Raw genomic sequence first — 71,394 nt, forward strand, 5'->3', positions numbered from 1 at the left:
AGCAAATTTATGTAAATTTTGCTAACGTTGGCTAACATTAGCCATTGTAAGCTACAATCATACAAGAGCAAATAAGGACAAAAACCATTGTGTAATGAAATGAATGATGGTGTGTTTTATACTAAAGGTACAATTCAAGTGCCTCCTAAAGCACACAAATTAACACATTATCTTGTTTGTTTGGAAAAACGACCACTTGTTTTACAGAGTTAACTGGGCTAACTGTAAACTCTGTGATCTATAAAGCAAAATTGATCCTTTTCTAGCCGTGGCTTCATCTTTCTACCGAGTTCCATCAATTTTCTCATCTCACTTGTGACAAAACGAGTAAGTTGTTCTAGTTTTGGCACTTTGTTTGTCAAATCCATCATCTTTAGATTTAATTCAAGAGGTTTTGCACTCAATAGTAGGTTACATAGAGCTGACATTAACTTGCATGTCAGGCGGGTATCATCTCTCATGTGTCACAGATACCTGAGATGCTTTTGCGAATACTACATTTATCAGAAGAAGCCCTCAGATCTGAAAAAAAAAAATCTAAATTCCTCATCTCTTTCTCTCCGCTATCACTGCATCACTTCATTGCTTTCTGCTGCTGCCAGCACATTCATTCTCCACTGCATGTAGTTTGACCCAGAGGGGACAACAACACTGCAGGGCTTAGCAGTGTGTGTGTGTGTCTGTGTGGAAGAGAGAGTATGTATCTGTAAGGTATGTTTGATAAGGTGTCTGTGAATTAAAACTATTTTTCATGAAGTCTACTTGAAGTAATTACATGAGTAGATTACACTGCAGTAAAACACCAGTTAGTTTATTGGAGATGCTTCCTTCAAAGGCCATGACAAATACTGACACTCTTGACGAAAAGAACATGAATAACCAAGAATAACATAAAGGAAGATACTGAAGCTATATTTTCTGGTTCATTTTGACCATATCAACAATAGAGAACTAAATAAATTAGGTCATATCATACTTATTTATCAAAAAATCTGTTAAACCCAACATGTAGGGCTAGATCTGGGTATCGAGGCTATCAGTATACTATATGCCTGTATATACTATGGTATCACATAACACAAATGTGTGTATATGGTCAGTTAATGAGCAACTATTTTGATTATCCAACCATCATTTTAACCATTTTCTTAATCTTGTATAATTTGACACTTTGAAGCTTATTTTTGACAAACATCATTATAAACTGAATATCTTTGGGATTTTTGGGCAAACCAAAACATTGAGACCTCACATCACGATGGACTGTTGAAAATTATAATATCCATTTTCTTGCCAAAAGACAAAACAATTACTTGATTAATCTAGAAAATTATCTACAAATTAATCATTAATGAACATAATAATTAGTTGCAGCTCTACTCCATCTGAGCACCTTGCCAACTAATGCAAATGACTCACACACGTTGTTCTGCTAGACTCGCACAACAAATGCGTTATAGCATGTTGAGTGAAATCAAAGTTTTCATAATAACACAGCTGATTTTGAGCACTGAGATCGGATCTCCCACAGAGTAATTGTGTCGTCGCCATCTGTTCTGAAAGCATCATGCATGGCGCAACAAATTGCGTCACGTTGCTCCCGTTTCTGCCTGGAATGAAACCGTAGCCGGAATTTACGCGGTGTACCTGAATGCAACGAGAAGAGAGCGAACGAGCGAGAGAGAGAGAGCGATTTGTTCATCAGCGCTTTCCGCTTTCTGGGTGCTCGCTCTGCCTCCTCTGTCGTGTCACCGGAGAGAAAAAAAAGAGGAAGGAATATGGTTTCACCCGACGCTCCTCCCGTTTCAGCGCTGCTGTAGCGGATCTCTGGTACGAGCAGGAGGCTGTGGCTCGGTCAAACTCGCGGCTCAAACCCCGCTCTACCTGAAACAACCACCTTTCCTCGTTACCAACCAGCCTGCCAGAGCACCACCAGCACACCGGGAGACATAAATGGGTGAGATGCAGCTTTTGTTTGTGCTTCTAATTTGGAGAATGCCCAAAAATAGCCCCCAGCTCCTCTGCGCATCTGGATGGGCTGGAATAAACGCCCGGTCCAGATGCGCGCTGGGTTCAGCCTCTCTCCTTCCTCCCCCTCTCCTCTCCTCTCCTCTCCTCTGCTCCCTACCTCACCTCAACTGACGTCGCTTCAGACATTTCCGAGCTGTTTGTAAGTGACCGCACGGGCTTGGCGTTTGGCAGTGTTTCCTATGCTTGATTAGAAAGCTGCGCGTGGGTGTGCAGCGCGGTCATGCGCGTGCGATTTAAGGAAAGCGGCCGGTTACATTGATGAGTTGCAGATGTTGACACGTTTACATTCACTCTGTCTGTCTGCCCATTGTGTTACACAGTGAACGACTCTCTCCAGCCCCCTGTCTCTGTATAGGAAGCAGGCCTGCCTGTCACATTCCTCTCATCACCGCCATCGTTTCCCACAGCACTGCTGTGTGATGCACACAATGCATGAAAATTAACCGATTGCAGATTTGGTGGGGCAGTAATCAGTCCGTAAGGTGTATATAATTTATATATGGTGGTATTAACTTTTTCTATTCATGCCACTTTTCCACTGCCACTATCCAGAAAACAACTTGAGTTTTGCTCTTCACATGTGAAGAGCAAACTCCTGCAGGAGCGTTTGACTCTTTGTCTTTACAAAGTGTGAAGGAATGCCTGACTGATCAGGTGATTGTTCTGTAATATTAACAAATAATTAGGATAATCGTTAGTTGTAGCCACTGTCTATACTACCTTTTCTATGTTTTCTATTTTCTGTTGCCTTTGTGCAGATACTTTCTGTCTCTGCTGCATGTAGCCAAACAATGCACAGCCAGTCTCAAGGGAAACACTCACACACAGGCACACAGTTTGGCTGTCAAGGCTGGATTAACTGGGAAAAGCAGGCAACTTCCCCATGGCCACTATGGGCCCTCTAATCCCCAGAATGCATTGCGTGTTTGTATTGTGGTAGATTAATGAAATGCTAAATTGGTTGTAATTAGCTCAAAGTCAAATTCCAAGGGCCTTTAAACAGGTTTTGCACAATCACTAAACCCCCCAAAAAAAGCACTATGTCAAAAAGTAGTTTCCAAATCTTCCCTTGTTGCATCCCCGGGGTGTACGTCTCTGTATTAATCTGTTACTGGAAGATGACAAGATGCATAGACAGAAAGATGGTGGAAGTGGGAGTGGTTGGCGAGTCAGTTAATCCGAGTGGGTTAATGCAACGATGATGCTCCTATAATCAGAATAAACCTACTATTGTCTAGTTGCTATTGTTAGCCTATTATTCAAGAGCTGCAGTACCGTTACAAATTATTATGTTTATTTTTTGACCACACTGTCAGAAATGTAGAAGTTAAATTATATGTTTACTACAGAGTTCATAGTTAAAGAAGATGCTGTACTGGGCTACATTATATTGAGAGGTGCCCCTGAGCGTGTTTAGATATCATTCAAGATATCAAATACTTTATTTTGAAAACTGGCCTGAAAAATAAGCACAGTGGTAATGCACCTTGGGCCCATTTTTATTGTTTTGTGTTTTTTCTCTTGGCTGCTGTTCTTACAGATACTGTACAAAGTGAAGACTTGAAAACCAAACATCACACTTGCAGTGGATGTCTCTCTGTAACTTTGGCACTGCAGCAGTTTTTTCAAGGAGAAAAAAAAAACGTGTCTGCTTTATCATCTAAAACTGTGACCTTCAAAGTTTCAGCAGTTTCTCTATCCTCACTGACCTTAAGAGAAAGTGTTACAAAGTTGCTGAAAGACTGGTACTTTTCTCACCTGGAAGTGAAAAACTTTCACTCTCTTTCCTACTTTTGCTGTGCTGTCACTGTCCTCATTGCTCTCTCCTCCTACGTTCAAAACACAGAGCTGAATGCACAATGTTCTTATCTGGGGGTTGCTGAAAGGCACTCTTGGAATTGAGATTTCTGGGAATTAGAAAAAGACAATGCAGGGGTTGAGGGAGTATAGTAGACCACAAAGTAACGTACTACGATGCAATAATGAGCAGAGAATGGTTGGAATTTTCCTTTAATGTAGGAGAATTTGCTGAAGTCTGTGATCTGATCCACAGTTGGAGTGGGTGGCTTAGACTCCCAGTGGGCTGCAGTCCAGCGTGAATGTTTTACGGACAGAAACAGGCAGCTGTTCTTGACATCATCAGCTGCAGCAGTGAAACATACCCACAGCTAAACACAGGTCCTGCTGTAAACCGGTGAAATGTCAGCATGGCTTTGTGGAGTTCAGCGTGTGTGTGTGTGTGCGTGTGTGTAGTTTCCTCTTATCTAAACCGAGTGCAGCTGTTCAGAGGATGCTCAGTTCCTGTATATGTGAGTTTCTTGACCACTTGAGTGGGAGTTTTGTTTTGTCTGCAGACTTTCAGATATTCTTTTTCATGCCATCTCATGGCCTTTCCTCTGTCATGGTTTAGCCTTGCAGACAGGAGTATTACAGACAGTCAACATGAGTGTTTAGGTTTATGCAAATATGGCTGCAGCTAATGATTGTTATTATTAATCAACCTGCAGATAATTATGTCATTTCATGAATTGCTCGTTTTCGACTGTGAAACCTGGAAGAAAGCCAGTGACAGCTTCCCAAAGCCCAGGGTCTTCTTAAGCCATTCATTTGTCCAAGCTACAGTTCAAAACCAAAAGTATATAAATTTCCATCAGTTATGACACAAAAAGCGGCAAACCTTATTAGCCTACATTTGAGAAGCTGGAGCCAGCAAATATTTGGCATTTTCTATTGAAAATGATGATCGAAACATTTGAGGTTGGGTTATTATTAATTGGGAATTAAATTTTACTTGAATATAGTCGATGTGTTTTTCGAGCTATGAGGCTTCAAAATGGATGCGTCAGTGGCTTAGTAAGCAAAGGTAAAGTCTGAGAAAGGACTTTCTTCCACATATTTGATACAGCTCATTTGCACTCTTTTGTAAGCACTCGTTAATGAGCACTTGTCAGCATGTTAGCAAAAAGTTACTTGTATTTCTGACTCTACCAGCTCGTGAGATATCTGGCTTTTTGCTCCATATTCAACGTTCTTCACCACCTAGTCGCTAACTTTGTCAATTGCTGCTGCACAGGTGGCATATAGTCGGTTGATCTGAGCTATTAGAGCTACTGAGATTGAAACCATTATGGTACACTAAATTAGCAGGCCAAGCTAAAAGAGGCTGCTGACTTGGGTCTTTTTTGGTCTGTCATTGTTACCATATCTTAAACAGGTATATTAACATGCGATCTGTGTCTGGTTATATTATCTGATTGAGGGCGTTCTTGTAATCTTGATTCTGCCCACACTGTGGCTGGTTCTTTATTATACGCGCATCCCAGGGCACAGGAATGAACTCTACAGGATCTACTATGGGCTATTTTTTGAAGTGTATTCATACCAGGAGTAAAGGGGGCCGTGAGTGACCCTGTTTGTTGGCAAACAGTACTGCAACATGAGTAAATTATGTATTTGTTAGGGTCTAATTTCAGCTGCAGATTTGGTGCTCAAGTGAGTATTTACAGCAGCAGGAGAGTGTGTTGTGTGTGTGTGTTCATGATTATGAAGGAACATGGCACCCAGTGCAGCAGTGTGGCTCACTCATGTGCTTTTAATAGCATTTTTGTGGAGGTATAAGTGATCAAGCTTTTGCTCCTTTTTTATAGGATCAGTTTGTTGAAGGTTTTGGTCTTTTCACAGGATTTGTTATCATTCAACATAAAAATATTTAGTACGTAATGATCATATTTATGCAGCCTTGTTCTAGGAATATATTTTTCATTATACTGACAATGAATGGAGATTATTTGCTTTGTAAATTCCAGTGTAGACCAATTGCAAGGCTCAGTTTGCACTCTCTCTGCATAGCTCCACAGCAGACAGAGCTCCTCTCCAGAGCAGATTTGGCGTTAACTTCATGTCACTTTTAACTTAGCTCCCTTCTTTGCACTCAGTGACGTGCGTTCTGTGCAGAGCCACAAGCTGTCGTCTCCCTCTAAGTTGTGTATGTGTTGTTGACTGACGTGTGTGGGTGAGTGGAGTGGAGTGTGTTGTCCTGCTCCGTCACTCAGATGTAATGTAGCGGTGGTGGCTTGCAAGACAACTGCCACAAGCTATAAATTCACTGTACGTAGCTCTCCTGACTGAGGAGCCTTTCACTTACATGCTCTTGGTATCTGCAGCTTCCCCATAAATTTCAGAGCTGAGAACAAAAAAAAAAAAAAAGAAAAAAAGAATGGTATTTGTGCCACGTCACTGTCTCGTCTGCTGCTAATCTCTCTAGTTATCTCAAGCCAGATCCATATCCTCCCCATCTGAGCACCAGGCCTACTTGGACTACATTTATCTGCTTTGTCTGCCTCATACTGACATCTTGCAGAAGTCCTCCTCCTTTGAGGCAGGCTCTCATCAACAATGTGACCTTTCACTTTAAAACAGCTGCTTTCTTGTGTCATCACTTTAGGTGTTGGTGCAATGCAACCAATGAGAAAAAAGAACTTTTTATGCATGTTATGTGGCTGCATGTATGCGGGTGAGGGAGAGACCGTTTAGATGAGGAAGCCAGTGTGTCTGAGTCATAGGTACCCCCTTTATGCTGTTGTTCCCATGGTTACCCCCCCCCCCCGAAACTCCAAACTCCACCCCCATTTTAGCTGCAGACACAGTTTAGATCAGAATCGGGCCTTTCTGGCTGCCAATACGTGTTCATGTGTGCTAAGGATTAAGAAAGCTATACGTGATATGGACACATTCAGTACATTTTTATGAGTATTATCAGCTGCACGAGTCAGTCACAGGATGCCTGTGTGTGAATGTATGAGTTGATGCGTGTGATGTTTGCAGATAGGATCTGAGAGAGCCGTTTTGTTTTGTTTTTTTCAAATAATAGTTATTTAGGTTGAAGCATTTTATTTGGCTTTTACTCAGTATATTTTACTAGGCTTACGTGAGACATTTTCCCGTTGTCTGCTTACCTGCCGTCTTTATAAATTCAGCTGTACTGTACATTTCCACAGTGCTAATTCTGTTAGTACCACATCATAGTCATGCTGCTCTTAGCTTCTCTTTTCAACACAAACACTGTTTTCTTTCAGCCACTTAATTGCAATCACGTTATTGCCGTTTGCTTAATCGATGTAGAGATACCAACAGTGAAACTCAACACTCCCTGCACAGATATTTTACGTTATGACACGTGATTCCTCTCTTTCCTGGCAGACTCGACATGACATATCTTGTTGTTTTGGTTTTTATTTTTCTAACTCGTAACATTGTCAGTTTTGCCTGTGATTATAAACAGATCTCAAAATGTTTCTTTTTCTCATGTCTTTTTTAATGTTATTATCAGCATTGTCGACTTTATACGACTGTCATGGGAGCCTGACTGGCGTCTCATTGCTCCCCACACTGCGCCGGAACATATGAAAATAAAACAACCTTTAAATTGACCTTTAAATCAAGTCATCTGCAAATAGAGTTTAGTTTCCCTGACAGAAGGTTGAATACGGACTGGAAGAACAGCATGATACACCTGTAACTGTGGAAACTGAGTAAATGTATTCTGCAGAGTTTTTCACCTGTAGCACAATGCAGCATTGCACATGCATGTCCTCTGTGCATGATAAGCACAACACGATACCTAATCATGCCACCGGTGTTTACTGTTTCCTCGACTGGCAGTTCGTGCACAGATATGCACAGGAAAGTGCGGCAACATACCAACAGAGACAAAGAAAAAAAAAAGACCACAAAGAACGATGTAAACAATGTGGGATTTTATGTTTAAAAAGTCAACATCAATTGTCAAATTATTGTTGAAAAATAAGTGTGTTTTATTTAACACTGTTTAACACTGTAACATTGTTTAGGTTTAGGCACAAAAACGACTTGGTAAAGTTTACAAAACACTGTACTCACACGGAAAGGAAATATATGAACATATATCCAAATATATACAGAATATATGTTGCATGTATGCCACATTTAGGGTCATATTTGTGCATGTATGCGGATATATAGGAAATATATGTGTCATATATGACTTATATATATCCATACATATCCACATATATGCCACAGTCAGGTGCATATATGTCATACATAATGGTAATAATCCTGGTGTCTCCATGCAACTGGACACTGTTTACATTCATAAAAGTTTTTCCTTTTTTTGCTGGAATTTTGCTACATTACGGCCTAACAAATTGAGTTCATTACAGTAAGTGGACTTTAGAATATTTTATGCAACCTAAGATCGTAGTCTTGTCATATATTCCCACCATGATAAAGAACATTTTAAAAAATATCCCCATATGGTTGACAAAACAGAAGTTGTTCAGTAAGGACGTTCATTCAAGACCTTGAAAACACTATGCATAACATAACAGATTTAAAGGTACAATTACTGCATTTTTGGAGCTTTCAACTACCTCTCATATCAGTAACAGGAAGTGAAATAAGATTAAATAATCAAACAACCTAATGTCTGTGTCTTATTCAGCCCCCTGAAAATGGAAACTTAGTCTTCCACTGGATGGATTGATATGGTCTTCTAGACTTGGTCTCTAACGGTTTCACGTGAATTCGTCGGTTTATAATTACTACATGGACAAAAGTATTGGGAAACCTGACCATTACACCAACAGGAACTTTAATGACATTGCATTAAAGATACATAGACATTAATATGGATTTGGTTCCCCCTTTGCAGCTTCCCCTCTTCTGGGAAGGCTTTCCACAAGGTGTTTCTGTGGGAAGTTTTGCCCATTCATGCAGTACAGCATTTGTGAGATCAGACACTGATGTTGGACGAAAAGGCCTGGCTCACAGTCTCTGTTCCAGTTCATCTCAAAGGTGTCTGATGGGGTTGAGGTCAGGGCTCTGTGTGGGCCAGTCAAGATCTTCTACACCAAACTCATCCAACCATGTCTTTATGGACTTTGATTTATGCACTGGGACACAGTTATGCTGGAATAGAATAAAGGTCTTCCCCAAACTGCTGTCACAAAGTTGGAAGCATAGCGTTGTCCTAATTGTCTTGGTAAGCTGAAGCATTAAGATTTCCCTTCACTGGAAATGGGGGGCCCAGCCCACCCCCTGAAAAACAACCCCATAGCACTCCTGAATTCAATAATAAAGGGGTGTCCCAATACTTGTCTTCATAGTGTGTGTCAGCTAGAGGCTTCTGACAGTCTGGTTGTGTGTTTTTTTGTGTGAATAAGGAAGTGCACTCAGCACATCTCTCAGACCGCACTCAACTTATTTAAACTTATTCGTTTACAAGTAAACTCCCCAGAGCAGTTTGATTAGTTTATGAGTGAAAATAGTTTGAAAGTGAAACTCAGCAGAGCAGCAGAGTGGTGATTGTAATGCGACTACATTGTTGTACTGATGAAATTAATACAGCGAAAATGTATTTTGAGGTTTGACAGCAAAGGTAATTCTACCTCCCCCTAGAGTATTTATCTAGCCTTTATTTGTTTGCTCTTTTTTGAGTACCGGTAGTGATTTTATTTGGGGAAATCAATCCATTGTTGTTGTTTCTAGGATTGTGCTCAGCTGTGAGCGTGTGATTGTATATCTCTTTCACTTCTAGTTTTGAATCAATAAATATAACCGGCACAACTGTTAAAATCTAAACCACTGTACCCGAGAGTAAAAACAGAAGGATGTGATGCCTCTACTATATTTGACCTGCGGTCTATTGTTAACACGCATTGTGTGTGGTTTTTTTGTTTTTCTTTAATTCTTAATGTCTTTGTCCCATTTCTTTTCAGTGGAGGCCGTGGTGGAGTTTGATTATGAGGCTCAACAGGACGATGAGTTGAGCCTGACGGTGGGCGACATCATCGTGAACATACGGCGGGACGATGGAGGATGGTGGGAAGGCGAGCTGGGCGGACGCCGGGGCCTCTTTCCAGACAACTTTGTCAGGGTGAGTAATCTCTCTCCCCATACTCATTCTCTTACTCGCTTCATCAACCCACAAGAACCCTGCCATAAATAGTAACAATGCAGTTTGTAGTGTGTCGCTGCAGTGTGGTTTTCTTTGGTTTGTTTGTTTTTTCCAGATGCTATTTTAGCGATTTCATTTAGAACGGTCGAAATACATGGAGCACACGCATGATGCATCTTTGTAGCATGTGGCTGCGTGCCATTTTTGTCTGACATTTAAAAGATACATTGCCAGTATTTTTATTTTATATATTTTGCCAGGATTGACTCATACTAAATGACAATGTAGTTGGTTATGCAGAATTGGAAAGCTTATATTAAGTCGTACTGATTTTGTTCACTTGATACAGGATCATGTAACACACTGATTTAACAGAGAGGTAAACCTATGTTGAAGGTGAGATTGTGATCAGATTTTAGGTCATAGTCAAAATTAGGTTAGTATGAAAGCAGAGACAAGCCACAGATTTAGTGAGTCTGCAGGATTTCCCAAACTGCTCTGCTCTGACAGAGGCATGATGTTTCTGGGTTGTCCATTTGTTCCATTCTCATGAATGTAATATCTCAGGAACATTTTTGTGGAAATTTCTTCAAATTTAGCACAAATATGTATCCTGGAATTAAAGATGAACTGATGAGATGCTGATGGTCAAAGATTACTGTGGTCTCACAAAACACAATTTTAGCCATAAAGTGAAAAATTCATACACTAATTATAACAAAATTGCTCACAAATGTCCAAATGATCCAGTGTTGACATTTTATATCCAAAAGGTCAAAGGTCAACTGTGACTTCATGTTTTGTGTTCATTATTCCACACTGTAACTCAGGAACAGAAAGGGAGATTGTTGCCATATTTGACATTTGGTCAGATACTGAAGTGATGACACTAACAATGAGTGCTCACCTTGAAACTGCGCTGATTGTTTCCGTCTTCTGTGCTGCTGGGTTGAAGATGTGTGTGAAGCATCCACATTTTACAATTTGTAGCTTCTTTGCACCAGAGTCCATATTTGAAGCATTTTAGTCCACTACAAGCTCGCTGGTTTTGCTGATGTTGAGTTTCAGGCAATTGCTGTTGCGCCATATAACAAAGCTCTCTCTCACTCACTTGATATATTATATGAGACTTGACAGACCTGGTCATAAACCACAACTTGACTGGTGCACAGAAACCATTAACAGCCATTAACAGTGCTGTGAAATATTTGTCACATGTTAGGTCAGGTTATTGAATTATGTCGTTAATATCCAATGGGTGACAAATCAGTGGAAAACCAACAGAAAATGTCTTAGCAGGCTTGTCTAAATATGGCATTTGAGAACACGGACCAAAATTTCTCATACGTGTTCAGCTGGGTTGTGTTGATGCTGACTGTAATGCCGTAGCATGTGATTCTCATATTTTCTCATCCAGTTGTTCAGTTAACCCTCATCGTCACTGTGGAAGGATGCATGTGTTGTGTTTCTCCACTCTTTAATTTAGTCCACAGATTGTACATTAACGGAAGAATACATGATCAAAAATACACTACACCTGTACATGTATGGCTGCATGCATGTGCTGTGTAACCTGTGTAAACGACCCACACCCAAAGACTTGCATGGCAACGAAAGTCCGAAGTTACAAAGCAAAATTGTTAATAGCTGACCCGAACTGCTGCCCTGGAATGTGAAAACGGGGATTACGACACACACTTTTCAACAGTTTATTCTTCCAAGCATTCCAATGATGCACTCATATCTCACCTCAGCACAGCTAGTCAATCACAGTCTGACTGGCTAATCCCAGTGTTGGAAAGGTCTCGGAAGAGGGGTTTCAGCAGCTGTTTGGCCATGCAACAAGCACTTCTGATCAAGTATACTGGCCCATGAGGCTCCATTTAAAGAAAATAGTAATGAAAGGAGTGGTAGATTTGTTAATTCAATTCATCTTATGATTTCTTTTTTTTCCCTCCCCTCCAACTTTATTTTTCTCTCTTTCTTATAACAACCTGAATATGTCAAGTTGATTATGTTGTGCTAAAACTGTAAAACTGCACCGTCATTACGCCCACAGTTGTGGGTGCAAAAATAAAGAAGAAGAAAAGAAAATTTGACGTATAGATGTGAGAATAAAGATTTAGGAATGAGTGAGGTCAAAATTTCTAACAGGAAGTGTTAAACTGTGATGAGAAGAAGGAAGTGTTTTATTAACTGTACACTGAGTGGGAAGTAGAAAAATGCCACAAGTCAACAGCGACAGAGAGCAACGCTCACATTTGGACGGCACTGAAGAAGTCCCTCTATTGTCAGGTGGTTGGCTCTGCAGCCAGGCTTTATTTGTGCTGACCAAATGTCACAGCTCTCATTCACTGTCAGGGAAATGGACAATGGGCCTATGAAGGCTCGCTGACGGTGTTTGTGTGAATGTGTGTGTGTCTGTGTGTGTGTGTATGAGCAACGGAGGGTGATTGTGAGTAATGCAGTAATACCAGACTGGTCTGTCACAAGACTGCAGTTATGGGAATCAGTGACATTAAGCTTGGCAATGCTGACGAATATGTGTGTGTGTGTGTAGGAAGTGGGGGATGTGGACAGTCAGGTTCAAAGGGAGGCAGGAAGTGGTATGCAAGCAGCCCCCTCTGGTGCTATCACACTTGCACATGTAACTGACCATTAGAGTAAAGGTCACTGAATTACCTTTTTAAAGACATTTGAAAGGTGTGTTTGCTTCAAAAAGTGAAAGCGGTCACAAGCTACAAAGGTTCAGTATAGGTTAACAACTAGCTAACTGTGGACTTTGTCAGTGTTAGAAGTGGATTAATTTAGTAAAGCAACCAGTGTTACAGATGAGACTGTATGTTAGCTCACCGAGCCTGGAGCAGTTATTAGCTGTCCTTATTTTTCTTTTCTTTCTTTTTTTTTTGTTCAAAGTGCTCACTGGGGAAATACAGACATTAATCATAGCTTTTAAAATATGTTGTGATCGTGCATTTCAAAACATCATCAGCTGCTCTGAGCTACTGTTTTTTCCAATGTTGTTGCCATTTACAATATCAGGGCTGCAGCTAGCAGTTATTTTCACATTTTATTAGCTGGCTGAATATTATCTCAGTCAATTGATTTGTCTGTGAAGTGTCTGAAAACTGCAAACTGCAAGTGTGTGACCAGTACTACAGTTGTCAGATATTAGCGGTCTTAGATCAAAATCACATGCTGTCATCTGACATAAAATGCAAAACAATGGTCACGGTGCAGAAGAACTGGATTTGCTGCTACTCAACAAGTAAAGTCAGTGCGGTCATCTGACAAAGTTGCACAACTTAGCAAAAAGCATGCTGAAATAGATCTGATTTATTTGATAGTTTTGATAGCTGAAAATGGGAGGCCTTCAGTCAAATTACATTTAAATGTCGTCCAAGCTTAGTCCTTAAAATGTTAGTAAATGTTAAAAAAATACTGAGTGTAGTTTCCCATCTTAGAGAACGTCCTGAAATATCCAGTTTTGTTTGCCTGAACTGTATGACCAGTGAGTTGTGCAAAAAGGATGAAAAGAGAGGAAATAAAATTTTGTGTCACTGTTCCTGTGAATGTCACAAGCCGAGCTCTCCGTTTCCCCATTCTTTTTTTCTCCCCATGTCTCTGAGTAACAGACTCTAACATGTCCTTGTTGTTAGCTGCTGCACTGCATTGTTTTGCATTATCTGTGACTGGGAGGAAAGGTCAGAGGTCCGGTGACAGGAGATGCACAAAAAGCAGGGTTTAGCATTAAAGCAGCACAGCGTAAACTGCATACTTGCTGTCAAACAAATCCACTCAACCACCACTACAGTGTACATTATGCAGGTGTTTCCTGTTCAGATATGATGAATCATGTTGCCTTCCTCTCCTTGTTTCAACTGGGTTTCCTTTAACTCTGGGTTACCTCCGTATCCCCACAGGAGGAATTGCAGTAGAGCGTAAACGTGGTCCAAGTAGCAACAAAGGCCTCCAAGAACAGTAGAGTTAGCTCTTTCCTTGATTTCTTTTGCAAAGCCATGCTGTCATTAGTCTCCAGCTCCAAGCTAAAATGTGTTAATTATGAAAAACATGTAGCTTTAATAGATAACAGATGGACTGTAGAATATATATTTTATTGCTTTTCATGAAGCATAAAGCCAAACAGTTACTAAACACCGCCTCTGCTTCACAGTCATAAAAGGGAAGCTGTAGTCAGACAAGTTTTCGCTGTGGGTTTTTGTGTAGGCTGGTTTGTGCAGTGTGGAGTCTCAGAGTTGAAAGTTTTTTTTTTGTTTGTTTGTTTGTTTTAAATCTGTCAGTCCATGGGTCTGTGTCTGTGCATGGGAGTTTCTGAATGAATGTGTGTGTGTGAGTGTGTGTGTTGTGTGTCTCTGTCTGTTGCAGTAAAGGCATGCAGGATATAGAGTCAGAGCCACTTCATCTGCACTCTGACTGCAGAATCAATGTCTTTTTTTCCCTCCTGGCTCTACATTAAATCTGCATTAGCCTATTTAACCAACTGCAACAGCTAAATGCTAAAAAACTGAGTGACCAACATGACTTCAGTTGCTTCTATCCTGCAGCTGTTTAGGTTCAGTCCCCGAGCTGTGAAAATGCATAATTTTGGTTTAGGATTAACCTAAAAAAAGGGGCAGGAAGAAAGGAAAAATGAAAAACAAAACAAAACAATACAATCAAACAAACAACAGAGCACAGTTCAAAGCAATGAATAATAATCAAACTGCTAATTTTCTGTTCACTTACCCATTTATTAATCTACACATTGTTTCAGCTATTCTGTGTAACGCTCAATTGCCTTAATAGTCTGGGGTCACCAATATCTTATGAAGACATTAGCTTAACGCAGCATTGAGTGGTGTTTATGAGATTTAATGTATATGAAATGAGAAGAGCTCTGAACTCCAAAAACTGTCCACATGTCTTAGCTACTAGCTAGCTTTGCCAACCTACACTTGCCTATATTAGGGTTCACTTAGATGTTGTTCAGAGTTAGAAGGTGTGTCAACCCTGTAGTCACCAGAGATAACATTGTATTCACCGCTGATGATATCTACACTTTCAGCAGGCTTCTTGCTAAACCACAGTGTTCCATTTTCTATTTCTAAATGTGTCAAATTTAGAAGAATACAAATGTGGGTGTGGGAGATATCGACTTGTTAAAGCCACTTTAGACTTTTCTATGCTGAGTAACAGAAAATAACTAATTGATTTTACTTTAGAGTTAGTAGTTAGTAAGGTAATGTGATTTTTTTAATGAGTATATGTAACAAGTAATTGATTACATTTTTCAAGTAGTAATGAACCTAATTAAACGAACACTTCTAACAGCACACAAGCTAGTAACCGAATAGAGTAGCACTTCGTGCCTAAAGAGAAATATTTCTTTCAGGAGTTGGTGGACAGCAAATCAGAGCTAAAGGGGAAATTTATTTTGGATTTATATTCGTCAAGTGTCCAGAAACATGACTACAAATAAATGATAATGTTGCACTGTGTCTGCTGTGTGTCAAAATGGGGAATTAATATCTGTATGCTAAATATAAAGACAATTAGCTTAGCATGGCTCTGTCCAAAATAAATAAAGGTACTTTTAGCCTCCTCATTAATACATACGTACTTTTTTTTTTAAATGTCCAGTCCCAAACCACTGGAGCTCCTAAAATGGCTCTAAGATGAGCTTCAGCAGTTGTCTTGGAAACATCTTGGTGATATTTTTGGATCTCAGAGGCTCATTAAGGCTTCACACCACACCAGGCCATACACAACCAGAATGTGTGTGTGTGTGTGTGTGTGTGTGTGTGAGAGAGAGAGAGATGGGTTAGATTCTGAGTCAGTATACTTGGGCCCGTATGCTTCACTGAGCTGCATTTGCCACAGGCCAGGGCTTATGAAACAGTGTCATGGTGAATGTGGAGGAGAGATGTGAACCGTTGTGTCAAGCTTTACCGGGTCTCTGTGTGTGAACGTGACTGTTGTTTCTCCATCTGCCCTCCATCTGATACTTCTGTCGCTCGTTGTGTTTGTCTGTCTGTCTCTCTTCAGTTTTCTTGATCAGTTTCGCATGGGGTCTTGTGATTCGAGTAAAAGTCATGTGGACTGAGACTCAGCAAAGGCTGCAGCACGAGAGGAACGGGCGAGTCTTTCTGGTTGTGTGATTGTTTGTCCAAACTTTACAAGTTCTGGCTGGTCGCCTGCAGGTGACCGGTGACGGTCAGCTGGGTTACCGACCTCTAATAGTGCTGTTCCACTGCAGCATCTGCAGCACAGTGCAGGGCAGAAGTGAGATACAGAGATGATATTTAGCCAACTGTATTTGCATTTACTGAATACATCAGCAAGTTTATTGCCTGACAATTAACCTAATTAATCTCTAGGTTCATATATTCTGGAGTTACTCACAGACTGCAGGAATTATTTACAGTAAGACATATTTTAGTCATGATATGAAGGATTTTTGTAAATTTTGGTTCAGAAATTTTTACTTTGTAGTTACAATTTAAATTTGAAATGCAATCAATGCATTTTTGTCTGACTGCGGTTATGTTTTGTTTCTATATTCTTTTAGTGGTCCAACGTTGACAAGAACAATGATAACATTAATATCATTTTTCACTGGTAAAGTAAAAAATGGTCTGGCAACTGATGATACTTTGAGAGCATGACAGCTAACTTACAAAACTGAAGTTGGTCATTTTTCTAAATGATAAATTTTTTTGTCCTGATGTTTTTTTTTGTAGGTATTGTTGTTCCACTGTGGGTTTATTTTCATAATTACATCAAATGTATCCAAAATGACAAAAGACCCTCTTATGTTATAAGAAAAAGTAAATGTCTTAAGTTGTGTACAGTACAGTCATTGTTTATGCCAATTAAGGGCATAAAGTTGTAAATAACATTGTCCGGTGCTCTCTCTTTGCAGGAGATAAAGAAAGAGACAAAGAGGGATGGAGGACAGGCAAACATTATCAGATCTGACCTTTCCAATGGAAGGGCCAGCCCTGTGTCCGACTCCAGTGTACGACCAGGCAAGAAAGGTACTTGACTCACACAGTCACATCAACATTCATACATTGTGGTCAGTCAAGTGTTCAGTCTCAAACATAGATCCTATTAGTGTAGGGAAGGATTTGGGTCAAGAATTCCTCGCCATTCTAGCATGTAAACACACTGAATATACACAGTAGTGGAATGTAACATGGAATTTTTGCACACAAGAGTACAACTGACATGCTTTTTTGATTAATCTACTGATAGAAAATTAACTGGTAACTGTTTTAAGAATTGTTTAAGTCACTTTCATGCATCTTCATGGCCCCAGCTTCTCAACTGTGACCATTTCCTGCTTCTCCTTTTAATAATTTTAATTTGAAGGTATTTTTAGTAATTTTTGGACTATTGGTTGGATAAAATTTATCAGACACAATGATGGTAGGTAGGATAAGGTCTAATTTCTTAGTTAATAGCTTAACCAATATTTTTACTTTTAAACACATGACAAACTGGTGTATATTAGCTGGTCCAAAGTTCCTCTCGCAAAGTTCTTCTGGCTTTATACCTTGCTTTGGTAATAAGGTATTGGTGGCTGTCTGTGTTGATGCAGGAAGAGATTCTCGTATATTTTACTTCAAAGTAAAGTGGCCATCAGGGCCAGCAGCTTTCCAACAGGGGATGCCATCAATAGCTTCTTTGATCTCTGCAAAAATAATTGGCTTATTCAGAGCCTCTCATTGCTTCTCATTCATTTGTGCTAGGTATTAATGTTCCAAAAATGCTTTATTTGAGGGTCACTTTAATGTATTTTTGATGTGTATAGTGCTACTATTTTGCATTTGTGCTTTCAGGTGTAAAACTGCGTTGTCTGTTTCAGTTCATGAGACACGCAACCTGGCTATTGTGCTGGTTTAAAAGCTTTGAAAATAAATGACTTGGTTTGTTTCCATATCCATAAAACTTTCTGAATACTTTCTCCACCCCTACATGTGCGCACATACACAGCCTTGCATTCATTTACAGTTAAACATGAAAAGCAGTACCACCTTGTGGATGAAAAAGGAATCGCAGAGTTATGTCTTAATGCCCCAGCTGGTGTGGAATGACTCAAGATTAATGAGGAGGCTAATGAGTGTAAGACAAACAACTGCAAGGCCCGTGTCTTTGCTAGTTAGTAAGACTGTCCACTAATAGAAATGTCAAAGGTCAGCGCTGTCTGTCTTCAGCCGTGAGGGCTTTTAATAAGACAGCGAACATCTGCTCGCTCACTGTAAGTCATGGATTATGGATAAGTGTGTGAGCTAATTACGTCACATGTAAGCCTAAAATGTGTTTGTATGTACTCTTGACCTGTGTGTGTGTGTGTGCACGTGTGTGTGCACCCTGCAGCAGAGCAGATCCGGAGGAGGAGGTGTAAAGCAGCGTTCAGCTACCTGCCTCAGCACGAAGATGAGCTAGAGCTGAAAATAGGGGACGTCATTGAGATCATAGGGGAGGTAAGACTGTTCACATTTTACTGGACTCCTAATGGAAATTGTAAACCCGTGAGGCCAGTTGTCAGAAACCAGCTTCTAAAGCAGACAAACTTTTATCACTTGTTTCATAATGAGATATTAAGGTGTAAAAAGTAGCGCAGATTTATGAAAAGAAAAGTCAAAGGTTGAGTTTGCTGTAATTTTGAAACAGTGCCACTATGACGTGGTTTGTCCACCAGAGGGCGCTGACAACTTTATATAAATTGGTCATAAGCCATAATATAACTTAATTAAATATAAGGGGCCTGAGCTGAAAGAATGTACGCATTAGTTAATTAGTTGACTGAAAGAAAAATAACAATTGTGATCCCTGATAATTTTTCAAAAGCAAAAACAGCTAAACATTCACTTTTCAAGTGTGAATATTTGCTTTTTTTCGGAGTCCTCAGTTATGGTAAGCCGACTTTGAAATCTGAACTGTTGGTAAAAATAAACAAAAATTTTGTGGCTTCAGAGGAGGAATTGCTCTCTTAAGACACATAGACATGTAATAGATGTTTCACATTACGGATAATCTATGACGTAAAAAAATCACAGCTAGATTGTAAACATATATATGAAGAATATCAATCAAAACAATAATCAATTAATCAAGTAAATAAATGACAGATTAATCAATAATGAAAATACTTGTTAGTTGTAGCCATAAAGTGATCCCAAGTGACAGCAAGATCAAGAACAAGCATGAAAAGTTCAAGGGCTGAAAGAGGAGCTAGAAAAGATGCGGAGAGTAAAAGCAACAGTGGTGCCAGTGGTAGTCGGGGCACTGGGGACTGTGAGTGGCTCCAGCAGATTCCAGGTGCAGCATTGGTGGTTTCTGTCCAGAAAAGTGCAGTCCTAATAGCAGCTACGATACTGCACAGAACCCTCAAACTCCCAGGCCTCTGGTAAAGCACCTGAGTTGAGGAAGACACACACCACCGCAGAGGGTTGAGAGGGGGAATTTTTTTTCTCAGTTTGAAGGAACTGAGAGCTGATGAGAGTGTCATCTGGGAGTTTGTTCCAGGTGTGCTTCACAGAGAAACTAAGTGCTGCTCCTTTGTATTTTTTTTTGGACTCTGGGGACAGTGAATACACCTGAGATCAAACCACAGGTCTGAGGTCTGCAGCACCAGACCAGAAATTTGTCTCTAAAATACATCCATCCATTTTCTATACTGTTTATCCGTCAGGGTTGTGGGAGGGTCGGAGCTTATCCCAGCTGACTATGGGTGAGAAGCAGGGTACACCCTGGACTGGTCACCAGACAATCGCAGAGCTGACACACAAAGACAGACAGCCACACACTCTCACAATCACACTTAGGGGCAATGTAGAGTAACCAATTAATGTTAACCAATTAATTAATGTGCATGTTTTTGGGATTGTGGGAGGAAGCCAGAGTATCCGGGGAAAACCCACACAGGTACAGGGAGAACATGCAGACTCCACACAGAAGGGCCCAGACCGGGATTGGAACCTGGAACCCTCTTACAGTGAGGCAACAGTGCTAACCACTGCACCACCCTTAATGCAAAATCAATAGTAGTATTTTAAAGTCAATCTCAGAAAACCGGTGCAGTGTTGCCTGAGATGCATTTAGCCCTGACAAAATGTAGCAAAATTTATTTAAACTGAAATGGTGGTGTTTTGAACACCCTGTTGTGTTGCGAGTCAAGCATGCTGCCTAGCCTGCCTTTTAAATACTGTGGCATTTATTCATCGGTCGCTGCTGACTGATCAATACCTCTGACGCATGCACCAAAGAGAGAAAATGTACCTCAACAGATCTTCACATGTAGGCATCTGTGTAAACCTTTGTCTGCTTTCTCTGTATGTTATCATGTGTGTGTCCAGGTAGAGGAGGGCTGGTGGGAGGGAATGCTAAATGGGAAGACAGGAATGTTTCCTTCCAATTTCACCAAAGAGATCCTGACGGACTCTGACGTGCCCTCTATAGACACGCCCACCTCGCAGGAGGAGCTGCGCAGCAGCCGCACCAGTGAGTCTCTGCCAGTGGGTTAATAAAAACATAAGCAACTGTCTCTGACTACAGTGTAAATCACTTCTGAATATTCATATGAATAAGGAAGATAATTCTACTAAATCTACCTGTAGCAAACTCATGTGTATTGTCTATTCTGTGTATGTCTGTGGGTTCGTGTAGGTAAGGACAGCCCCGGCAGTGAAAGTGATGGAGGGGACAGTCGGTCAGAAATGGGGTCTGGAGAAATCCAGCCCAAGAAGGTAATCGATGATGTGCAGTCCAGATGTGACTTACTGATGATGTGATGATGATCTTTACCTTGTATATAAAGTATATTACAGTACAACCCTGCTTTTATAGTAATGTATGACCAATCTATATGCTCACTGTTTTCTACAATACACAATGTTTTGCCAAAATATAGCTAAACAGATAACTGTGTTTCAGTGTTTTTGTTTAAGGCAATGTACGTTTGTCATTCGCAACCTTCTCCTTTGTGAGACATGATATGTTAACAGCTAACTGGGCTAGCAACAAATAAAAGCTGTTTTACACTGTATATTTATGAAAATATACTCTACATAGACAAAAGTATTGGGACAAACGACCATTACACCACTTTCTAAACACCTAGATATTAATATGGACTTTGTATCCCCTTTGCAGCTATAACAACTTCCGCTCTTCTGGGAAGGCTTTCCACAAGGTGTTTCTGTGTGAATTTTTCATGGAGTAGTAGAGCATTTGTGAGATCAGACGTTTTCATGTTGGATGAAAAGGCCTGGTTCACAGTTTCCATCCCAGTTCATCCCAAAGGTGTTGGATGGGGTTGAAGTCAGGGCTCTGTGTAGGCCAGTCAATTTCTTCCACACCAAACTCATCCAACCATGTCTTTATGGACTTTGCTTTGTGCATTGGGGCACAGTCATGCTAGAATAGAAAAGGGCCTTCACCAAACTGTTACCACATTGTTCAAAATGTCTTGGTGTGCTGAAGCATTAAGATTTCCCTTCACTGGAAGTAAAAGGCCAAGAAACAACTCCTAAAAAATGACCCCTGTTTATACAGTATAAGTTATAAGAAATGTGCATAACAGCTGCATTTGAAATCCGTGTACTGTTACCGCGAATTAATGAAGTGAAACAAAATGGAAGTTCAGTCTGATTATCAGGCTAATAATATGACTAAACTGGAAGTATGTTTGTCAACAGTGTGGCTGGTAATTTCCATTTGTTGCACATGACTACATTTGCTCAAGGCTGCAAATGTAAAGTGCTAACAGTGCTAGGGACAAATGGAAGCCAGATGGCTGAATACACAGCTTTCATGAGGATACTTGAGGATCTGGAATGTACTGAACATTAAGACAGACAGTGGGAGAAGTGGATTATGCTGCAGTAGTGGTGATTCTGGGTCCCATTTAAATCCACTGAGTCTGTTCCAGCTGACGACATCCGCTGCCGCCCACGAGGCAAACTACAAACCTTCAGGCCCACCGCTTTAAGCTAGCAGTCAGTCAGTGTTTGAATTTCAAACCGTGAGAGTTTTGGTGAAAGTTTTCTTTTAAACACTGTGTCCAGTTTCAGCGTTCACTGTGTGTCTTTTCACCCCTTTAATCCACCCATAGATTCGAGGGTTTGGCTTTGGTGACATCTTCAAAGACCAGGCCATCAAGCTCAGACCACGCTCGATGGAAATGGACCCAGAGGGGGACAAGGTGAGACACACACACACACACACACACACACACACACACACTTACTTCATAAATTTGATCCTGTGATCATTGTATTGTTAGTACTGAGGAAGGGAAGGAAGTCTCAGACTTTGGCTCCTCCCCTTCCTCTGTTTCAGTTTTGCAGCACAGGAAGTGGTTTTAATGTTGACACACACACACATACACACATACATCCTGCAGAGATTTGACAAGCAAAGCAGAAGTAGAGCTGCACAGGGCAAACAGAGAGAGAGGGAGAGGGAGAGGGAGAGAGAGAGAGAGAGAGAGAGAGAGAGAGGAGGGGAAGTAATACAGCTTCACTTAAGTTTTCATATTCACACTGTCTGCTGCCGGAGTTCTGTCTGTCTGTCTGTGTTTAACTGGAACCAGAGGAGAGGACGGTAGGCTCAAGTTTTCTCTGTTTCTGTTCCTCTGTTCTCACTTAGATTCTTGTTTTCTTCACCATTGATTTAGTTGGTTTTCATTGTTTGCCTTAAACATTCTTCTTCTCTTACCCTCAGCTTTCTGCTCAATGTGCACTGTTTTATTAGAAATGAAGCATATTACCATTAGTGCCATTAGTTATTCAGGAGGATTAATCTGGTTGGTGGACTTATAATTACGGAAAAAGCAAGCAAATAGAAGAAAAAAATGTAAGTCCCTGTTTTTGAAAAGGATACATGTCTGTTGACGGTCAAAATATCATTTCAAAGGCTGTCTCACTCTGCCAAAGTTATAAAATACTGAATATTTTTTTATGTTTTGTTGTCATGAAATACTTAAGTTTTTGGATATGGAAGTAAAAAACCAGTTCACCGTTTTTGTTTTACGTCAGAGCCGTGGCAATTTAGATACTTTTGGTTGTATTTGGAGAAGAAGAAGTTTAAAACTCATATATCTGAGATGGAAATAAAATCATGGCCATAAACCATTAGGAGTAAGAAATTGTGAGGTTTTGGGTTGGGTGACCTTTTAATTCTGTATCCATAAAAATGAGTATTTTCATAAGATAAAATATGTATTTTACTCCAAAACATTAGTCTTGGCAGGGTGAACTAGCTTTCGAAAACACATTCTGACCATCAGGAAACATAAAGCTCTTTATGAATACGCAGACTTTTTATTTTTTATCCTTACTTTGTAATCCCAAAAATGTTTCCTGTGAGAGTAAACCTCGAGTCTAACCTCACCACCTACATCTAACCTGAATCTTGCAACTTCTGAGCAGCACGACAGCACTGAGGTGAACCCACAGCACTTGTAATGTCGCTTAATGTCGCACAAGACTTTGCACAGCAAACCGACACGCAGGGTTTTTTTTCTTTTTAAGAAAAGATTAATTAAGTGGGTGAAGAAAGCAAAATCCTCCACTTAAAACAGCTTTTAAAAACCCCATCCTAGTCATCACTGCCTCCTTTAGCTCCTGCAGACGAATATGAGTGCGTGTTTGTTCTGAAGGATGTTTGTCAGCCTGTCCTGCTGAGCGGGAGGCTGTTATGTTGCTTTATGGTGAGACGAGTCTCTCTGCTCTCTAATGAGACTCTGGAGTAAGTGACAGCAGAGAGTCTCCATCCGGGACCAGGGTGGGGAATGCTGAGTCATGTGAATCCACATTCATGTCAACTTCATTACTGAACTGGAAGGTCGGTTGCTTGCAAACGGATGCAGCTACCGCAGTGTTGCATGCCTTGCTGCCCAGGTGCACACTAAATGATTAAGATTAAGAGATTAAGTCTATTCTGAGAGCTTTTTTTTGCTGGATGACAATGAGTTGATTTCATTTTGTGTCAGTATTCAACATCTGGCTCTCATGCCAAGAATAAAAGAGGAAGTTTTCAGTGACTTTTTTCCTCGCGGTGAGTCAAAATCACTCAGCTGAGTCTTCAGTGTAAAACAAAAGTCTACAGTGTGGCGGTTAGCAGGGGAAGTCAGTCCCTTAGGCAGAGTCATCCACCAGGCTTATTCTAAAGCAGAACAAAATGAAGAGCTTTCATAATGACTGTGAAATAAATAAACCAATAAATTATGCATATTTTACAAAAGGTTAGCTAGTTTTTGAGGTGCCTGTTGACTTGCATCATACCAGTTCACCAGTTGCTGATTTCTAATGTGCAATAGGAAAGGCCAGTATCAGCCTGGTATATCACCCTGACAGTACCTGTTCTGTGTTTGTCCTTCTGAAGATCCTACTGCTCTGGTGCACAATACCATCCAATATATTTTATATGTACTGTATTCATTACGGGAGGTTTTCAGCCCTGCGACATTCACTGTCGTCACTTTCCAAGCCTCATGAAATCGACTTCTTGTTGAATTATCGGGCAATGAAAAATATTAAAATTAAAACACAGCAGAACAACAAAGGGCTGATAAATTGTCAAGAAGAAGACAGGACCAGCCCAGTGCGTACAGAAATAATAACAGAGAACAAGACGGCGGTCTGCTGCAGTATATATTCTGTCCGTGTTTTATACAGTAGCTGAGTGACTAACAGAAATAAACTTGACCTTGTGTTGTTTTCAAAATTTTCTCAGTTGGTGAATTGACCATGTGAAATGTGAATGTTGCGACAAATCCAAAGAAGTATCCCCCAACTCTTCACCTCTACAGAGCCTTTTGGTATCTTTTAGCTAATTTCTTTGGTTTCAAGGCTTCCAGCTTTAATTGTTCTGGTTCACTCTCACGCATCTCTGCAGGGGTGCGTGCAGGTGTTTCCAGTTTCCACCTGCTCAGCACCAAAACAGCTACCAAACAGATAGTAAATATTCAAATATTTGCTACAATATTTGTCTTAAGAACTTGATAAGGTGATAGGACACAGTGGTGGAAAGAAAGAAACAAAAAAGAAAGAAACCAAGCAAGGTACTTCAGTGTTTCCATTTTATGCTACTTTATATTTCTACTACATTTCAGATGGAAATGTTGTATTTTTTTACTTGACTGCATTTTTCTGATAAGTTCAGTTGCTTTGCAGACTCTAATATAGACTATTATTACAAAATATAATTAGCAAATGAATTAAGGTGTATTGTTATGAATAAAGATATTATGAGCCCTTCTTTACTGATCTACTTGATACAACTTTTAGAGTACTTGTAACATGGTGTTTCTGCACTGTGGCATTTCCACTTTTAAATAAGTGAAAGTTTGAGTACATCTTACACCACGGCTAGTATGTCTGTGTTTACAGGATGTCTGTTTCACGTTTACATGTTGCAAGCCACAGCGTGAAGAAACTGTCACAAGTCGCAGGTTTTACTCTTGCTTGAATTTCCTGCCCCCAGTCATACTTAATTCTGCAGGAGAAAATTTGGTTTACAAAGACACAGTCTTGAAACAGCAAGATACAGCTTTAGGGTCGTGTGAGGTTCCTCCAGCACTAAGTATGTCGCGGGTTTTTTCTTCTTTTAAACTAAAAGTGTTGAAATGTCAACATGTTGTATGTCTGACTGTCTGAGTCATCACAAACCTCTTATTGGTCAGTAATTACTACCCATAAGAGGCCGAGAAACATGTGATATTTAGACATTAAAGCCTCTGTGATGTTGTCATGATGTCTCAATGCTGGTGGCACCACATGGGTCTCATTAAAGGGGAGAGGAGAAGGGGATGGCTTTAGAGGGAGGAGTGAAGCTTGTGCCGGAGGTGGTGTGGATTTTTTTTTTTTTTTCTCAGGCTGAAGAGAACAGAGCAGTGTGTGTGTTTGGGACAGACTGGGTCTTGTGAATATGTGTGTGTCTGTGTGTGCACGCGTGTGTGTTTTTCTGTGGAATAGCCACCCTGGTTCCACAAACACCGTCGAGGGATCCACTCCAGCCGGAAAACAACGGTCCCTTTAACAGCCTACGCAGCACACACACACACACACTCTCACACTCACACACACTCCATCAGCAAGTCAACTCAGCGGTTTTTGTGCTAAATCTGATCTCATCCTCTCTAATTAGCTGGTTAGACTGAAGCTGTGGGACAGTGCTGCCCACTGGAGACAAGTGATTATTTCAATTTGTTTATGTTGTTTATGTTTATCTTTTGATGCATGATTTTTATTTTTTTTAACATTTCATTTATGAATTTGATTCATTTATACACGGTTCTGTTTTGCTAGCTAGTCATTTCATCAGTGATGACGATACTGATCAGTCAGTTGGACAAGGAGTAAAATGTCAAAAAACTGACAAAATTATCAGGAAATTTGGTTCAGGAACAATCAAATGCTTTGTATGTAAAGGTATCTGGTTTCATCCAGACAAAATATTCAGTCTACTCTACAGCAAAAAAAGATTTGTATTATTTTTCTCAAAATAATACTATTGTTAATAATAGTAAGAATAATAATAAACGCTTTCTATACAAATATAACTGATAATACATGTTTTAATTTGCTTGAGTATGTGTCATTTAAAACCATTTGTGTTTGGACTAGGAAGTCTAGTTTTCTAATCAATTAACAACGTTCATTAATTAGACAATAGAGTCACAAATTGGAGCTTATCTGGGAAAGCAGCAACGTTGAACTGTTTTTGCAATGTAATTTAATACCTGGAAATTTTTAACTTATGTATTGGTTAAGTTAGTCCAGGCGATCTGTGGAAAACGTGGGACTTCCTGTGCCCACCGTGCTGCTTTTGACCAACCTCTCTGGAGGTATTGTAAGCTGCTGTGATTCAGCTGTTACTGGTGTGATACCGACAGCGGAAAATCATGTTTGCTCACTAGTTTGAATGCAAAAACTGACATTTGTGTATCATCTGCAATGAATTCCTCCCAGTAAAATCACTGAATGTTGCCTTGAATGAAACTGCTGTTTTCATACTTTCAGGTGATATGTGAAAATAATTTTCTTTTTTTTTTTCATAACACTTGTACAGTTTGGGGCCTTGAACATCTTCAGAAAGCTATTCCAAAAACTAATTGTTAATACTGAATGATATCCACTGTGGGTGTAAGTGTAAGGGCATCTGAGGATTTGACATAAATGTGTGCAAGTGTCTGATACTAAAGGCTTGCTTTCATCTATCCCTTACTCAGGTCACTGAGGGGAAAGCAGTAAGTGTCACGCCTGAAACCATGAAGACTGAGCCTGACAGCAAAGCCAAAGGTGAGTGGTCACAGCACTACCGTTCACTGTGTTGCTTTCAAATTGTTTTATGCTAATTTTGGAGCAATAGAAAAGTTTGCTAGAAACAGCACTTGATGGGAGATGGTAACTTTTTGGAATAAGTTCTGACGTACTCTGAGAGAAGAAGAATAAACTCTATTTGTTACAGGCTATTAATACACTTACTTGCTGACATGAAAGAATAGCTGCGACTCACCCAATGATAGGGAAACCCTCAAGACCTCTTTTCTCTTCTGCCTCATACATGGTCATAGTGATTGGTCTTATTTCTTCTCTCTCTTCTCCTTCTCTTTTTCTTCTTCTCTTTTGAGGCTTATTGATGGTTGGCAAATAACTGCTTTTGTATCTGGTTCACGAGCTCTACGTTTTAATACTCTGTTTTTTACAGCCATGCGTAACATATCATATACTGCCATTTCTGACAAAAGTACACTTGGTTTATGCTTGTTTATTCATTCTGAATGAAAATGCACCAATTGATTGCTATTTACTATGAATATAAAAGCAGATAAAATGGACATAAGCATTATTTAATTAACTGCTTCTTCTGAATACTGTGGTAGTTACTTTAGTAACAGTAAAAAATGAAAATATGTTAAAAACAATCTTTTTTTTTTTTGGAAGCATTAAAAACATTGCTCAGAGGCAATTTTTATGCTGTGTACACTGAGCATTCAATTCTCATTTGAAAACCTCTCCTTCTCCCTCCATCCCTTTATAGTTTCCCTGTGTGACTTTGATTTGAATTTGATTCGCAGGGCGGGAACAATGTAAAGTCCTCTTTCCATATGAAGCACAAAATGAAGATGAGCTGTCAATCAAAGAGGGGGATATCGTCAACATAATCACCAAGGTAAGCCAGTATGGTTGTGTGTATAACTTGGCTTATATGTGGGCGTCTGTTTTGATTTTTGCATGTTTGTATCATTGGTTAGTTTAATTTGTTTAAGGACAACACAATTTGCATGCAGGTGCAGCGTAAATACACTTAGCAGGCATTTAAACGGTAGTTCGGATCAAATGCTTTGCTGTTTTTTTTTTTTGTCCAGGACTGCGCTGATGCAGGCTGGTGGATGGGGGAGATCGGGGGGAGGCAAGGTGTCTTCCCAGACAACTTTGTCAAACTGCTGGAAGTAGAGAAAGAGGTGCGCAAGGACACACATGCAAAAGTTATCTGTTTACTGTGATGTTTGAAGCTTAGAAAGTCTCAAAGGCACGATACATTCTTGAAGCACTTTCGTGATGTGTCTGTGTGTGTTTTCAGAGACCAAAGAAGCCGCCTCCTCCGAGTGCACCTTCAGCTAAACACACCACAGGTACAGTAACCCTCGCACCTTCTTTTTCTCTTCTCTCTTCTATTTTTATGCTCTGAGAGAGAAAGAGAGAGTTGGGTAAAAACAACAAAACAGAAACCTGTGAACTCTGACCTGTAGAGAAAAAGTCGGAGGTTAAGAAGGTTCCTCCTGAGCGACCTGAACATCTGCCACAGAGAGACCAGGATCGAGGTACTGTCTAAGACCACTTTGACCCTGCGGAGCCCAGCTTCAGCCTGCAGCTCCTGCAGCATCTTGCAACTTTCTACTGATCTTTCTGCCTGTCAATGGACAGACCTAAAACTAACTTACTAACATGCATAGTATTGCAAATCCAGAAATAAAAGATTTCAGGTGTAAGTGGAGCCAAACTTGCAGTAGGTTTCTCTCAAGGGTGGATGCTGTAACAAGCATTGTAGAAAAACTGCTTGCCGCATTATTTGTTCTCCTTTGTAAAATGGAAGAACAAAGCTTTGACTGAAGAAATGGTATCAAGATCTCTATGTGTCTTGACGGAAACTGGCACCAAATGGCGCAACATAGAGGCTTCCATTTGTCACTGCAATTGTTACTTTATGTTAATAAAAATACATTCCACTAGCCAAAGATATTTAATTATGTACTACACACACACAGAGTATTTGGTCCCAGTAAGTTAGGAGTTACTTCTATTAGTGGAAGATGTGCTCTTTCTTTCTTTCTTTCTTTCTCTATTTAAGTAAAAGTACTACTATAACAATGTAAAAACAATGTAAAAATATCTGATTACAAGTTTACTTACAGTCAATAAAGGTATATAAAAAAACATCCACAAAATGTACCCAACTGTATCATTAGTAGTAACATAAGCGGGAGATTGATGTTTTAACAACTTGATATAAAGTTAGGTTGTTTCATCCAGTGGTTTCTAGATGAGGGGTTGGGGCCCCTCTAAAGGGCCACAAAACATATCTGAGGGGTCTGGAGCCAAACAATGGAGGAACAAAGAAAAACAAGGCTCTGGTTCACAGATTTGTATTTTTCATTGCTTGCTTTTTAAAAAAATATTAATAATTTGACTTCTTTTGGCTTTAAAAAGATAATGGAATGGCCTCCAACAGTTTTTAAATGAGACTATCCGAAGATAGATTAAAGATAGAACTGCTCTACCACAACTCATAAACACAGCATCTGAAACCTGTGACTAGGGAACAGACACTGCTGTTTTGCAAGGAGTTTAACACTGTATTTTATAACCCTGATTGCAAAGTATTTGCTAACTACAGCTGCCAGATAGTGGAGTAAAATACTGGCTTGATGGCATGTAGTGGAGTAGAAGTGGAAGGTTGTAAAAGAAGTGGAAATCCTCATGTACAAATCCTCAGAAATTGTGTTGAGTTACCCCCTAAACTTCATGCTGTAAAATGGCAAACAGATGTATTTGATATCATCTCCTTTTAAACAGGTGTAAAGTATTACAGATCTAAATAAGTGTAGCGTTAATAAATTTAAATCTCATAAACCAAAAACAAACTTCATTTTGCTTCAATTTGCTGGTCTTTGTAATCATAACCTCCCCCCCTTTTTTTATTTGCTTCTTGTTTTGTTTTTCTCTTCCTGTTCTTGCAGCCTCTTGCAGCGACTCCAGACTTTCCTCTACTTCTTGTGTATTTGTACACTGACAACCTTCTTTGGTTTGCTTTATTCCCCTCAGTCTTCCTTACTAGTGCAGCTCCTGCCGTCTTCACTGTACTCCTATTGTGTCCTCACTTTATTATGTCTGTGTGCATGTTTGAGTCGCACATTCATGTCTACATGTTTTGTTTTTTGGTTTTTTTTTGCACAATATGTTTGTTTTTTGAGTTATGTTTGAACACCCATGTGCATTTGTGTGATTTTGTGTGTGTCTAGGTGAAGAGATGAAGGTTGGAGACATCCCTAAGCCCTCTCTTCCTTCTCTCCTGCCCAAGAAACCCCTTCCCCCAAAGACAAGCTCCTCCTCTTCCTCCTTACCCCCACGGCGTCCTGAGAGACCGCCAACTCTAGCGTCAGTACACGCGCGTGCGCACACACATACACACGCTCTGACGGAAAAAAAACCCATGTATCCCTCAGCATATAGAGCCTAATGTTGTTGTGTGGTTTACTGCTCAGGTGTGAAAGCCCCAAGTCTGAGGGCGGGGCTTCGACACCAGATTCTGCCCCTGACAGGTCACATGACACTGGTGAGTTTGACTGACAGAAGCACCGACCAATGAGATCAAGATATGGTGCCCCAGTGACTGTCAGAGCGCCCTCTCTTTGTGTCCGTGCACAAGTCAGTTTTACCTGCTGAAAATCATGTGTTGTTGTGTTTGTGATGTGTGCAGATATGGACCTGGATGCGGTGGTCTCATCGGGAGAGAAACTGAGTCATCCAACGGCATCACGGCCGCGAGTCACAGACCGCCGGCCACGCTCACAGATCATCACACCAGTGAGTGTGTTTTTAGTCAGCCTGTCATGAAGGTCATTTTTCTACATTGGATCTGTAGTGTGTTTACAGTGGAAATGTGACAGTGTTAAATATGCTTAAAAAAATAAAATACTTGATTTTATTAATAGTACTACTGTGTAGATATACTTTTTTTTACAAGTAAAAGTCATTCAAAATTGAATAAAAGTGAGTTAGTACTCAATGAAGTATTATGTGACTTTGGTGCTCGAAAGGGTTAGTCCAGATCCAAACTAATGTGTTAAAACGGCAAAGTCACACTAACGTACACAAACTGATTGAGGCAACGCTAGACCCGCAAATCCTGTGTTCTGTGGGGTAAAATTACTGTCTGTAGTCATTTTCCTACATTATTCTCCTGCAGTCATCCCTGTCTGGTATTGATCTGGACCCCCCTGCAGTGGAGGACAGGAAGGAGAAGGACAGAGGGAAGGATGAGGCGGAATCTGTCTCCAGATCTGTCGATGTTTCGTTGAGAAAAGGAGTTCCCGCCGTCTCTGTACGACCACCCTCACTACACCCCCATGCACTATTTTATCCTCCAGCAGAGGGCAGCACACCGCAGATTTTCATGTTTTGTACAGTGTTAAACTACAAATCTTTTTTTTTCTACATAAACTCTGGGGATCATGCTTCCTGTTAAAATGTTGGATGTTAAAGTTGACTGAAAAATGATAATGCTAAATACAATTTAAAAATCATAGAGGAGTTAACAAACGGGAAGGAATGTAGTTTCTTCTTGATTTATGTTTCATTTTAGCACCGATTTAAGTCTTATAAAGTGGATATCTTTCAGTTAGCAAAACAATCTCATCACAGTTTCCAGTATTAGCTGTTCTGGAGCTTTTGCTTATATTTCCCAATACATTGAATTTTTCCGGTTTGTCCTGAAGTTGTTCAAACTGATATTTTCATTTTTTCTGCATTGGAAGGACTTACTTTCCGTAAAGCGCTTAAAAATGAGACTGAAAGATCATTTTAGACCTTAGAAACAACAGTTTAACAGTTCAATTTCATTTATTGTTGGTGTAATTTAGATTCCTAACTTTACTGGAAATTCTTGAGATTTGTAAAACTAAAGCAGAGTTATTAGGTTAGAGCTTAGATCTTTGGAGAAAATATACTGTAATAATTCAGACATTCTGAAAACCACTGATCTGTGTTTCCATTTGCCCTCAGGCACATGACAGTAAAGCACCACTGCCTACCAAACCCTCTGTCCTGACCCCGCCAAACCCTGGCCATCGCCCTTCCTCCCCGTCTTCCTCCTCGGGCTTGACCCCCTCTCCTGAGCTCCGGCATTCACCTCTGACCCCCCCAACACTGGAGGAACTCAGGAACCAGCTGAGAGACCTGAGGGCCTCTGTAGAACTGCTTAAGAGCCAGCACAGGTACGTCATGCGAACAGTGACTACAGTGAGTGTGTGCGTCGCAGTCATGATGCTGATGTGTATGTGTGTATTTCAGGCAGGAGATGAAGCAGTTGTCCAATGCGTTGGATGAGGAGAAGAGGACTCGTATTAGTTTACAGGTGAGACAGTCCTCACTGTGTTACAGAAGGGTCAGGTTTTGAACTGCTGATAGGACAAAACAGACATTTTGAACATGTCATCTTAAAGCTCTGTGATGGGCAGTTTACATTATTTTACGACATTTAAAAAGTGATAGATTGATCGACAAAATAATAGATGGCTTGACGTTGAAAATAAAACGTATTGCACTGAAGGCATCTTCTAGCAATGCTGACCTGGACCAGAAAGGATTTTACAGCTAAATATCTCTAATTGCAAACGAAATCAAATTGCATTATGTCTGTGTTTGTTTAACAGATGGAAGTAGAGCACATAAAGAAAAGTCTGTCAAAATGAAGACGAAATCATCCCTATCACCTCTGATCGCCACATTGGAGGCCAGCATTTGGAAACATTCTACTGTTGGCCGAGATATTTCAGCCAAAACAAAGTTTGTGCCAAATGATCATCACGATCAACATCAGCATCAACACAGTACCATGGAATCCCCCCTCCTCCCCCCGATGCCGCCTTATCCTGTGTTTACTTCTTTATTCTTCTTTTAAGAAGCTTATCTGTTAAATTTATTGCTATCTTGTTGAAGCTTGCTGTGCCACTGGTACTGACTGAACAACAGAGCTGCGGCTGCTGTGGCAACCTCAGCGGTACTTTTTTGTTTCTGAGTTTGATGAAAACTTGGAACTCGACTTTCACGGCCAGTGGGTTCAGATGACCACTGTGCTGTTCTGTGTCCACTCTGTGGCCTTCACCTCTTATCGCTGTGTGTGAATGTGTTATTGTTTTCCATCCATGTGGGGATTGGAGTTTTAGACCTTCAAAACAGGGACATTTTTGTGAAATGATTGTTTTAGCTGGTCCTGACTTCTTCATTGGGCTAAATGAAGTTGAAATCAAAGCCTATTCTATAAGGCAAACCTATACTATAAGGCACATCATTATAATTAGGGTTACACTGTTTCTTCATTGGGCTAAATGAAGTTGAAATCAAAGCCTATACTATAAGGCACATCATTATAATTAGGGTTACACTATTTGACTCACTGAGCTTGATGTTTCTATGGTACACTGCAGGCGGGTGATTTTGAAGCATCAGCCATTACCAGCACTGGCATTTGGACATGTAGCTGTAACTCCTTAATTATTATTCTACCTGTCAGGAGGTTAAAATTACAAGAACATCTGAACTCTCCGTCACTAGTTTAAATAAATGAAACCAATGTAATAAGCTCTACCATAGGTATAATTTATAGTCAGGATTAGATGAAACTATCAGTACTACTCTCATGTCTTCATATTAGTCACTGCATCCAGTAGCCAATTAGCTTAGCTTAGTATAAAGACTGGAAACAAGGGGAAACAGCTAGCCTGGCCCACCAACACCTCCAAAGCTCACTAATTACACCATGTCTAGGATTTGGTACTGAATTATGTCAGAACTGCCTGTTCACATCAGTCGGTGCAAAATGTTGGTACCTGCATATGAAACTAATAGAACTGCATACTGTTTACAGGGAAATATTGCAGTATGCAAGCACTGTGGTCGTCACGAAAGCAACAACATAACAGGCAATGTCTGTGTTTCTTATAGATGCTGCACTGTTTTTAGTTTCTTTTGACAGTTGTATTAATTATTAATAGAATCCAATACTGTGTTGATAATGTGTCGATTTCTTCATTTTGTCAAGTTATCTAGATTTAGCAAAGCGAAAATATTTTGTCCAGGTCCTCACAGGTCTTAGAACACCTTCTTCCTTTCAAGCAGCGCCAATGTTTACAGGATTACTTTATTAGGTCAATTATTTTTTACATTTAAAATTACATATTTTGCTATTACAATTACAATTACTAAAAGAGAGTAAAAGAGAGTACTGAAAAAGGCAGTAATGGTATGGGTCAAATGTGAATGGCACCCAAACTAAGTTATATCTTGTTTTAATTGTTTTAATCATACAAAAAAACTATAAAAAATCAATTTGTGCTTTTATAAACACAACGCACAGCTCCCAGCCAAGAAATAGTCTGTAAAACCTTTAATTGTAATTTTTTCTCTTGTATGGATGAAACAAAATTGAGAAAGGATGTGCTTTACAGGTCCTTTTCACAGAGCCATGCTAACTGTTTCCCCTGTTTCCACTTTTTAGGCTAAACTAAGCTAACCTTCTTTCATTCATTTTGTGTCATTCCTAACATGTAGACATGAGAGTGGTGTCAGTGTTCTCATTTAACTTTCAGCAAGAAAACACATCATTACAAAATCCAAAACCGACCTGTGACATTTAGTGGCAATTGAAACGGTTATGCAAAGAATTGTATGTCACTGCATGAACACGCCTATCTATGATATTTACCAAGTCAAGAGTATTGATCTTGAGACAAAAACATATTATTTACTTTTTTTTTTTTTTTTTCTTTGCTTTTGCACTTTTGCTCTACGACTCCAAACAACAACTGTGCTGGTCGCATCACACCCCACAAAACTGAGGTCTATGTGCATCTGAAGTTTCTGGTGCTCTTTTGGCAGCAGATAAAGGGTAAAGTTAAGGACAGGGTTTGAGGAATGTAGTTAGTCAAATGATTTCACAGGTAAATGAAGACAAATGCGTGTGTGCATGTATGTGTGGTAGCATGTACGGCTGTTTGCCTCCCTTCCTTATATGTGCACAGACTCTATGGCAACCCGTCACTGTGGCCTTCCTGTTTTTGACTCCGAATCTTTCTTTCTCTCTTTCTTTCTTTCTTATGACAATAAGAAAACTGCTACAACTGAGGTTACAAGTTTTCTTGACTTGGTCCTTTCTCTCCAGGATAGTGATAAATATATATATACTTTTATATTTCAGTGTAATAAAGATGCTATTATGTACTATAGCCTATGTGTACAATTTTTTTGTTTCTAAAATCAAACATGTTTGAATTGTCCGTTGGTAGAAATGTGTCTGTGTGCAATGTTCTGCATGAGGAGAGTCCTGATAGAGTCTGATGTACTTTACACTGTCTATTCCAACAACTGGCGCTCCTTCAGCAATACGTGTTGCTGAGCAGTGTGTAGCTGGACACACTCTCAGTTCACAGACCATCCTGACAAACAAAACGATAAGTGAAGTTAACTCATAAAGATTTAACGCCCACTGAAACCATTGTAGAATGTCTGCAACAGTATCACATTATATAAGTATATATCATAAGTTCACTTTTCCTAGAATATATATAGTATAGAATCGTGTTAGATATCTAATGGTTTGTTACTTTTTAAAGAAAAATTTTAAAATTATACATTATACAACACTATAAAATACCAGTAGGTGTAGAAGAACATGATTATGTGTATGAAGACGTGAACCGCCATTTCCAGCCTTGGAATATTTTTAATATGTGGCAGTAAAGAACAAAAGTGGAACTTGGACTGTGAAAGACAGACTGTCTTCATTGTTAAACAACCACCATTGCTGATTTTTTTAAAAAAAAAGGAAAAAAAAAAGAAAAGAAAATAAGAAAAGAAATGAAATTCCCTCAGGTTTTGGTAGAGTCTTGAATTTCCCTCAGGATCAATAAAATATCTAGCTATCTAGCTATCTTAAACAGAGCTAAATGGAGAGAGAATATTGGACTTTTTGTTTGTTTGTTTTTTCAAAATTAGTGCTGTGCCATCTGGTGTTGACTTAGTCGTATATGATTGGTAGAGCAAACAACAAAGAATAAAAGATAATCAGGGGAATAGGACATTAAAAAGAGTCCTGCCTTTTCATTCAGTGATCTTTTTTATGAGAAGATCCCATCTTTTCCTTTCTTTTTAGTGAGTCTTAGATAAACTGATGTCAAAGCAGCTGTTCTTTACTCGCTTTGGAATACTTCACATCTGTCCGCTAAACTTGCTTCATCCAAACAACAAAACTTCTGCAGTTTCAGCTGAATGTGAATTACATGAACTGTTGTTCATAATCCAGCAATAAGTTAACCAGATTCAACCAATTTAGCAAAATTTTTTAAAAAAAAATTAACAACGGCATAACTTTTATCCTAAGCCCTGATAATTATAATCAAGATATGTGAATAATAATTATAATATTATCTAATTAGATTGCATTAAAATCAGAATATCACAGTAAATAATCTTCTTAATTCCCTCATTTTGTGATCAGCTTATACTTAGATAAACATGATAATAATGACACTGTAGTCCAACGGGGTTCTTTTAGGAGACATTAAAACCCTTCCAGTAGGTTTGCAGGAAAAGCCAATGGGACTGATCCTGGAGTGTGAAAGATGACCTGTGGGCAGCCAGTACAGTTCAGTATTACAGTATTATTATTTGAAAAGGAAAACTGCAACTGCAGCTGGGAAATGCAACAATAATACCTTCATCAGGTGATTAAGGCCTATTATTCTTATTTTATTCGGTTGTTATCGGGATTCGATGAGACTACAGAGAAACCTGTCAGCCGTTTCCAGAATTAAGTGTAATCTAACAAATCAAAACAGCTGACAGGTTCCAGTATGGTGATCAATACACATAATGTGGAAAGAAATAACATCATATCAGTCCTGTGCTGATTTTATTTGCAGTGAGTTGAATATAACTGAAAATAACTTTGCCAATATGTCGAGGAGGAGACGAACAGAACACATAGTTTATATTTAGACAGCCAGAGGGACCGGGATAACGTATCCGACTGTGGACAGGACTGTCCCGATTGTAACCCGCAGTATAAACAATCTCCCCGTGGGAAACTTCAAACCAGACCAAAGACGAGAGCCAAAGGGAGAGTAATTCAACTTCTGGATGAAATTTGTCTCCCCTCCCCTCTCTCCCAGATCTAGTCGAATCCAGTCTAGGTGAAGCGGACTTCTTGGTGCGAGATAATCGGCATATGGTGTGAGTTAATAAGGCGGAGATGTGGGGAGACAAACCCAGACGCGCTCCGCTCCATCGAAGACTGGCGCGCGACAAGTGAGCGAGAGGAGGAAGACGGGGGAGAAGACAGAATAAAGGAAGTAACCACAGGGAGAGGTGGAAAGTAGGCTTAACCGGAGAAGGAAGGAGATAAAGCAGAAACTGTTTCCAGGTTCTCGCCATGGACGCGGGGCAGAGCGCACAGGTCGCCGACATGGGAGGAGAGCACTCCACCGGGGCGTGCGTGGTCGAGCGGGACAGGGACCGGGAGCGGGGCGAGGTGTCCAGCCCCAGCCCACCGGCCAAGCAGCGTTCTCTGCGTGTGGTGTACGTCCTGAACGACGGGCTGAAGTCAGTCATGGCCAGCAGCCCGGAGTCCGGAGCGCTGCAGTGTCTTCAAAGAGCCTGCGACTCGGAGAGCGCGCTGCTCACCACGGTCACCTTTGGAAGGCTGGACTTCGGAGAAACGTCAGTGCTGGACAGTTTCTACGATGCGGGTATGTGTCAGTGAAACAGCATGGGTTAAAGTTGGGAAATTTAGTTATTTAGTTTGATTTGCATAATTTGAACGAAAGTTGTTTCAACAGCAGCTCAGACTGCATGTTGAAACACTGAAACTGAAACTACAGATGTGGACGAGCGAATGTGTGAAACCAGTGGTAGAGTGTGTACATTCACTCAGGTGCTGTTAAAGCCTCATCGGTTGGATAAGATAAGATAATTCTTTATTAGTAATGCTGAGGGGGCATTCACATTGTCACAGCAGCACAAGGATAGCAAATAAAGGTGCATATAAGTCAAATAAAAATACACGAAGTGAAGAAGAGAATATTTAGACTAAATTAATGATAAGGTTCCACAAAATCCCTTCTGTTTGTGTTTTAGAAACAAAAGTTTTTTTATTGATGTTTGGTATGGACACAAAAAAGATCTGATGATTGATGTGGTTGGAGTCACAACCTTTTTTCATGACAGACATTTGGCTTGTCATGGCGTGCAAAGCATGAATAAGGTTAATTAAGGATTCCCAGTCAGCCACCCCACACAATCAGCATAAACCAGACAGGGCTGGATGATCCTTTGTCTATAGTGCAAACATGAGGGTGACATTTGTGGTTTTGAGGAACTGTCGATGACTAATCAGCTCTCATGTTCCAAGAAAGACATCTGCTGCATTTTCCTGTTGCACCACTGTGATTTTGACATTTGGGGTTTGGATGCAAACCTGGGAAATTTTGTTCAGACATTCATGAGTCACTCGAGATTGTGATAACAATCTAATGTGATAACAAGAGTGATAACTTTGTTCCTTCCTCCGAGCAACATCACCAGGTGAAAATTTATGACCAAATACTTGTGTAACTAATGACATCCCCCCAGCTTCGGCTGTAATTTGTATTCTGTCTATGCACTGCTGTATGGAGCTATTTGTTATTTCAAGTGATGAATTCATTCATAAACACTGTTAAGTACAGTACTTATACAGTACTTGGTTGTCAATTGGCAGTAGGTATTGTCCCAAGACAAAATCTGGTTCTTCATGTCTGTACATGATTGTGCATTCTTGTTCTCTTTACACAGACTCATGATTTTGCATGCATGAAGCATTTCCGTTGAGTGTGTCCACTGGAGTGTACATATCAGAAAAACTAAGAGCTCCAGGAAAGGATTATAGTCACATAGTCACTCCTACAGAATAATCCTACAAAGAAACTGATTGTTTTTATTTTAACTTGAGAGCTTTGAGACATCAGGTTAGGGACCATCATCATGGCTCTCTACATCCCTTCTTCCTCCTTCCAGATATTGCAGTCGTCGACATGAGTGATGTGTTTCGCCAGCCCTCCTTGTTTTACCATCTGGGCGTGAGGGAAAGCTTTGACATGGCCAACAACGTCATCCTGTACCACGACACTGACCCTGACACTGCACAGTCTCTGAAGGTACGAAGATGCCAATGGACGCCATTCCTTTACTCTTTCTCAGAATAAAGTGACCCGCTAAGTTATTTACAGACTAATGTGAGTGTGTGTGCATCTTGGCTGGCGCGCGTGTGTGTGCGTCTGTACAGTTTGTCCTGCACTGTGCTGCCAGGGGGAAACAGCTGTTTGAAACAGCTATGTGGTAGTACAACTCAAGAGTACACAAGAATACACACTGTTACACACACTTGTTCTTCCAGTCTTCCATTCTCATATTCTTTTGTTTGATCTCCTGACAGGACATGGTGGCACAGAAAAACACAGTAAGTTTCTGTGTGTGTGTGTGTGTGTGTGTGTGTATGTTCTAGAGTGATTTATGTGCACACACTGTCTCATGCTATTTTTGGAACAACATTTGTGACAAGTGCAATTTGCTATGCAGGATTGCATATCTACACCTATAAAAATAATGTGTGGCAGGCTCTTGAAATAGATTGTTGCATTAATAGTGGTTCTACATTTTCTACATTTTAGTAAGTGTTTTATTTTTTTTTTTTAATGTATGTATTGTGTGTCTACGTGTGTGTGTTTGTGTTTGTGTGTGCGCGTGGAGAAGGCCACTCGTTTAGCGGCATTAGGGTTTCCGTGGTTTCAGTTGCCTCCAGAGTACAGAGGCTCTGGATTGCGCAATAAAGTATGTACCAGCTGCACCAGGGCATCGTGGCAGATTTCCTCACAGACTTCTAACAATTATAACCAAAATGAAGGAGGGGCTACAAAACACTTACCTCCCCATGGGTTGTTGTGTAAATAACAAATTAAATTCTCTAACAGCACGCAACTCTCAAAGCCAAAGAAGGATAAAATGAGTTTCGGACATGGCAGACACTCTGGAGCTTTTGTTTTGATGATGATGGTATCTTGACTTTAGCTGTGTATTAAGTACTGACTTTAGCTGTGTATTAAGTCACTGTAAAAATAGAACTTGGAAAGAGCCACTATCCCTTCCTTATGAGATGATATGATAAGATTTATTGCGCTCCAGTATGCAGAGGAGGACATCAAGTTAACATAACTTGCATTGAGAACAGGCTGCTCATCCCGGATGTCAAACTAACACTGAATTTTGGTAGAAACTTGAGTACAGTAGCTTTGTGATCAAGACTGAAATTTGTTAGCCATCGTTATCACTGGTTACTAAACCAGGAAATAGAAAACATCAATGTTTTATTATAAAGCAGATATAACTGATATTTTTACAACAGTGCAGCTCGCCTCAGTTTGACAGAGCTTTTTCAGTTGTCCGGTCCAACATCTTTCCCATTTTTGTTCACTCTCATCACTTCCATAACACATTTTCAAATAGCTCGTGAATGTAGTCCAGTATTTAGCAGCTAAAGAGCCAGATGTTCCCTTCAGTAGTTTGTAGAGTCCAAAAAGAGAGCAAAAAGGAAAATATACACTAAACCAAAGCATAATTTAAAGTACTTGTACACATAGACAAGTGCCAACTGTTGAACTTATCAGAGCTTTAAAATCAGACAGAGAGCACAGGTCAGATCTCTTTGTTAACAAAGTGCTTATACTTGATGGCTTTATAAATCAACAAATACCAATGACTGAATAAAGACCTAGAGACCTAGAAATGGAAGGAGAACTGAAAAGAATTAACAAGGAAAGAAACGTAAAAGTACAGAAATCTAACTGAAATGATAGCATTAGCTCTTGCTGTTGTGGATATAAGTCAATTCTTTTTAGCAGTAAGATATAAGTCTTATTGCCACTGGTGATGCTACCAAACAGTCTCAGAGGTGCACTGATCCTCTACTTGTACTGATTGTCCTCATTAGTCACCCTTTAATCCCTACTCTTGTCATTCCTCATTCTTATCCTGCCTGTTTTTCCCTTCCTGAACTCCTCTTCTACCTGGCATGAGCATCTGGCATGTGTGTGTACTTATCCGTCTCTGTCTTTGTCTCCTGTTGACAAAGAAACTGTCCCTTTCTCCTTCCAGGCATCCAGTGGTAACTACTACTTCATCCCTTACATAGTGACTCCTAACCATGAGTATATGTGCTGTGAGAGTGACGCCCAGCGCAGGGCCAGCGAGTACATGCAGCCCAGCTGGGACAACCTGCTGGGGCCGCTCTGCGTCCCCCTGACTGACCGCTTCACCAGCCTACTGAAGGACATCCATGTCACGTCCTGGTGAGACACATTTAAACACAAACATGTTCACACATTAGTAGTCTTATTAAACTCATATGTAGATGGAAAGCTTGAATGACTCCAGTGTGCACTCGGGATCAGTTGTACGTCTTCACCACACGGACTCACTAATGCGTGACCAAACGAGCATGTTGTTTTTGCATTTTCCCAAAAATCTGTGGATTTGATACCACATAAAAAGGAAGTTAACATCTGTTTCACTATCATATCTGACAAAGTATGAAAGCATACAAACTACAAACAAGATGATATATAGTATTTATTTTTATGTCACATTTGTTGATTAATTTATTGATTAATGTGACCTGGACCAAAATAAGAGGTAGAAAATTGATGGATTAAAAATCATTAATTAGTTTAAGTCTTAATTTTGTAATTTAGAATAAAGTAGCAATATTTCAAGAAAAATGTCAGAATATTATGAGAATAAAATCATGATATTTAAAAAAAAAATCATTGTCAGATTTTTCTCAAAATATTACAACTTCATTATCAAAAAAGTGCTTTAAAAACTTTATTCCAGAAATGAAACTTTTTCCCAGTGTTATCTTTTTCATTTTCAAAACCTCTGATATGACTGCATATGGCATACAAGTGATCGTCTTTCTCTTCAACTTATGTTATACATTAAGATGCATTTCTCTGTCATTTAATTTTTCTACTTTTATTGTCTGTCTGTCTTCTGCAGTGCCTCTTTTAAGGACACTCTGCTAAATGACATCAGGAAGGCCAGAGAGAAATATCAGGGAGAGGAGCTGGCCAAGGAGCTTTCCCGCATCAAACTCCGAATCGACAACACAGAGGTCCTCACCCAGGACATCGTCATGAACTTGCTGTTTTCTTACAGAGACATACAGGTGCAAATACACAACACTAACAGAAACAATGATGCATGCATCAAATATAATTCACCCTTTGTTGACCAAGCATCATGTTCAAGTGAACGGCAAGAACTCATTTGCCCTTATGTGACCATAAGGACTACGATGCGATGGTGAAACTGGTGCAGACTCTGGAGATGCTACCGACTTGTGATCTGGCCACGCAGCCCATGATCCAGTTCCACTACGCCTTCGCTCTCAACAGGTACACAAAGCTGAACTCATGAATTATAGATGGATGATTTCTAGTACATTAAACAAATACACAAATAAAGTCCATTATTTGTATCATATACCGTTTCAGCCGAGTTCTCACTCAACCCTAGAAGTTATCTTATTTTGTACAATCAGATCTACAAGAGGAAAATAACACTTCAGCATGTAGTTTAACAGTCAAATATCAGTCTTATGTTTATTTGTAAATCTATCTGTTTGCACAGGAGAAACAGTCCTGGTGACAGGGAGCAGGCTCTCAGAGTGATGCTGCAGGTGTTGCAGTCCTGTGAACATCCAGCGCCAGACATGTTCTGCCTGTGTGGGCGAATATACAAGGACATCTTTCTGGACTCAGACTGCAAAGACACCAAGAACAGGGACAATGCTATACAGTGGTAAGAACACACACTGTACTTCAATGCATTTTTGTATTTTGTGTATTTGTATTTCCAGTCACAGAAGAATATACTAAATTTTGCGTGGGTTTTTTTTTTTCATGAATATGCAAAAGCCTTCCTGCACACAAAATTATGGGTGTTGTACCTTATTATTTACATATATTCATCTGTGTGTTCACCTGCAGGTACAGAAAAGGTTTTGAGCTGCAGCCAACTCTTTACTCTGGTATCAACCTGGCTGTCCTCCTCATTGTTGCTGGCCAACAGTTTGAAAGCTCCATTGAACTGAGGAAAATAGGTAAGAGGATCCCAAACCTGACACCTTCTTTGATTGATCATCAGGCCGGCACGCAAGCTAGGATGCCTCAATCAAGCTTGTAAAGTCAGATACGAATATATTCAAATGTTAGTTGCTTTCAGTGACTCATGTTTCCTGCATCTGTGCCAAATGGGGTATTAACACATGATGAAATTGTGTAGTTTGGTTTGAGTAGAGCAATTTTTGAGGATTAATAATTAACTGAACAGCTACAACATTCAAAGTAAACATGGACAGGGAAAAAAAAAATTCCAAATAATTGTTTTGCCTTTGTTGTCCAAATTAAACTCTCTGGTATATGGTAGAATAAATAAATAAATAAATGAATATTCTACAATGTTTTCATTCTCTGATGTTTCAGGTGTTCGGTTGAACAGTCTGCTAGGACGCAAAGGTTCCCTGGAGAAAATGAATAACTACTGGGATGTGGGCCAGTTCTTCACCGTTAGCATGTTAGCTAATGACATCCCCAAAGCTACTCAGGCTGCTGAGAAGCTTTTCAAACTCAAGCCACCTCTCTGGTTAGGGCATTCATATTAGAGTTTTTAATTATATGCCAATACTGTTGTCTGTTGTTACAGTTAAAGTATTTGGTCTGAAAAAAAAGTTTTATGTTTTCAGGTTTTCTGCTTCTACAGAATAATGACGGTTAACAAAATAGAAAATTTTATCTTTTAAACCAAGGAAATGATTTTTTTTTCTGTAAACATAAAGCATGACAAAAAATCTAAATAATAACCATTAATTCGGGAAACAAAATTTACAATTTACATGTGGTGAGATTTTCCAGTTCCACTTGTTTCCATAATGGTGTATTCAGTTTAATAGAAGCTGTAATCATAATTTGTTTTCTTTGCATTTTCTTCCAGGTATTTGCGCTCTGTGGTACAGAATCTGCAACTGATCCAGAGGTTTAAGAAGCAGACGGTGGAACACTCACCCCAGAGAGAGAGACTCAACTTCTGGATGGACATCATCGTAGAGGCCACGCAGCGAACCACCAATCGACTGCGATTTCCAGTACAAACTCACATATACACAAACACTCAGTCGTTCATGATCAGATTTTCAGAGGCACATGCCAACATGTCTGTCAATCTTTCTTTTGCTTCCTCTGTTACAGGTGTTGATTCTGGAACCCACAAAGGTTTACCAACCCTCCTACGTGTCAATTAACAACGAGGCTGAAGAGAAGAACGTTTCTATCTGGCACGTTTCTCCTGTCGAAACAGTAAGCATTCTTTGTCTTTACCGCTGAAATTCATTGCATCGCATCATTATCAGCTGTCACTAAATGTATTTGCACTTTATGTTTGCCTGAAGTTAAAAAGTTTGTGTGCTGATAAAAGCAAAATGAGATAATGAAAACTGATTAATGAAAAATGATTAAGACAGGAGATCATGAAATACATGATTGAATCTTGGGACTTCAATGTCACTGAAGCTTTCTATGAAGAGATGAGAAATAGTGGCAGATGAAAACATAAGATCTTTGTGGAGGTTCCTTAAATGAATACATTAAACAAATACAAATACCATATTTCCACACTTTCCTGGTTATCCATCATTTGTGGTTTTACTGACGCTCCTTTAAATCACCTTTTTGGGTTGTTTGCACAATTTGCAGCATTAGCTGTTTATCTTGTCTTGGGATGAAAATGCACATTAGTTTGCATTTTCTTAGGCCTATGTTCTGGAAGTTTGGTTAAAATTTACACTAGGTTTGGATGGAAACCAGGCTACTCCTGTCAAGACGAAACATTGCAAACGTGACATCTCCTTCTAATCCTCATCCATATTTAAAATGTAACTTTGGATTGAGTCCTAATGCGTTGATAGTGGTCGAATATATCTATAAATCTGAAACATTTGAAAATTAAAAATGTCGTTCACTTTCATTACAGAAAGGAATCCATGAGTGGAACTTCACTGCAATGTCCATTAAAGGCATTAGGTATGAACATTACATTTCGGGGAATTAAATATGAATACAAGAGTTCCCAAACTGTGAGGCATGTTTGATGCAGATAAAAGACAAACCTGTTTACTTGGGTTGAAAAGTCTTGTATATTAAAACAAATTACTCAAATGAGCTAATTTAAGGTGCAAGATTGGATAGACTGTTTTTCTGCGTTTCAAAGTAAATGATCCTATTACCAGAATTTTGCCAAAACTGTTTTAGTTTGTACAGTGAAACTTTCAAGCCGTTATTTAAGATTGATTTCATTTTTGACACCACAAGATGCTTTTCTAATTGTGACAAAAGATGCAATAGAGAAAGAAGGGAAAATGTTAATCTAAGCTTTCATCTTAATTCTTGTGTCTGAAGTATCAGTAAGTTTGATGAGCGCTGCTGCTTCCTCTACGTCCATGATAATTCAGACGACTTCCAGATCTACTTTTCCACTGAGGAACAGTGCGGTCGGTGAGGACACACCTCTAGATGTGTCTGTGTAGGTGTGTGTGTTTGTCTGCGTTTGTGTTTGTACAGTACGTATGTGCAGTTGTATTCCAACATACCCCGATGGCCATGAACTGGAAATACTCATGTTATCATGTCTGGTTGTATCTATGTTTGTGTTTCAGGTTCTGCTCCATGGTGAAAGAGATGATATCTGACGGTACGGGGAATGCAGTGGAGCTGGAGGGTGAGGGAGATGGCGATACACTGGAGGTCAGAGGAGTGTTCGAGTAAATACAGCATTATTTTACAATAAATATGTACTGATGATTGCTGATTAAGTATATGTATTTTTTGCAGTATGAGTATGACACCAATGAGACAGGGGACAGGGTGGTGTTGGGGCGGGGCACCTATGGAGTGGTGTATGCTGGGAGAGACCTCAGCAACCAGGTTCGAATTGCCATCAAAGAGATCCCTGAGAGAGACAGCAGGTATGTCAAAGTTTACCCCATTCTACATTCAAAAAGTTGGAGTAAAATGTTTTGTTTTTTTTTCCCCCAATTTCATTCACTGTAACTTCACAGAACTGACTGTCCCCTAAACCCTGTCCCCGTATTGTTTTGACATTTGTGAAGTGTTGTGTAAAATTTGTCCAAAATTTCACAGAAGTAGACCAAAAGCAGCCTTCTCGTTTTGAACTGCCGTTTTTGTCAGCTGAAATAAAAACTGTTACTAATTTGTTCAGCTGACTCTCTAGCTAGTTAAGCTAATGGTAAGTCCAGCAGACTCTCTAATGTCTAAAAGTTTTAAATGAAAACATACTTAAGAGGATCTTAAATTTTCACTTGGTACTACATGATAATAATGCTAAAAGATTGAAGCTAATCCTAGTTAGCCCTGGTATTACAGTGTTCTGTGAATGAAAATGTAATTACATTGTCATTTTATAATGTTATTTTATAGTGTTATGTTGGATTATTTGACCAGGGATAATAAAGGTCATATCCTATGTGTTGAACATATGATTCCTATGACACCAGGATGTAAGGACTGGGTAGTTCTACTTCTGTATTGTTCTTTTTCTCTTTATGTGAATTAGGTACTCCCAGCCCCTTCATGAAGAGATTGCTCTTCACAAGTACCTTAAGCACAGGAACATTGTTCAATACTTGGGCTCCGTTTCTGAGGACGGATACATCAAGATCTTCATGGAACAAGTGCCTGGAGGTGTGTTTGTATGAGAGAGAACAATGGTAAAACAGAATGTTGTGTGAACTAGAATTTTTTTTAGAAAACCTTTAATTATAAGAAACTTGCAACTGATGATGGTGTTCTTAAATAGAGGGACAGAAAATGTAAATAATAATTTCACCCTGTGCAGGTAGGCAGGCATTCTTGTAGAGGAACTTAAACACAGCTCAGATCTGATCATGGACAAGAGATCGATGCTTGTGACCTCTCGGTTACTGGGCGGTCTCTCTAACTGCTTGGTCATCTTCCCATTTCATGATAGGTTTTGGACACTCCTTCTCTCCTTTCTCCAGGAAGCCTGTCTGCATTGCTGCGATCCAAATGGGGCCCGCTGAAGGAGGCGACTATAATCTTCTACACTAGACAGATCCTGGAGGGACTCCGATATCTGCACGAAAATCAGATTGTCCATCGAGATATCAAGGTACCCTGAAGCACACTGAAAGAGATCTTCTTACAATGGAACATCATGGTGGTGTGGTCATGGTTCCTTTGCCACCTGCTGGTTGGGCTGAATCTCTGTTTGGGAATCATCATGATGTTGTTAGCGCTGTGTCTTTCTTTTCTTTTGATGATTCAGGGGAGATTTTAATAAAATGTGCATTAAAAAAACACATTTTGTGCTTGATGACTCAAGGACCATGTGAAGCTACATGCTGGTGTTCTGAAAACCCAGTGCTAATACATTCACATCATTTTGGTGCCATTGCAGATAACATGAAAAATTTCTTCTGTGTAAAAATGAGAGTACTAACTTAGCTTTATGTGACTTAATCCTTACTCATTCTAACCCTGCTTTCTCTCTGTCTATATGTTTCCCCATTAGGGTGATAATGTGTTGGTGAATACCTACAGTGGTGTCTTGAAGATCTCGGACTTTGGGACCTCTAAGCGGTTAGCAGGAGTCAACCCCTGTACAGAGACATTCACCGGTAACTTGTTTACTTCTTCCCACAATAAATTCTTTCGATGTCCTGTTAATGTCTTGTACACAAAAACATACAGCTGTTTTAAGCTGCTGTAAGGATTCCATGAATGAGGGTACATTTATGTAGGTCCAACATATGGGTAGTGTCACAATGGAAATGCTTTAACTGTGAACATCTGTGGTTTTAATCAAATTATTAACAAATATGACAATATTATGACATCTTTCTCTTTTTTAACATAAAAGGAATAAAATAAATGATCACAAAAATAAAACTGTATGAAGCTAGGCCACTTGTTTAAGGCAAAATGAATAAACTGCTCCAGTAAGCGCTCAGAGAGAAAGATCAACAACAGTGATTCTACATAAGTGGAGTCAAAGAAATGCTACCGACTAGAAGTGTAAATATCGAATGACCCTCAAAATGTCAAGAGCCACTGTCAGCCTCTATGGAAACACTCAGACACACGAGCGTGTACGAAACTGCATGTGCACACCTACGAGCATACGCATTCATTGGCCATCTGGCCTTCTCCAGCAGCCAGTGATGTATGTAATTAGATCATCTAATCAAGCAGAGGCAGAAGGGTGTTTACCTTTCATTAGCAGGTGTGTGTGTGTGTGTGTGTGTGTGTGTCCTTATCTGTTTCTCCTCTGCTGCTACCCTCTTCCTCGTCTGACTCTTTTTATAGCTCTCTATGTCTCTGTTTACATCAGCATTTGGAGGAGACCACAAATGCCAAGTCAGAATTACTGACTGCAGGCAAAATGCTTACAGATAAAGATGAAGTATGATGAGCAAATTCTTCAGAACTCACTTTTTGGGACAAAAATAAATTTCATGTCTTGACTCCTTTTTTTCAGTAATGAAATTACAGTATTTAGTATGTGAAATTTTGATAGCATATTTTCATTGTTTGCTCCAGTCTGCACACAGTCTAACTTTGCCTCAGGATTTCCAAAACAAATATAAGTACGAGTACCACATGAATATGCCAATTACAGTCTAGCAAGTGCAAGTTAAAAAGCTTACTTTTAAGACAATCACAAGCTTTTGCAACCTATCTAGATGTGCTCATTTCAAAATTTCAGTCTGTGAATCGAACAAGGATTTGTTGACATTGATGCAATGTGACTTGACTGACTTGATTGATTTTAGAGATGATTGTTCAAGGTTACTTTCTGCCTCTCTTTCTGCAGGTACTCTGCAGTACATGGCTCCAGAAATTATTGACAAGGGCCCTCGAGGGTACGGGGCCCCGGCTGACATTTGGTCACTGGGATGCACCATTATAGAAATGGCCACCGGGAAACCCCCATTTCATGAGCTGGGAGAACCACAGGCAGCTATGTTTAAGGTTGGTATTGTGTACGTGCATTTGCTTTTACATGAGGGACATTCTTTTTACATTCTTTTTCATTTCTAAACTTTTCCAGGACATTACTCTTTAGTGTGACAGTTATGTGCGTCTCTGTGGTTTGATGTAACAGGTGGGCATGTTTAAGATCCACCCAGAGATCCCAGAGTCCTTGTCACCTGAGGCCAAGTCGTTTATATTGCGCTGCTTTGAGCCGGACCCTCACAAGAGAGCCATCGCTTCAGACCTCCTCAGAGACACTTTTGTCAGACACAACACCAAGGGCAAGAAGAGCAAGATCGCCTTCAAGCCACCAGGTTGACACTGAGAAACACTCAACACACAGAACTCACATCTATTTGAATAGAAAGTCTTTGGTATACCTCAGGTCTCTCACATAAATAGTTTCTTTGCGGTGTTGCCAGAGATAGATATCTTATTTAATCCTCAGAGGAAATTATGTGAGAAGTTAGTCAGCTCACAACAGACAGCATATGAAAGACATATTGCAACAATATTAACACTAACACATATTTAAAGGCCGGGGAGACTTTAAATTCGCTCAAGCAAACTTAGTCAATTCAGTGGTGACTCATTGAAAGAAAAGTTTAACTTGTTTTAAGGAAATTGATTTATTAGTTAGTTAATAGGTAAAAAAGTTGAAAAGATACATGTGGACCTCATGTGGCAATTGGAAGGCAAGTGTCCACAAACAGTTAGTGTGGAAGAACAAAAACATGAAGACTAGCTTTCAGCTTTATTCCTGCTGAACTAATTGGATGGCATAATTTAGACCAGTCTTTCTGACAAATACTTGAATTTTAATCAGGCTGAGGGGTGGAGGTGGGTTGTACAAGCAGAAAGTGAAATTACAGCCTACAACGGCGTGATCGGCTCAGCGTCATCAGTCAGCTGATTGGTTAGATGTTAGAAAAAACAAAACCTACATACTCTATGGAGTACACATGATTCGCTAATTCACTTTGCATTTGTTGAGAACTTCTGAGGACTTATGTTTGACCCATCCCCTTCACATTCCTTAATGATATTTCTGCAGACTACATCCACAACGTTGCTCTGCCGGTGCAGTTGCAGTGTGAGGCCACTGGGAGCAGCAGCAGTGAACACGGATCTGTGAGCCCAGACTGTGACTCCAAACATGATGTTTTCTTCCAGAAGAAGAAAAGCTCAGGCTCTGAGAACCTGCTCAAACCCCCCAATTCTAACTATTTGAGGTGTGTATATGTGAGCTGATAATGAGTTCGTGCATGTGAACTTGCTTTGTCTCAGCTGCTGCTGCTTTGTTGACGGTGCTTTAAAAATTTCTTTAAAAAGAATCTTTACTGACTCCAACACTGATGCAAACCTGGCAAAATTCAAGTTGGACAGGAACAGAATGCTTTTTCTGAATGTTACAGATACTCTGGCAATAGTAAAACTATGTACAGCTTTACTGCAGACAAAATCTCAGTGGGATAGTGCAAATGATGTGAAAAGACATGAAAGTGCAAGTGTGTGTTTGCGTATGTGTGTGTGTCCAGATGGCTGGTGGCCTTATTGTGCTCACAGTGCGCTCTACTGCCCTTTACAACACCGATATAATGAGCTCTGATAATTTTACGATCTTCAGCAAGCAGACACACACACACACACACCCGTCTGTACAGACCACCGTGTGCACACACACACGTGCACGTTCCTGTTTGCCCTGACTCATGCTGTCTCTGCACTTTCCTGGGCACACATAGTAGCCAGGAGAGGCTTGTATCTGTAAATAAACTGAACAGGGCAATGCATTGTAAATCAGTCTTATTTTATATAGCAGTGAGATCACCCTGTGTGTGTGTGTGTGTGTGTGTGTGTGTGCGTATTTATTGCAGTGTTCCAGATGAGGGTTCGGTTTCGGAGGACCGCAGTGCCCCCCCCTCCCCTGAGGACAGGGACAGCGGTCTGTTCCTGCTGAAGAAGGACAGTGAGAGACGGGCCATTCTGTTTAAGGTCCTCAATGAAGACCAGGAAAAGGTCATCTCCAACCTCAAGGAGAACCACATCCAGGTGTGTGTTTGTTTGTTTGTGATAAATTCCAACGATGTGACCGCTCCTGTCCATGGCAGGGGCCAAAATTAATAATTAATCAAACAGATCTGTAAAATAGTCTTCCTACTATGCATAAAATTGGTGAAGTTCTGACTTGAGACATAAGACAATGACATTACACCACTCTCAGATTCACTACAATGCTGACTGTATAGGACTGTACAGAAAGCTCGCAGTGACTGGCTACGAGCCATACTAGATCTATGCACAAAAAATTTCAAATACGCATATCCTTTTATTGGAGAAGTTTCAACACTACTTGTACTGGGTTAACATTTAAAATTTTGCTTTCTGATGTGTATGCCATGTAACAGAGAAGTATTCTGAAGGTGTAAACCCATTCGGTTACATAAATCTGACCTGAATATTTGCCACTAATAGACTTTACATTGGAACATTTATTTTTATGTGCTCCATAAGCTCTTGTAAATGTGTATGTGTGTGCATATACGTGTTTATGTGTATCTCCAGGGCAGCGAAGAGCTCCAGCTGTCCGTTGAACACATTAAACAGATCATCTGCATCCTTCGAGACTTCATCCATTCCCCAGAAAGGCGTGTTATGGCGGCCACCATCTCCAAGCTCAAGCTGGACCTGGATTTTGACTCCACCTCCATCAACCAGATACAGCTGGTGCTCTTTGGCTTCCAAGACTCGGTCAGTGGGCACACACACATACAGACACAACTGGAAATTCTCTTACAGAGTGTATGCAAGGAAAATCCCCATGAAAAGATCTTGTTGTTTTGCGACACATAACTAATGTAACAGTATTTGCAGAACTGGTTGCTGTTTTCAGATGAGCAAAAAGCAAAGAAAAAGATTGTATATCGCACGTGTAAATTATTGGTCGCTGATAGCATTCGCTGATATTCAAATATGTAATTAAAATTGTTAGATATCCAATATTTACTGGCATAAAGAAAATATGAGTAAAATTTGTGAAATGAACTTGGCTTACAGAAATAATGTAAGGCTGATATGAACTTGCAGAAACCCCAAGAAATTAATCATTAATACTAATGTAAATATGAATTTTCTGATTTGGTTCAGTTCCCTTCGAACAGTGGAAAAATTGTCTTCCAGCTTTATTTATTTATTTATTTGTTTTTGACGTTTTAGATTTCACTCTGTCATTGATTTTATATTATTTCCTTGATTTGCAATTACACACAATTTAGCTAATTTGATTTTAATTATTAATTTTAAATTTATTGTAATAAATATGTAATTTCAGGTCAGTATTAAGAGAATCATCTTTGGTACTTGTTTCCTTGTGTGTGATGTTTTTAAGGTAAACAAAGTCCTCAGGAACCATCACATTAAACCCCATTGGATGTTTGCTATGGATAACATCATTCGTCGAGCTGTGCAGGCTGCCATCACCATCCTCATACCAGGTAGGTGGATTTATCCTGGCCTGTGTGTTTACTGCCACCTAGTGGACAAAAGCCTACATTTTTGGATCTCACAATTAATTGCCCTCAATCTGTATGTTTGTACAGAAACATTCAGCATGTATTAAAACTCTTAACAGTATTCAGAGTTGAAAATATGTGTCACAGGTTTGACCATCAAAATTTCACCCCACAGAGCTGCAGACCCACTTCGGCCCAGCATCAGAGTGTGAGGGAGCAGAGAAGGAAGACGAAGTGGATGAAGAGGAAGCAGAGTTCGGTCCTGTTTTACCGCAGCACGCTGACGAATCCGGGACGACGGCTGACCCCACCCACTCTGTGGTCACCGCACTAAACTCTGCCCACTCCCAGGAGCACCAGCGTTCGCATCATCAACTGAATGCACAGCTGGGGCGGCTCAAACAGGAGACCAACAGGTATGTGCAAACACACACATAAAGCAGCACTTTAATTAGTGAGGGAGTGCCAATCAAAGATTTTATTGCATACTTTCCAGCATGCAGACGCACATACATGATGGGTGATGATGAAATTCTACTCAGTATCACTACGTGACAGGAAGTGGAAGAGAATGTGCACCTGCAGCATGGAGACTCTGACTGTGCGAACACACACACCCAAGCACGTCACAAAATAGTTTCAGAGCTTCCTGTGACTTTATTGTGTCTATCTCAACTGCCATGTAGCCCAGCCCTCCATGATTGCTATAACAGATGCTGCTGTGGTGTCCCCTGCAGGCTTCTGGAGGAACTGCTGCAAAAGGAGAAGGAGTACCAGCAGGTCCTGAAGACAACACTCCAGCAGAGAGCACATGACCTGGAGCTGGTCAAAGTCAGGCACAGGCCGCCAGGTAAACGCTGTTCAATCAAATGATCGGTTGTTCTTCTCTTTGTGCTTCCCCTAACTTTTTTTTTTTTTTTTTCACAGACATCACACCTCCCTCCATCTTCCACATCCCAGCAGACCATGAACCGGACAAGCAGCTCACTGATTGGCTGAAAGAGCAGGGGGCAGACGCTGACACTATAGATAAGGTTGAGTATCTGTTGGACATCTGTGTCTAACTTCCTCTTTTTCTTCTTCTATGTCTGCTGGCACCACCAGAACTCATTATGTTATGTGTGGTTTTAAACCAGTGCCTGTGTGTTGTATTCTAGTTTGTGCTGGAGGAATACACACTGACTGACATTCTGAATGACGTTACCAAAGACGACCTCCGCTATCTCCGTCTACGGTATTTACTCTCTCATATCTGTGAATCCTGTCACAACAAAGTTTGACAGACAGACACAACAAGTCAAGCTACTCTTGGCAGCTGACAAATTCTGTTTAAAAAGTATCAATAAGAAATAGTAAAAGCTTCGTGGGTTATCATTATTAGGTAGTATTCTTGACAATTTTTTTTTGTGTACATATTTATCTCACCGCAACGTCTGCAGGTGTTTGAGCTATCTGCGTTTAATGTAGGAGACCTTCATTTGCAACGCTGCAGACTTGCAAAGGTTTGTAAAAGAGTCCGGAGCCTAAGAGAAGACGCCAAAACATGCTAACTCTACAGACGTGGCAGTCTGCTGATCAAAACTGATGATCACTTACGTCCTCAATTTCCTCGTGAGAATTTTGTATTGGTCTGAAATGTTTGTGACGTCAAGATATCTTAGCTGAAGCAGGTCTTTCTGTCAAACTCCATAAAAGAAACTGATGCCATCTTACATCAGTTTTATCACGATTAACGCTTCTCTCCCTCAGGGGTGGAGTCCTGTGCCGCATTTGGCGGGCCATCCAGCGGCACCGAGAGCGGCTGAGGGGCAGTGAACTTTCAGAAGCTGATGCATGATGGAACACAACTATGGAGGACTTTAGGTTTGCGGAAACACGCACACATGTGCACACTACCAGAGCTGCATGGTCATTTCTTCTTTCATTCTCTTCACAGTGCCTTTTCATGTTTGTAGTCTCTGCGTTTGTGCCAGACTCACTGCATCTCCATACAGTGTCACACTTGACCAGACCAAAGTGCTTTAGTGCAGGCACTAATTTATGCCTCTGTATGTGCATTGCAGTGTCCATAAAACTTGTTCAGTTCTGTTCAGTGTTGTCCATTCAGATTCTCAGTATATTTTACACAGCCATAATTTTGTCAAAATATGGTTGCTTTGCTTCAGTGTTACTACTCCTTGAATTTGAACATCCATGTATCACCAGTCATACATAATGTACACAAATATTATTCAGTCAAAATATGCAAAACCACATGTACGGTCTACAAGACCTCGTGACTGATCAGTCAGTCTGCATTTCTGGGGCTGTAATTATTTCCTGACTGTACAGTGATGATCTTCCATGTACAACTAGAGATCTGTTATATGTCTTTTTGAATACAAACTTAAGCTAAAAGCCTAATAATGCCTTAAATTCATAAATAACATGAGCACACTGTAGCCACATTAAGATAATTTATTGAAACATGCACGCAAATCATGACTGCCACCACATCACTGCCTTTACATTTGTACGCAATTTATTTGTTAGTTGTGTAAGATTTCCTTTAAACTCTGAGGTAGCTTCTCGCTTCTGTGTGTACCTGTGATTAAATGTTGTTGTTTTTTATAGTTCCAACTATTATGTGTTGCTTGTATGTTTCCTGATCGCTTTACAACTGCAATAAACCTTGAAATAATGAAACTATGTCCCACTTGGCTTTGTGTCAAATCTTAGTCGTCAGGTATTTTCACACACTTGTGTACACACATGAAAGACAAATGATTTTCTGACAGGTACTGACATATACCTGTAGAGACATTTTCACACTTTTAAAATAGTGTTAAAGACAATACACACACCTTCAGATAGTCTCGCCAAGATATTGAAGTGATAGTGTAACCTTAGACTATAGAATGTTACTGGTAGTTTACACAAATTTCAAGTTGCTGCTGTTCTGTTCTATTCCGCATTAATTTCTGTTATCTTTCTATCTGTTGTCCTTTTGCCATTTACCTGCCTGAAACCAGTTTGCCTGCCTGTGTATGACTTTCTACCTGACTGTTATTTCCTCTCTCATTTTTTTCGCTTTTATTACCTCGTCTGACTGCCAGTTGAGATTGCAAGCCTGCTTTTGATCACAGAGCTGAGTGAACTTTCTGTTGGGTCAAACCACTGAGTCCATTCTCACCTGGTATTCTGACAGCTGAGGATACACCTGTCTGACCCAATCTGTTGTCCGTCTTTATATGCAATCAATGGTGAGCAAGAACTGGCTGCGTTATTTTATAGTTCAAAAAGTTTACTTCCAGTGTTTGCTCGACATTCATTCAGGTGCACTTGGATCACCGACACAGATAGATGAAATGGGAAACTGAACATTGTAATCTACATAACAAAACAAAAAAGGCCATAAGAAGTAGGAATGATCAGACAGCCAAGTAAGAACAACATTAATGCATCAACCACTTCTAAAAAAAAATTTAACTTAATTGTTTTGAATTCTCATACATATTTTACACTTTGCTGAGTCATTTTAATATTGCTTTATTTAGAAAAGCAGAAGATATTCCTTTATATACTCTCATACCTGCAACTTCTTCAAGAGGCTCTTCAGAGTGTGCTAGAGAAATGGAAAGTAGAGATTAATTCTGAGCAAGTAAGTCAAGCTACTTCACACAGCAGGCTCACATTTACCCACCCAACAGGTTTATTTCTTCATTCCAGATTGACAAGGAAAGTGTCGAAAAGACATGTACACTTGTGCTTCATTGTCTGAAAGTCATTGAAGACACAGGAATTTTATTCAAGGAAATAAAGTCCATCAGGTGAGATGAACTCGCTCCTCTTATCTGCAACTTTAAAAAGTCATCATCGTATTGTTCAGCATCAGGTTGGAAAGAACCTTCCGTATCTGTGTGCATTCTTTCACTTTACATTTGGCTGAAAGATTTTCTTCCGTGTTTGTGTGCACCGGCGTAATTAATAGACAGGAAAATGACCGAAACACAAGCGGTAACCCCCCAATGAACAACAGGACTTCAGCAGAAAAGAAAAAAAAAAAAACCCATGAAGTTAATGATCTAACGAACATAGGGGAAAAACTGTTTTTGCGAATTGTAACAGAAAGTTACACATGGACATTGAGTAAAAACTTCAAAAACTTGAAAAGAAGAATTAGAAGCAATAAAGATAGCATTTACTATTGTGCAGTAAAACAAGATGTACAGTTTTGGCACATGAGTTGAAGGTTTTAGAAAATATGCTACACTACAAGCTTGTTTGTTCTTTTGAAACAAAAAGTTCAATATCACTTTCATATCTGTCAGGTCAAGAGGAGGCTACCTCATAGCCCATTAGCTTAGGCTGACTCTGTCCAAAGGTATCGAGCTACCACCTCTGAATCTTATCGTATCTCATATGTTTTTGCACAATTAATATGCACTTTATAACTCATTTTTTGGGTAGTAATCTTTTTACATCTGCTTGTACTGATGGTTCAAGTCTCCCGTTTTAATACACACAGTCAATCAGGCTGACCTCCTTTCTTTGCACTCTACTGTACTTTATGTATCATTTAGTATGTGTTTAGTCTATGTTTTCTACTAACAGTTAGGCCTTGTTTGTTTGTTTACTTTTTGACTAACCTACACTGCTGTAATGTGCTACTGGATGCTTGAATTTCCCTCAGGATCAATAAAGTATCTATCTATCTATTAAGATATTATTTTTTTATCTTTTATTTTTATCTATATATATATAATAAACCTACATCATCTTCATTTCAATGTTCAATTTTCACCTTCAGAAGTGTGCGTGGTGTCTTTATCTGTAAAGAACCTGCCTTTATTTCCTTATGTTCTTAGTACTTGACTGTGTTGGGACACTTCTGTCATAGCTATATCTTTTCACTGGACAGAGGATTTTAGCTGTCTGACTTCTGCATCTTAAATTACACAGAGAAACAAGCTGAGGCAACTTCCTCTTGTCTTGTCCTTGCCTTGTTCTCACATCCTACACTGATTTTTAACATGAAACTGCTCAGGCCACAACACTATTACATATTTAACTATACTGACCCAGCTCAATATTCTATGCATTAGTGGAAAATGCAGGTTGAAATGCCAGGCAATAGTGCAAAGGCCTACATCTTGTGCCAGAATTAGTAATTCAGTTTAAAACTATCCAGGGTGCACTAGTCAAAGGTTGTACAGCTTCCTTGTGTTTTTTGTCACTTCTTCCCTCCTGATCTTTCTGGTTTTGCCAAGGTGTGTTACTGCTTGATTGCTCAATCATGTGCACCTGGCCTGGGAAGGAAGTGCTTATAAAAACTCTTTTGCCAGCATCAGAAGGCCTTCTGGGGTAGGGACTGTTGGTCTTTGTACCTCTCAGCCTGGGCTTTGTTACCATTGTTGTGTTTTGGCTTAGTATCTTTTTGGGTGCTTCACTCCCAACGCTTACACTAACTAGCTGTTAAATGACATGTTGTGTTTGAAAGATAGACTCACTTTTCATGTCATGTTATCACTTAAGTACAATTGAGAACAAAGAGAGATAGACATAAAGGACTAATAGAATGAGGGCAAATTATGAAATTACTTAATATAAAAATATTTTGGATGTAAGTGAACTTTGGCAGGTAAAAGGGGGAAGTGGTGATGGGAAATTAGAAACATAACCTGGGAAGTGGGTCAACCTGAAAGAAAGCTAAGCACATGGAGGAAAACAAAAATACAAAGGACATAGCATGATATTACTGCCACTGCACTGTCTCTTCTCTTTTTACAATAGATTTGACATCACAGACTTCACAGAAAGCCATACAGCAGCTATCTGATATTCAGATCAAACCATTTTTGAAATGCAACTTTCAGGACTTCAGATTACGTCTTGAGGCTTGCTGTCAGTTTATGGTTCATGTTGCATGTTGTCTTCTGTTGTTTTACATTGGTCTTTCTGTATTTTGGTTGGACAAAATACTTAGAAATTTTCAGGCTAGTATTTGCTACTCAATACCTCTTTAAGGTATTGACTGAAACAATGCAGTAGAATCAAAATTCTCCAGTCAATTGATATCTGCATTTGATCCTTTTTGTACCCAAATCTAGTAAAAAAAAAAAAAAAAAAAAAAAAGTCTTGTTGTGTGTTATAGTGAAGTCAGGCTCAGTGTTTGAAAGAGTTGGTAGTTCAGTGAGCTTAGGTATCTGATGAATTATTCTGTTGGTATCTGTATCACTGTATCACTTTAAGGATAGTAGTACTGGCACTGGTATTGTAATTTAATGAAATGATACCCTGCCTTAATTGTTGTGAGTGATATGAAGTACCGTGTGACTCAATTATCCTGCAAGATAAATTTTTTCAAAAAGATTCAAGCTTCAGTTACAATTACCGCCTTGCACTTTATATCCATATCCGTCAAAACTCATATATAAAAGTTGTCGAATAAGTGTTCATATGACTTTTAAGGAATTAAAATGGAGTTAAGTGTCATTTTGGAAAAGTGAAAGTTATAACTATTGCCATATGATCCCAGTGAATAATTTCCAGTGAGAGACATGCTGTCTTTACAGAGCTTCTTCACAAGGTGCAACAAGTCACCTGAAGCACTTCCATATTATGAGACCCGGTGTCAGGGTAGTCAGACAGTACATATGACACTGGCCCAAGGCAGAGTGGGGACCCATGAATGGATGACACCTGAAAGGGACCAAGAACAACAACCTACTTACGAGCCTATATCACTGACAACGCAATTTATATGCATTTACATGATAAAAAAAAAAATATTGTTATAATTTTAATGCATCTGATACTTCACTCCCTGCTGTTATTAAAATGGTGCGGTCAAGACACGCTAGTCCTTCAAAAATGCAAAACACACGTGCTACTAATGTAAAGCGAATGACTAAATGAAAATACCTTTCCAAAATTGTGGAACTTAACAAAGAAAGGCCAGGGTTTAGAGAGAACAAGAAAAGAAAAGGAGCAGCAGAAGCAGTGCAACATTAGCCTTACCATTAGCCTCGGTCTTAAGCAGCTAAATGTTACGTTAGTTAGTGCTAGGCAGTGCAGTGTATCCCTGATGGGAAAACACTAAAGTGACAGAACAACAATAAGCTGAGAGGAGCTAAAAAGCTCTATGGTGCTGTGGGGAACTGCAGAATCTTACTTGGTTTCTGAATATAAGAATATATATATATATTAATATAAGAATACTGATTAGTGCAGCTTTAATGAGTTTTTAAATCAAGCCTTTAAGTGTTTTTACTTTCATGCTGTCTTCATGTGTAATGTGACCTACGTAAGTATAAGAGCAGCTCACAACATAATTATGCAAACTTCCTTTAAAGAAAAGATTACAAGGCCATTGCAAAAGATCAGGTTACCTGTTGAATGAAAACCTTGAGTCTAAACTTTAATTTTTGTATTGTTCAAAACGTACGAGGGCAACTGAGGAAATGCTTTACACCTGCTGCTCTACAGCACTATAATCTGTCTGATATGGAAACAAGGATGCTCACATAGCATTGTAAACAAAAGTTCACATTCCTGGACAACCGCACACTGACATTCTGTTACTCTACTATTTTAAGCATGGGCTATTTTTAGCTCCTCGCAGCTGCGGTTTAAAAATAGATTTCAAACTCTGACCATCAATGAAGTTCTCCAAAGTTTATACATATTTTACTTCTTGTTCATTCTGATTGAATCTGTAGCAGAAAGATGACATTAGTGAATCCTCCAGGCTAATGTTTACTATACTATATGTGCAGCTGTTTTGCACATATAGTAGATGAGACGATCAACACAGGAAAACGTGCTGTAACATTCATGGGCCCATGAAACCAAGCTAGCCAAGAAACACAACATAATGCAATCCAGAACTACTTATTCACAACGTAATGTGCAATCATTTTGGTGTTGGTCATTGAAACAATCACTGACTGCCTGCCTGAATCATGCAGGTCAAACAAAGGAGAGCCAGCAGTACAATAGAAAGAAACTGTCTTTCACCGGAAATTAGAAGTGTCCAGCCTTGCTAAAGGTGCTACAGGATTTTGTGTCAAAGTGAAAAAAAAAACAACTCTGGATATGGTATTCACTTCCTGGAATAGAAATGTTGGAGGAATATTTTTTGGAGTATTAAATTACCTTACACCACAGTTCCTCTCCCTTAAAACTGACTACTTTTTTCCACACTATAGCAGGGATGACAAGATTTACTGTTCTTTTACGCAGTCCCAATTATTTCAACTTATCAAATAAAGCCAATCATTGCACACAAGGCAATTTTTCAGTTGCTAATCATTAACTACTAGCTGACTTTAATTTGTCAGCAAAGAAAACTTGATTAAGATCAAAAGGAATTTTTCCAGCATTGTTTAATTCACAGCTAAGTAATCTTGAAACATCAGATTGAAACTCTTACGTCAAAGCTTTTATTTATCTTTGATAAGCCAAAATGAAAACTGCAGTGATTAAAACAAGTTAAAGGCATAATATGTAAAATTTCTGCATTAACATGTCAAAAAACAACTCAGACCTTGTTTTATATTTTGCTGCGTTGTGAATGTAAAACATTACCTTGTCACTGAACATTTCTCTTTGAGTCATGTCAGACAGATTTTCATCAGCAACGGTAGTTGTTTACCAATGATAACAACACTTCCTATGACCTCAGGCCACTTTACTTGATCATCAGTCATATCTTTTGTTGTCATTGTTTTTGTTCAGACATCCGGAGCAGAAAAAAATTCATCCTGTGTGTTTAAGCATCTTTCCTTTATGCAGTTTTATTTGGTTAATGTTCTAACTCAGCGACACTTGAAGTTAATTGAAGTGATAATTTATTTTAAATGATTTAATACTGAGTGAAGTATTTAAACCCCAAACTCCTGTGGATGCAACTTTCAAGCAAATTCAACTCCAGGTGAGCTGAACATTATATGACTTTTGAGTCATGTTTTTGTGACTTTAAGAATACAAAGACAATATTCACCCACCTTCCCTTCAACTATTTTTTTGGTCACCACAAACTTCTTGAGTGAAATGCCTGACTTTTTTGCTGCTAAAAAGTAAACAGTGATCACTCAGTACCTTTGTCTGTCTGCTGTAAATCGGTTTATGAGAGCTGCATTTGCTGCATGAAAAAATAACATGTGACCAAAGCTACTAAAGGACCTTTAAAAGGGCAAATAAAAAAATGCAGAGCTGAGTGATAATTTATATATTTTTCGGAATGCCCACTTTGACATTACACGTGGTCGTATAATATAAGATTACTGATTAGTGCAGCTTAAATGAGTTTTTAATATAAGCATTAAAGTGTTTTTATTTTTATGCTGTCTTCATGTGTAACATGACCTGCAGTATACAAGCAGCTCAAAAGCTAATCTTGCAAATTTCCTTTAATGATAAGATTACAAGGCCATTGCAAAAGATCAGATTACCTGTTGAATGACAACCTTGAGTGTTTAAAGTGTGAGCTGGTCAGGAACAAATAAAAATTGGCTTGTTTTAAAAAAGTTATTCATTCCCTCAACCCACAGAAGTGCATGGAAACCTCAAAATGTCATAAAACCATGAAAACATAAAACCCACGAGTGCAATGGAGGAAATGCTTTACACCTGCCGCTCTACAGCACTATAATCTCTCTGATATGGAAACAAGGACGCTCACATAACATTATCAACAAAAGTTCACATTCCTGGACAGCCCCACAATGACGTCCTGTTACTATTTTAAGCATGGGCTATTTTTAGCTCCTCACAGCTCTGGTTTAAAAATAGATTTCAACCTCTGACTATCAATGAAGTTCTCCAAATTTTATACATATTTTACTTCTTGTTCATTCTGATTGAATCTGTAGCAGAAAGATGACATCAATGAATCCTCCAGGTTAATGGAAACATGCATGCATGTATGCAAGATAAATCAAGTATACTTGGAGTGCATATTTAATTCAAATTTAGAAAACTTATTGGAATATATGAACTTTCACGCACAGGGGCACCAGGAGATGGGTGGGAGGGGGGTCATTGTGCCCCCTGCTTCATGCCTGAGTCCTCCAGTGGTTCAAAGCAGAGATATTTTTTAAAAAGGCTGAAGTTACCTTTTCTGACGTCACAATAAAATCTAGAAAATCTCCCTCATGATAAAAACTGGCCCACGGTATCTCATTCAAGTCATACTAAAGTGCAGTTAAACAAGTACTACAAACTAGTTTCAATGCAGTTAATGTGGTGCCTTCAGGGTGCCCACTTTGCCTTATGGTAATTCAATCTCGGTAAGCATCAGTTTAAGCATCTGTATGCCAAAAGTGCTAAATTTGAGGCGAAATTGGTTCTAAGGTGTAAGCTGTTGGATATAATTGCATTTCATTTTAGTGCAGTTCTATAATTCAACATATGGTTGAAATCATAATTATCATAATAAGCGTTTTAAAGAAGGTCTATGATGCTCTACATGACAAGTGGATCGTCACTTAAAAAACATGCATTAGATGATGAATGACGATGCTCAACTCCTGAAACACCAAGTGGAGCACCACTTTACGCAGCAGCAAATGAAAATAAAGTAACGATGAGGGACCCAAGGGACTTTCTACTCAACAAATATTTTTACCTTTACCTTTCCCATATCTAATCATGCATTGCTGTGTGAGCTCCTGAGATAAGCTACCTCAGTTCAACATTCTTATCCTTTCTCATAAGATTCACATGTGGAGTGGTAATTCCTGCAGTCCTTTGTGTCATTGTTTTATCAAAACCGTGTTAAAGTCTTCACTACTTTGAAGTTAAGGTCACCTGATCCTAAAATCCTCACATATAGTCTATTTTTGTGTTAAATGAGTCTTGGGGAAAAGACACACATAGCTAACTCACCTACACACAAATGAATGATGAAATTCCTTTCCCATGGCATCAGGAATGGAAGTTACTGATTAACTTGTAAGGGGATTAACGTTCATTTGGATAAATCTTTATAGCCATGTGAGGAACCTCAGATCAACGTAGAAAAGGCCGACAGTTGATGAGGTGAAAAGGCACAGCTATATAACACACGTGTAAGTCATGAAAACTAAGCAATAAACTATAAGAAGCTAAAAAGATGCAAAGCTTTGTTATTTCCTATTTCACAGTATGGATGTTGATTGATTCTTAATCAGTCAAGATAGTCAGCAATGCTCTACTGGCCACATGCAGTGCGTTACTGTTTTTGGGCACATTCAGTCTTAACTCATCAAGTCGAGCCTCAGCTAATAAGTATAACATTTCATCATCTCATTTCCTCACTCCCTTTTCTGGCTCAGTTCCATGGCGTTGCGCAATCAGGGGAAAACCCAAAAAGGCTACTACTTAAGGAGTGAGTGCCATGAATGCTTGCACTCACTTTACGCCAGTCAAACCTGCTACAGCTACAACCATGGCAAGAGGCAAAGTCTGTCTCCTGGCAGCTCTGTGCTCCCTTCTCATCCTCTCCACCTTTATTGGCAGCACACAGTCAGGTGAGTCCTTCATATACCACTTTGGTCAAATGTAGATGCATTTAGGAAAGGATAAAAGGAGGAAAAATTCTCTGTCTGACTGTCTTTTCTTTATTTGTTGAGACAAATCTTCTGCAAAGCTACAACAAACTGGCCATACGTAGAATTAATATTACATGGTTTCACATTTTAATCTGGGTTAAAAAGCAACAAAATGAAGCTGTAGTGTCAATATGTTCTGTCTGAATGATGTGCTTGCGGCATCTAAATGAGGAGGTTGTCCACGCTGTCTTTGCAGCGAGCTGCTGCCTGAGGTACACCAGACGTCAGCTGCCGTGCAGACGGCTGCTGGGCTACACCATCCAGACCATCAACACTTCCTGCGACATCAATGCCATTATGTGAGTTCACAGTTAAATCTCATTTCAGGGTGTGGTGCTGCAGGTCAAGATATAAATTATGATGTTTGAAATTCTATATGTACAGGAGCACAGAAAACAAGTAAAAAACATAGAAACTAGTCAGGTGTGTGATATGTACAACTGTGGTCTAAAAAATTAAACAAACATAATTTATAGACAATGATGTGCAGTACAGAAAATAAGAATTGCTACAGTGTAAACTCTCATTTGAAACCCTGCAATTGTTTGTTAATCAACAGTTAATCGGCTATCAAAATAGTTGGTAATTAATTTTCTTTAAATAGGTGAATCAATTAATTGACTAACTGTTATGGCTCTATTGAGAATATATGATAAAAAGATGAAGTAGTACATGAATAAAAATAAAAGTCAGTGTTAATGTGCAAAGGGCGGTGCAGTCTTACTTACAACTTGACCACCCACAAAATAAACCTGAAAATAGAAACGTAGCTGTTCAGTTTAATAATAAAAGTGAAAAAAAAATAAATAATAAAAATCGAAAATAGGCCAAAACAAGAGATTCCTCTTTTTTGATAAATTCTTTATACTGCACACAAAAAAGTGTGCCTTCAAGGTATTTAGTATTTGAATTTGGACAAAATGCTCCTTGATTGAAATAAAAGCAAATAAATCCCAATTCCTAGAGGTCACTCACACATCAGGAAAACAGACACTAGGTATGACTTGAGCATGAGTGCATGAGCTCGAGTGTCTAAAATTCGCAACTTTGGTTATAATAACCATAAAAGTTAAAGTATGACCCAAAGTGCAGCAGGGCTTGCTGATAGCAGCTCTTGTGGACAGGGTCACTCTGTGTGAGGTGACACTGTTGTAAATATTTACAAGAGACACTGAGGTTAATACCCAAGCTGATGCACTGGAATGCGACCACAGGGAAGGAAACGATCTCTTCAGTGTAATGAGTATCGCAGTGTGTGATCATCTCTTTCATGTTTCCTAAATTTCACAGCTTCCACATTCCAGGAAGGTTTGTGTGTGCCGATCCTTCAGTCAGCTGGACCCGCAGAGGGATGTTGTGTTTGGAGTGAGTATACTCATGTGTCCGCAGTGTGTTTTTCTCTGCGTTATATTAATTTGGTACAAGAACCAAATACTGAACCAAGCTTTTGTTGTGTTTTCACTTTGCTTTGCAGGGAAAGGAGGAGGAAGAACACTCAGATAATCAAAGAAGTAATCCAAGGCAACACCACGTCATCATAAACTCTGTACAGCAGCCAACGTCTGCAGCGCATGACTCTTATTTTTGAACATTTGTGCACTTAGGAACCAAGAATTTGCCACTGACTGTTGTCGTAACACCATATGTTATGACTATTCCACACAAAATACTTTAAAAAGGACTATCGATGTAATTTTTGTAATTTATTTTCTCATATTTGTTCTGTTCTATGAACATGAAAGTGTAGTATTCTTAATACATAGTAAACATTTAGCTGTGACTACAGTGCGTATACAAAATTAAAAAAGAACACTGATTTTAAAAATTAAAGCAAATTTTTTTATACATTTTGTGTTGATGTTTACCAGGTCTGAACCTCTAAGGTCAAAGAGATGAAGTATGACTCACTGTGTTTTCAGAAAAGTGGAAAGGTTTGATTCTAACCGATATTCTTCTATCCGACTATTAGCAGGATAGTTCTCCCTTGTGAGCCGGGTCCTGCTCAAGGTTTCTTCCTGTTAAAAGAGAGTTTTTCTTTGCAACTGTCTGCTTGCTCAGGGGTTCAGGCTCTGGGTTTCTGTAAAACACCTAGAGACAATTTTGATTGTATAAGGTGCTATATAAATAAATTGAAATTGAAATAAAATTGAATTGAATTAATTTATTAAGACAGAAGCTTAAGCATACATGTATCAGTAAAAATGGGTTTCACTGCATTCACTGTGTCCTCACAGGTCAATTCATAACATTTCATAATGATATAACAATGCAACTTTTTCAATCATGACAAAAAAAACAAACAAAAAAAAAAACAAAAAAACAAGTTGCATCATATCTTGCAGCAATTAGCCAGTGAGACATAAATAAAATAAAGCATGAGCACTTCAGGATATGAAGTCAAAAACAGGGTAGCTATGGAAAAAAAAACAAAAAAAAAACAAAACACAGCCACACAAAAGAGAATATTTTCTGGCTGATAATGAACAATTTTCATTTATGTAAATATATATATATATATAAAACATATAACTTCCACTCTGAAATGCATATCACATAATAAGAGCGGCTAATCTAATCATAGACGCTGGCCAGAAAGGGCAGTCTGAAATTCAGGAAAATGTTCAATACATGGGCTGCAGACCTCACACAGAGATATGTTCTTTCCATTACCCTCTGTCCACCTCAGTGAGGAGTAACCTGTCCTCACAAAAATCCTCTTTGCTCCTCAGAGCCTGGCGGAGTTTCTCCCAGAACAGGCTGGGGTTCTTCTCAGCCTGCAGCCAGCTCAGGTAAGTCTGGCTCTTCAGCAGCTTCCTCATGCGGTAGTAAGGAGACAGCTGTGAGGTAGGAATCTCCTCCAGAAACACCAGGATCAACACGTCCTTCTGTTCATCAAAGAGACGGAAACTAGACCGAGGAGAGAGAAAGATGGATGAGGAAGAAGATAACACAGCTCATCACATCCAGACCTTTAGTTAGTAAATTGGTATACTGCCAGCTCAGAGATGTTTGAAGTCAGCTGACACATTACCTGGCCACCTGGATCTCTCTGGAGCACCACTCACTCTCAAGGTATCTGTGACTGATCACACAGATGGTCTTCCTGCTTCCATAGATGGCATCTGTAATGTTGTCTATGATGGGTTTGCCTGAGGAAGAGGAAAGTCAAAGAAAGAGGTCAATAAATTGTATCAGAATGTATATTTGCCTACTTAGTTCCTTTGATAGTGCAGGAACCACAGTATTACAGCAACACCTTGTGGAGCATAGATGATGGTACAAAAACTGTTATGGTTTATGCACATGTATGCACCTCAATATATCAATTGCCAGTTTACAGATTTGCACATTCGCCATATACATAATATATATAATTATTAATATATAACTTCCATTTTTTTTCAATCAGTGGACTCAGATGGAAGATACGCCATTTATGGATGAAGATATTTGAAAGGGTATTAACCTTAATACACAACAAAGTTTCCTTCCATATGAACATATTAGACAAGGTAAAGTTGAAGAATACTGTGTCCATTTTTTTCTACATCAGGACTCTAAAGTTGTCACTTGTTTGGACTAACGACTGGATGTATTGCCATGAAGGCAAAGCAAATGTTAACCTCAAGAGGGCACTAGAGGAAAAGTCAGGGATCCACAGTCACCAGGATACACTGTTTGGGAATTATAAAAATATGTATAAAATTCATTGCTAATTCATGCTGACGTTGACAGAGATTACAATCCAAAGAGCAAATTCACTTGTTAAAAAAAGTCTAAAAACTTCAGTAGAATCCATTTTGAAATAAATCTTCCACATTAAAGCTAAGCTGAAGCAAATTAAGTTTAACGTCAGATGCAAAAGGCCTACCTGGCTGGAAGTCTCGATGGTGCAGACATAGCCTCCAGCCCTGCTCTCCTTCCAATTTTGGCAGCAGCTCTCTCATGACCCATGGCTCATCATGGGTGTTATAGGAGACAAAGGCATCATACTGATGAGGAATTTGCCTGTTTTTATTCTTTGTATCAAAGAGCAAAGCCAAAAAGAAGTAGTAGGCGTAAGCCAGCTGCCACCGCAGGAAATGGTAGGTGAATGACACCACCATAAAAAGGAGGATCATACATGTGGTGGAGATAAAGCAGATGAAGTCTGTGCTCACAGAGCAGGACTGGATGTCAAAGTCCAACAATTTCATTTGGTTTAGGTCTGGAGGATAGTTGCACTGAAAGTTATAGGCATCAAAAACTTGCGTTTGGGTGTTGTTTCGTATCCACTGGATGAGCCAGGCATTATCACAGTCACAGGTGAAACTATTGCCTTGAAGATCCACATAACCAAGAGCTGGTAGGGACTTCATTATGTCCTCACTGATAACTGAATATTCATTCTTTCTAGCCTGCATGAACTCCAGCTTAGTAAGGTTGGCATTTATGAGAAAATTTAGAGACTGAAGACTTGTTCTAGATATGTAGAGGCTTTTAAGGCTTTGAATGGGGGAGAACAAATCCGGAGATAGATCCAAAAGGTCATTTGAACTAATATCAAGTGTTTGCAGTCGAGGCGTGTAATTAAACATGTCTTTGGGCAAAGACAAAAGCTGAATGTTCCTGGTATTGAATACCAAGAGGTTTGTCAAACCTTGGAGGATGTTGCAAGGGAGATGAGACTTGCCCCTGTGATGCTGTGAAGGCATAGCCAGTGTCTCCAGATGAGAAAGCTGAGAAAATGGTGGATTGGACAAAGCCAAACTGTTATCATATCTAATGTTATTGTTCCTTATATCCAGTCTTCTTAAATTGATCAGATCATTTAAAACCCCATTCTCTATTCCACTTCTTTGAATTTTATTCGATTGCAGCTGAATATCAGTAAGATTTGTTAATCCACTGAAAGACCCATTTTCAAGTTGCTGGATTTGATTTTCATGTAACGACAAGTTCTGGAGGGAGCGCAAGCCCTTGAAGTCACCCTGTTTAATTGCAACAAGTTTATTTCCATTCAAACGCAGTTGTTTAAGATTTGGCAAGTATTTTTTAAAAGCACTGTCTAATTTGGATATGATGTTGTTCTGTAGCTTTAAAACTTGCAAATGCATTAAATCCTTGAAAACACACTGTTTTAGAGCTGAGATTGAATTCCCATAAAGGTTAAGCTGTCTGAGCTTTGACATATTGGCAAAATCATTACATTCAAGTGTGCTGATGTTATTACTGCTGAGATCCAGCTCAACAAGAGTTGGTAGATTCCTTGTGGCAGCTGGAACAGATGGAAGTCTGTTGCGACACAAAGTCAAGATGCTTAAACCTTGAACAGATTTGAAGGAACCTTCATCAATGCGTCGAATTTTATTGTCTGCTAAATCTATCTCTGTTACGTTTATACACAACTGAAACAAATCTGAACGGACAAATTTCAGTCGGTTATGTCGGAGCTGGAGTTTGGACATTGTTGGGATGGTGCAGGAAATATTGATTAGTGCTGGAGGGTTTTGTTTCATTCCATTCATCCTCAGAAAAGCCAGAGAGGCGTTGACACTCTCCAGCAATCTTTTCATGTCAGTTAAATCCACATGAAGCCCACTAATATCAAGGGTAGACACTTGACTAAGATAGGTCTTGTTATGCACGTCCCATTTCATATTTTGCTTCCCAAGAGTACCACCGATGTTAAACCAGGTGAGACTTGGAAAAACATCTGCAGTCATCCCAAAGATTGCAATGGGATTTTGAGACAAATCAAGGGATGTAAGTTCTAGTGAGCTGTTTGTCAGTTCCCATGACTGAAAAGTGATTAAGTTATTGTGTTTAAGTGATAGATCTTGTAGATTTGGCAGTTGCTGTAATATAGAATGGACTATTGTTAAGCGATGCAGTTTGTTGTAAGAGATGTCTAATAATTTCAAGCCTGACAAGGACTTAAATGTGGTGGACTCCACCAATGTGATGAGATTACTACTAATTCTTAGCACTGTGAGGTTGCTCAGACCTTCAAAAATACCATCTCCAAGTTTAACAAGTTTATTACTGTTTAGATTTAACCTACTGAGGGAAATCAGATCAGCAAAGGAACCAGGATTTATCCGTGAAATGTTGTTGTAGTTTAGGTCTAATTGTATCACAAGTGGTAGATTTTTGAAATCTGACATTTCTATTGTAGAAATTTTGTTTCCAGACAAGTCGATACTTTTAACTGTAGAGGGAATATCCCGAGGAACAACTTTGAGTTTTGGCTCATTTTTGGCACATATGGCCTTATTGTTGCTAATTCGGCAGTTTCTCAGTGCAAATCCTGTTACTGAAGGAACAAAATTTCTGACATTCAAAAAGAGGAAAATAATAATAAGTTTGAAATATTTTGATCCTTTATCCTTTCTCACTTCAGGAGACATTTTTTAAAAAATCTTCCTCCAGCCAACAAACAACTGCAGTTTCTCTACGCAGAGTCCAAATGGTGAATAAAAGCTACAGATGGTAATCCTGAAAATCCCCCCCAAAAGAAAAGAAAACACCATCAGCAAACAAACAAAAATTATATATAATTGTTTGAGTATTTATATTACTTGCATATTACTGCAATGTGTCATTTGTCATTGTGTAAATGAAAAAAAAAGATAATGAGCTCAAAAAGGTTTTCTCTAGCAATATTATAAATAGTCACCAATGAATTAGAACATATGACAAATAATGCTTTCTTATACTTACTGTGTCCCACAGAGACAAGTTAATTAATCATGGCTGTCGGGTCCACAGAATATTTCAAGTTAACTGTCTTCAAATGTTGGTCCTCTGCCTGTCTTCTCTCTTTTTTCAAAGACTAAGTGAGGAAGTAAGAACAGCTGACAGGCCTGTCTCTATTTGCTCTAAGCAGGATCTTAACCTTAAAACAAACTG

General features: G+C 39.4%; 4 protein-coding genes across 6 annotated transcripts; 3 read left to right on the forward strand and 1 right to left on the reverse strand.

Moving 5' to 3' along the window:
* Positions 1-1,730: 1,730 nt before the first annotated feature.
* sh3kbp1 (SH3-domain kinase binding protein 1) lies at positions 1,731-35,486 on the forward strand. The gene is made up of 19 exons (XM_046370988.1): positions 1,731-1,957; positions 9,789-9,946; positions 16,890-17,004; positions 18,350-18,456; positions 20,332-20,476; positions 20,642-20,721; positions 22,089-22,178; positions 27,210-27,279; positions 28,059-28,153; positions 28,350-28,445; positions 28,565-28,616; positions 28,734-28,805; positions 30,504-30,639; positions 30,747-30,817; positions 30,962-31,068; positions 31,451-31,585; positions 32,266-32,477; positions 32,554-32,617; positions 32,916-35,486. Exons 1-19 carry the CDS (start codon positions 1,954-1,956, stop codon positions 32,952-32,954), a joined length of 1,848 nt encoding a protein of 615 aa, XP_046226944.1. The 5' UTR covers positions 1,731-1,953; the 3' UTR covers positions 32,955-35,486.
* Positions 35,487-37,233: 1,747 nt separating this feature from the next.
* On the forward strand, positions 37,234-55,618 carry map3k15 (mitogen-activated protein kinase kinase kinase 15). Of its 3 annotated transcripts, none has more exons than XM_046370985.1 (30): positions 37,234-38,006; positions 39,313-39,452; positions 39,731-39,754; positions 40,045-40,125; positions 41,446-41,639; positions 42,349-42,517; positions 42,640-42,746; positions 42,982-43,152; positions 43,341-43,453; positions 43,836-43,995; positions 44,344-44,494; positions 44,598-44,705; positions 45,379-45,428; positions 45,804-45,899; positions 46,061-46,148; positions 46,236-46,369; positions 46,978-47,105; positions 47,423-47,553; positions 47,956-48,061; positions 49,258-49,415; positions 49,549-49,732; positions 50,473-50,650; positions 51,296-51,470; positions 51,984-52,169; positions 52,807-52,912; positions 53,106-53,346; positions 53,668-53,780; positions 53,858-53,964; positions 54,088-54,164; positions 54,680-55,618. In XM_046370985.1, the coding sequence occupies exons 1-30, from the start codon at positions 37,691-37,693 to the stop codon at positions 54,765-54,767; spliced, it is 4,080 nt and encodes a 1,359-aa protein (XP_046226941.1). In that variant the 5' UTR covers positions 37,234-37,690; the 3' UTR covers positions 54,768-55,618. The 3 variants fall into 3 exon arrangements, with proteins under 3 accessions (XP_046226941.1, XP_046226942.1, XP_046226943.1); XM_046370986.1 differs by having other exon boundaries at positions 40,048-40,125; XM_046370987.1 differs by lacking the exon at positions 40,045-40,125 and having other exon boundaries at positions 37,241-38,006.
* An 8,647-nt stretch (positions 55,619-64,265) lies between these two features.
* Positions 64,266-66,841, forward strand: ccl20b (chemokine (C-C motif) ligand 20b). The gene is made up of 4 exons (XM_046370864.1): positions 64,266-64,422; positions 64,700-64,802; positions 65,794-65,868; positions 65,978-66,841. The coding sequence occupies exons 1-4, from the start codon at positions 64,290-64,292 to the stop codon at positions 66,042-66,044; spliced, it is 378 nt and encodes a 125-aa protein (XP_046226820.1). The 5' UTR covers positions 64,266-64,289; the 3' UTR covers positions 66,045-66,841.
* Positions 66,842-66,995: 154 nt separating this feature from the next.
* On the reverse strand, positions 66,996-71,334 carry tlr22 (toll-like receptor 22). The gene is made up of 4 exons (XM_046370863.1): positions 71,206-71,334; positions 68,375-70,980; positions 67,535-67,652; positions 66,996-67,410 (listed from the first exon to the last, which is right to left on the reverse strand). The coding sequence occupies exons 2-4, from the start codon at positions 70,890-70,892 to the stop codon at positions 67,170-67,172; spliced, it is 2,877 nt and encodes a 958-aa protein (XP_046226819.1). The 5' UTR covers positions 70,893-70,980; positions 71,206-71,334; the 3' UTR covers positions 66,996-67,169.
* Between the last annotated feature and the right edge of the window lie 60 nt (positions 71,335-71,394).

Source organism: Scatophagus argus, chromosome 18, assembly GCF_020382885.2.
Source record: "Scatophagus argus isolate fScaArg1 chromosome 18, fScaArg1.pri, whole genome shotgun sequence".
In the NCBI taxonomy this organism is placed as follows: domain Eukaryota; kingdom Metazoa; phylum Chordata; class Actinopteri; family Scatophagidae; genus Scatophagus; species Scatophagus argus.

Coding starts and splice junctions, on each gene's coding strand:
- sh3kbp1 (XM_046370988.1), top strand. Junction 18,457..20,331: donor TCATTGAGATCATAGGGGAG/GTAAGACTGTTC, acceptor GTGTGTGTCCAG/GTAGAGGAGGGCTGGTGGGA. Junction 32,618..32,915: donor GGACTCGTATTAGTTTACAG/GTGAGACAGTCC, acceptor TTTGTTTAACAG/ATGGAAGTAGAGCACATAAA.
- map3k15 (XM_046370985.1), top strand. CDS start 37,691: ATGGACGCGGGGCAGAGCGCACAGGTCGCCGACATGGGAGGAGAGCAC. Junction 45,900..46,060: donor ACTGAGGAACAGTGCGGTCG/GTGAGGACACAC, acceptor TTTGTGTTTCAG/GTTCTGCTCCATGGTGAAAG. Junction 53,781..53,857: donor AGTCAGGCACAGGCCGCCAG/GTAAACGCTGTT, acceptor TTTTTTTCACAG/ACATCACACCTCCCTCCATC.
- ccl20b (XM_046370864.1), top strand. CDS start 64,290: ATGAATGCTTGCACTCACTTTACGCCAGTCAAACCTGCTACAGCTACA. Junction 64,803..65,793: donor TGCGACATCAATGCCATTAT/GTGAGTTCACAG, acceptor TAAATTTCACAG/CTTCCACATTCCAGGAAGGT. Junction 65,869..65,977: donor AGAGGGATGTTGTGTTTGGA/GTGAGTATACTC, acceptor TTTGCTTTGCAG/GGAAAGGAGGAGGAAGAACA.
- tlr22 (XM_046370863.1), bottom strand. CDS start 70,892: ATGTCTCCTGAAGTGAGAAAGGATAAAGGATCAAAATATTTCAAACTT. Junction 67,653..68,374: donor CCATCGAGACTTCCAGCCAG/GTAGGCCTTTTG, acceptor CCTCTTCCTCAG/GCAAACCCATCATAGACAAC. Junction 67,411..67,534: donor AGAGAGATCCAGGTGGCCAG/GTAATGTGTCAG, acceptor TCCTCGGTCTAG/TTTCCGTCTCTTTGATGAAC.